At 38.0% G+C, this 72089-nt stretch overlaps 3 protein-coding genes and 2 long non-coding RNA genes across 5 annotated transcripts; all 5 read left to right on the top strand.

The window, feature by feature from the left end:
• Window positions 1-20806: 20806 nt before the first annotated feature.
• On the top strand, window positions 20807-21294 carry LOC142539135 (uncharacterized). The gene is made up of 2 exons (XR_012818832.1): window positions 20807-20950; window positions 21154-21294. It is a non-coding gene; the product is annotated as an uncharacterized LOC142539135 (long non-coding RNA).
• Window positions 21295-37662: 16368 nt separating this feature from the next.
• LOC142539134 (uncharacterized) lies at window positions 37663-43817 on the top strand. The gene is made up of 3 exons (XR_012818831.1): window positions 37663-37828; window positions 37913-38017; window positions 43740-43817. It is a non-coding gene; the product is annotated as an uncharacterized LOC142539134 (long non-coding RNA).
• On the top strand, window positions 40970-41684 carry LOC142538249 (uncharacterized). Its single transcript, XM_075643610.1, has 2 exons — window positions 40970-41332; window positions 41401-41684. The coding sequence occupies exons 1-2, from the start codon at window positions 40970-40972 to the stop codon at window positions 41617-41619; spliced, it is 582 nt and encodes a 193-aa protein (XP_075499725.1). The 3' UTR covers window positions 41620-41684.
• LOC142538247 (uncharacterized) lies at window positions 41706-42352 on the top strand. Its single transcript, XM_075643609.1, has 3 exons — window positions 41706-41776; window positions 41854-41976; window positions 42065-42352. The coding sequence occupies exons 1-3, from the start codon at window positions 41714-41716 to the stop codon at window positions 42350-42352; spliced, it is 474 nt and encodes a 157-aa protein (XP_075499724.1). The 5' UTR covers window positions 41706-41713.
• On the top strand, window positions 42512-43634 carry LOC142538246 (uncharacterized). The gene is made up of 4 exons (XM_075643608.1): window positions 42512-42796; window positions 42901-43166; window positions 43281-43457; window positions 43523-43634. Exons 1-4 carry the CDS (start codon window positions 42623-42625, stop codon window positions 43632-43634), a joined length of 729 nt encoding a protein of 242 aa, XP_075499723.1. The 5' UTR covers window positions 42512-42622.
• Window positions 43818-72089: the final 28272 nt, after the last annotated feature.

The raw sequence follows: 72089 nt of genomic DNA, 5'->3' as shown, positions 1-72089 counted from the left end.
ACAGCGACGTGTGGATGAAGTTTCGAAAGAGAAAATGAAGGAGGGCAGGGGAGCAAAGACTAGATATGTGCTCCCTGCTAGACGTGATTTTGATGAGTCTTGGAGAGTGGTCCAACACAAAAAGTTCCCTAGGCCACCAACTAGGACTCAAAAGAGACAGCTGTTGAGGGAAAGAGCTATTGCAAGAAGAGAGGAGTCCGCCAAGTTGAGAAATGAACCCACAATTGATGTTCGGGAGTAAATCCAAGTTTGGAAGATCGGCTACTGAGGATAAGTTTGTGGAAGATGATGATGATTTGTTAAGCAAAGAGGATGATCAAATAAGAAAAACAATTAATTTTCGCGTTGAAGAGTTTCGTATCACCGTGGATTGTGCCACAGGGGTGATAATACTACCAGAGAGGTTCAAAATGATATATGAAGAGAGTGGAGAGTTGCCCAGAGAATCAGTAGAAAAGAAAAAACATGCAAATAAACTCCCTGAAGGGAGTTCACGAGTGATTATAAAGGAAGATCACCCAAATAAGCCTAAACAAGTGACACTTGAGAAGCCTACACCTTCCATGACCAAGCACATAAGGCCGCTGCACATCAAAGCCCATGTCAATGGGAAACTAGTGTCTAGGATCTTGATTGACAATGGCTCAGCTGTGAATGTTCTTCTAGTAAGAATGTTAAGAAATCTGGGCAAAAGTGAAGAAGATTTGATTCCTACTGAGGTTTCTCTTGCTGCGTTTACCGGGGAAAGCACCAAGACCATTGGAGTATTCCCCTGATGTTACTGTAGGGAGCATGTTGTCTTTATGTGCATTTTTGTGGTGAACTCCTCTGCCAACTTCCAAGCGTTGTTAGGCAGAGGTTGGATCCATACAAACCAGTGCATCCCATCCTCAATGCACCAACTGTTGTTATTTTGGAAAGGGGATGATGTGGAGGTTGTAAAAGCAGATGGACAGCCGTTCCAAACAAGTGCAAGTGCTGTAACGCCCCTGAAAATTTTAAAGTCCACGCAAACCACGTGCATGCAATTATTAAATTCTTTTGTGTTTTAATTAAATGTTTTAATTGCATGAATTAATTATGTTTTGCATACTTGCATATTTAAAATATATTTTTCTACATGATTGCATAAAAATTGTATTTTTTAAGGAATATTCAAGTGACGATCGAGGAACGGGGAGCGAGGGCTGAAAAATAGAAAATATTTTTATTAAATAATTATTTTTAATTATTTAAAATATGGTCGATGCTTTTTAGTATTTTTGAAAATAAAGGGTTTTGAGGTGATTTTATACGCCGGGACGTAAATTTTATCGGTGTTGGTTTTTCAACTAAAATACGAACTTTTTGGCAACCCGGCTATTTAATTCACAAATTATTTTTATCAAAACCTTACTAATATATTTTATTTAATTCTAATTAAAGACTAATGGGCTTAATTGTGGCTTAATAGGCCTAAAGTCTAGTTAGTAATTTAATTAGAGTATATAATATATTAAAACACCTAAAACCCTATTCTAGCATCAAAAATAATCGGCCACCACTATTTAAAAATTGGAAAACTCTCCCCACCCCTCTTTCATACAAATTACACGGCACCCACATAATAATTTTCAAGGGAGAAGCTTCACGTTTTTGCAAAGGTTTTCTAGTCGTCGTCTCTTCGCCGTCGTTCTTCGATCCGTCAACGGTTTTTCGTGTGTTTAAAACACAAAAGCACGCCATAATTCTTCTTTTACTCATCTATCACACCATAGTATATATTTAATTGAGTTTTGAATGAAAAACAAGTTGCACCCTTGACTATTTTCGTTCATGCATCTTCATGAATTTTTTAAAAAGCTTGATTGTGTTTCAAAACATGATTTATATGTGCTAGAAGGGGCTGCCATGATTAGGATATGTTATAGGAATGTTTTACACGAGTCTAAGGGGTCCTAGAACTACACAACATGCCACAAACAATAATAGAAACAAGTCGGGACCGAAATCGAAACGTATTGATCATGGGGCTCGGTTTAAGGGATTATCGATGCATGGCCTAGCTTGGGTCACAGCTGGGTCTCGGTTAGGGGCTGGGATGGAGTCCTAGCCATGCTAAGACTCGTGGCCAAGGGCTGGGGAGGAGTCCTAGCAAGTTAGGACTCCACCTGTGAGTTTAGGGGGAAGCATGCGCAGGTTTCAGAAGTGTTGGCAGGGAGGAGGGGCTCGGCCAGGGGGTTGGGCTGGGTGAAACTAGGTCCTTTAGGGTCTAGAGAAGGTGGTCTAAGGTTGGGTCAGGGGCTGCTAGAGGTTGGTTCAGGCAGGGCACGAGAAGAAAACCAGAAACGTGAGGGATGTTTGAAGCGCACAAGTTGCTGTCTTCTTCAGGTGGCTCGTGCGCAGGGTCCAGGGGCTGGGTTGGCCTGGGCTTTGTCTGGGCGTGGTCCCGGTAAGGTTAGGGTCATGGGTGGTCGGTGGTTAGATGGCTGGAAGAGCCTTAGGCTAGTAAAGATTCCTAGTGTAGTTAGAACTCCTCACGTACACACACATGCAAACTGGGCTGCTGTTCAGCAGTTTGTTCAGCGAGCATGGGTTAGGTTCAGGGGCTTGGGCTTGGTCAGGAGGGTGCCTAGATGGGTTGGCTAAGTTTTGGCTCGAGGTGGCTTGGGCGTGGCTCGAGTAAATTAGGAGATGGCTCGGCGTGTTCGATAAAGGGTCAAAAACGAAAATTTAAGAAGTAAAATTGAATCCAAGGGTCCACGGGGGTGGCTCACGACTTGGAAGGGTAGGATAAATCATAAAAATTCTATGTTAAAAATTTGAGATCAAAATAACGAGTTTGGATTTATCCGGTATTTATCGCCGCACGAAATGCTAATTAGCGAGTTAATTGAAACGCCTAGATTTAGGCTTTATAAAATTATGAAAAATTATATTTAAGCTTAAATAATTATTATAAGTCTAAGTTTTAAATTTGGGAATTTTATATTAAGGTTTGGTTTAATTCAGGATTAAAACGCATTAATACGTTACATTTAAAGATTAATTTAAAAGTCCTTGATTTAAGCTAAATAAAAATATGAGAAAATTCAGGTAAGCTTAAATAATTATTTTTGACATGATAGATTCAATGAAATTAAGATAATATCAAAAACGTGAAATTTTACGTCCAGGGGTAAAACGGTCTTTTTACACTTAGAAATTAGTAAACGTCATGGCTGTGTCCTGAATGCTGTTTTATATTCTAATATGATTATTTTCAATGATTATGGATGTTTATATGTTCATATGTCAATTTTAAATGTTTATGGATTTTTAAGATAATATGTTTGATGTTTTATGATTTAATATGCTAAAACGTTTATTTTAAATATTTATGATTTAAATGTTTATTTTAAACGTTTACGATGTTAAAATATTTATATTAAAATGTTCATCGATGTTTATGATTTTTAATATGTTAAGTTATGATTTTTAAATGTCTATGATTTTTATGGTTTAATCTTTGACATTTAAAAGATATGTTGCATGCTTGGTTTCAAAAATAAAACGATATGTATATACATGATTTTTATTAAAGTGATGATAACATGTTGAAGGATGTGAAGGGATTGTGACTACTACATGTTGGAAATATCGTGAGGGTTATGGTCACAGTGGGAGCCCGACGATCGTGTTTCCTTGGATACGGATACGAATACGAATACGTGATACGAATACGAATATGTTAATACGTTAGCCAAGGCCTAGTTGACGGGTGAGAGTGTCGCTGGTGTCCCCGCCGCCCAGTACTGTGGTTACATGTAGATGGATCCATCGCCCAATACGTTTAAGAATACGAGTCACAATCACGATCTGAATTCAACAAACACGAATATGAATATGAAGATATGAATATGGATACGAATATGAATATGTTTATGTTTATATGAAAATGTTTATGCATAAGATTATGAAAATGTTTTTATTTAAAAGTTTTACGCATCATGAAAATGTTTACGAAAATATTTATGTTTATGTATCTTCATGAAAATGATATTTTAAGTATAAGTATTTTTAACTGTTATATGTTAACTGTATTACGTATTACTCGTTATCAAGAATATGACGTGTTGAGTCTTTAGACTCACTGGGTGTGATTGATGCAGGTGATATTGATTATGAATATGATAATGGAGGTCTTGATGGTTGACTTTGCTGGACTGAAGGTGCACATAACCCGAGAACCGACGCTAGTTTTTCGCACTAGTTATTATTTATGATTTTAAGTAATGTTAAAGAAATTTTTACGTCTTTTATTTATGTTATGAGATATTTTTGAGTGGTTATAGTATGGGCTATACTTTTCAAATAATGTTTTTAGGTTGGTAAAATGTTTGACGATTTTATGCTTTAAAATATTTTCCTTTGGATTTTTAAATGGCAGTTGGATGTTTATTTTTAAAATGATGTCAAAAATATTTTATTGTTCTGCCGATGGTAAGTGAGGTTAAAAAAAAATTTCTAGTATTTTTTAAGAAAACGAATAAGCAGACGTTTCAGTTGGTATCAGAGCAAAGGTCCTGTAAAGGGTTGTGCCACCATCAGTGCCGGGAAGCTCAGTCGTCAAGCCTCAAATTTGTAAGTTTACATGCTTTAAATGATTTTACCTGCATAAGTACATGAATTATATATTTACTTCACATGTTTAATAGCTTTATGATAATATATGATTTATGTGCTTTGAAATTTTTATACGTGATATGATATGAAATAAGAAATTATTTGATTTTCAACGCATGTTGGTTTTGTGGTGGAATTGGACTATGTTGACTTTTTGGGTTTTAGTATCGACGTTCTATTTTTGGGCTATAAGTTAATGGTGAATATTATGAATGCTTTTGAGACACGTAGATTTTCTAAGAAAATATTTATGATTCATGGTTACTAGTCGAATTAATTTTTGGAATTACTCGTAAGTAATAATTATTCGAGGACTGCGATTATCTTGGGAAGTAAGAAAATATATAAATTAGGATTTTAAGTTCGATGAAAGGTAAGATTGGTTTTAAGAATTGATTTTTGTGTAAATAAGTGTAAATTTTTGAAATTTTTCTATGGGAAACCCCTACAGAATGAAATTAAGAATGCTAAGAATTTATGGGCTAATCATAGGATTTTTGAAAATGAGGACCAATTAGGATGATTTTTGAGGAAATTAAGAATTAATTTTGTAAATATTAGGGAATTTGGGGACTAGTTTAGCATTAAGCGATAATTAAATAGTTTAAACGATAAGAATTTTGAGGATTTAGACTTTTAAGAATATTTAGAACAATGAGATATCTTGGGTTATAATGTTATAAGGAATGTTAATCAAGGGTTTTTAAGAATGAATCGATAATAGGCTTGCAATCTAAGCGTTAGCGGATGCGTTTGGGATTTTAAGGTTGAAATTTGATAAGTCGATGAATATTTTAGGTATAAAATAAGGAAAATAATATACGATAAGTATGGCACTCCATCTTTTAATATTGGGAATTGTAAGAAAAAATTGAAATTCGAGGTTATAATAGTATAGTACTAAGTCATTTGGGTCTCTTTAAGTTGCGATTTGAAATTAAGGATTTAGAAGGAAAATTTAATTGGGACCAAGGAGACGTAAGGACATTCTAGAACTTAAGTTTGATCAGAGTAGCGCAGCGGAAGCGTGGATTTTTGGGATATTAGAACTAAGCCTAAACTTTGGGTTATCTAGGATAAGCGAATTTCGAGGACGAAATTCAATTTAAGGGGGGAAGATTGTAACGCCCCGAAAATTTTAAAGTCCACGCAAACCACGTGCATGCAATTATTAAATTCTTTTGTGTTTTAATTAAATGTTTTAATTGCATGAATTAATTATGTTTTGCATACTTGCATATTTAAAATATATTTTTCTACATGATTGCATAAAAATTGTATTTTTTAAGGAATATTCAAGTGACGATCGAGGAACGGGGAGCGAGGGCTGAAAATAGAAAATATTTTTATTAAATAATTATTTTTAATTATTTAAAATATGGTCGATGCTTTTTAGTATTTTTGAAAATAAAGGGTTTTGAGGTGATTTTATACGCCGGGACGTAAATTTTATCGGTGTTGGTTTTTCAACTAAAATATGAACTTTTTGGCAACCCGGCTATTTAATTCACAAACTATTTTTATCAAAACCTTACTAATATATTTTATTTAATTCTAATTAAAGACTAATGGGCTTAATTGTGGCTTAATAGGCCTAAAGTCTAGTTAGTAATTTAATTAGAGTATATAATATATTAAAACACCTAAAACCCTATTCTAGCATCAAAAATAATCGGCCATCACTATTTAAAAATTGGAAAACTCTCCCCACCCCTCTTTCTTACAAATTACACGGCACCCACATAATAATTTTCAAGGGAGAAGCTTCAAGTTTTTGCAAAGGTTTTCTAGCCGTCGTCTCTTCGCCGTCGTTCTTCGATCCGTCAGCGGTTTTTCGTGTGTTTAAAACACAAAGACACGCCATAATTCTTTTTTTACTCATCTATCATACCATAGTATTTATTTAATTGAGTTTTGAATGAAAAACAAGTTGCACCCTTGAATATTTTCGTTCATGCATCTTCATGAATTTTTTTAAAAGCTTGATTGTGTTTCAAAACATGATTTATATGTGCTAGAAGGGGCTGCCATGATTAGGATATGTTATAGGAATGTTTTACATGAGTCTTAAGGGGTCCTAGAACTACACAACATGCCACAAACAATAATAGAAACAAGTCGGGACCGAAATCGGAACGTATTGATCATGGGGCTCGGTTTAAGGGATTATCGATGCATGGCCTAGCTTGGGTCACAGCTGGGTCTCGGTTAGGGGCTGGGATGGAGTCCTAGCCATGCTAAGACTCGTGGCCAAGGGCTGGGGAGGAGTCCTAGCAAGTTAGGACTCCACCCGTGAGTTTAGGGGGAAGCATGCGCAGGTTTCAGAAGTGTTGGCAGGGAGGAGGGGCTCGGCCAGGGGGCTGGGCTGGGTGAAACTAGGTCCTTTAGGGTCTAGAGAAGGTGGTCTAAGGTTGGGGCAGGGGCTGCTAGAGGTTGGTTCAGGCAGGGCACGAGAAGAAAACCAGAAACGTGAGGGATGTTTGAAGCGCACAAGTTGCTGTCTTCTTCAGGTGGCTCGTGCGCAGGGTCCAGGGGCTGGGTCGGTCTGGGCTTTGTCTGGGCGTGGTCCAGGTAAGGTTAGGGTCATGGGTGGTCGGTGGTTAGATGGCTGGAAGAGCCCTAGGCTAGTAAAGATTCCTAGTGTAGTTAGAACTCCTCACGTACACACACATGCAAACTGGGCTGCTGTTCAGCAGTTTGTTCAGCGAGCATGGGTTAGGTTCAGGGGCTTGGGCTTGGTCAGGAGGGTGCCTAGATGGGTTGGCTAAGTTTTGGCTCGAGGTGGCTTGGGCGTAACTCGAGTAAATTAGGAGATGGCTCGGCGTGTTCGATAAAGGGTCAAAAACGAGAATTTAAGAAGTAAAATTGAATCCAAGGGTCCACGGGGGTGGCTCATGACTTGGAAGGGTAGGATAAATCATAAAAATTCTATGTTAAAAATTTGAGATCAAAATAATGAGTTTTGGATTTATCCGGGATTTAATCGCCGCACGAAATGCTAATTAGCGAGTTAATTGAAACGCCTAGATTTAAGCTTTATAAAATTATGAAAAATTATATTTAAGCTTAAATAATTATTATAAGTCTAAGTTTTAAATTTGGAAATTTTATATTAAGGTTTGGTTTAATTCAAGATTAAAACGCATTAATACGTTACATTTAAAGATTAATTTAAAAGTCCTTGATTTAAGCTAAATAAAAATATGAGAAAATTCAGGTAAGCTTATATAATTATTTGTGACATGATAGATTCAATGAAATTAAGATAATATCAAAAACGTGAAATTTTACGTCCAGAGGTAAAACGGTCTTTTTACACCTAGAAATTAGTAAACGTCATGGCAGTGTCCTGAATGCTATTTTATATGCTAATATGATTATTTTCAATGATTATGGATGTTTATATGTTCATATGTCAATTTTAAATGTTTATGGATTTTTAAGATAATATGTTTGATGTTTTATGATTTAATATGCTAAAACGTTTATTTTAAATATTTATGATTTAAATGTTTATTTTAAACGTTTACGATGTTAAAATATTTATATTAAAATTTTCATCGATGTTTATGATTTTTAATATGTTAAGTTATGATTTTTAAATGTCTATGATTTTTATGATTTAATCTTTGACATTTAAAAGATATGTTGTATGCTTGGTTTCAAAAATAAAACGATATGTATATACATGATTTTTATTAAAGTGATGATAACATGTTGAAGGATGTGAAGGGATTGTGACTACTACATGTTGGAAATATCGTGAGGGTTATGGTCACAGTGGGAGCCCGACGATCGTGTTTCCTTGGATATGGATACGAATACGAATACGTGATACGAATATGAATATGTTAATACGTTGGCCAAGGCCCAGTTGACGGGTGAGAGTGTCGCTGGTGTCCCCGCCGCCCAGTACTGTGGTTACATGTAGATGGATCCATCGCCCAATACGTTTAGAATACGAGTCACAATCACTGATCTGAATTCAACAAACACGAATATGAACATGAATATGAATATGATGATATGAATATGGATACGAATATGAATATGTTTATGTGAAAATGTTTATGCATAAGATTATGAAAATGTTTTTATTTAAAAGTTTTACGCATCATGAAAATGTTTACGAAAATATTTATGTTTATGCATCTTAATGAAAATGATATTTTAAGTATAAGTATTTTTAACTGTTATATGTTAACTGTATTACGTATTACTCGTTATCAAGAATATGACGTGTTGAGTCTTTAGACTCACTAGGTGTGATTAATGCAGGTGATATTGATTATGAATATGATAATGGAGGTCTTGATGGTTGACTTTGCTGGGCTGAAGGTGCACATAACCCGAGAACCGACGCTAGTTTTTTGCACTAGTTATTATTTATGATTTTAAGTAATGTTAAAGATATTTTTACGTCTTTTATTTATGTTATGAGAGATTTTTGAGAGGTTATAGTATGGGCTATACTTTTCAAATAATGTTTTTAGGTTGGTACAATGTTTGACGATTTTATGCTTTAAAATATTTTCCTTTGGATTTTTAAATGGCAGTTGGATGTTTATTTTTAAAATGATGTCAAAAATATTTTATGGTTCTGCCGATGTTAAGTGAGGTTAAAAAAAAATTTCTAGTACTTTTTAAGAAAACGAATAAGCAGACGTTTCAAGTGCAGTGGAGGCCAGATATTACAACGAGGATTTTGGGCCTATCAAAATTCGTAGCAATAACAAGAAATAAAATCTATTGTACATGCAAACACAAACTCCAAGCTCGGTGTTGGAAATAATTCTCAAGCCTACTGTTATCGTGCCGCCTAGGCCGATAATTCAACCGCTGATTGAGGAGGTTGATGATTAATTTGAACCAAAAAGGAAAAGAGGTGGCTGCAACCTCTTTATGGAAGGTGCATGTGCAGCAGGTTCTGGATGGAGTATGCAATGAGGAACAGTGGAATACCCATGAGACGGAAACGATTTATGAAGATAAGTTCGAAGAGAAGTAGGAGGAAGATGAGCTTCAGGTTGACGAATTATTAATGACTCCATCTCAACTGGAAGATGGCCAACATGAGGTACAAGACCCGTTAGAAGAGATCAACTTAGGGGAGCTTGATGATCCTAAGCTGGTATATGTGAGCACATTGCTGGAAGAAGGGATTAAACAAGATTTTATCAGTTTGTTGAGGGACTGAGTAAATAGAGCATATGAACTTTATCCAGCGGGGAGTTGGCCTCTGGGGACACTTTGGTGTTGGCTTGAATAATGAAAATTCGAGTCCATAATATCCTTCGAGAAACTCGAAAGGAAGCTACATGGGATGGGATTTTAGGCCACCGAGACATGGATGGAAAAAGTTCAAAAGGGCATGGAAGTTGGTTTTGATATGGGAGTTGGCCTTATGGCCATTTTAACATATGTTTCATTTTGGTTATCCTGCTTGAGTACTGAGAAATATGATAGCGAAAGTGGGCTCCACAGCCATTTTGTGAGTTAATTTATGGTTTGAATAGTATCATGTCGAGAGCTGGGTTTTTCACTTCTTGAAAAGAGATTTTGAACGTGGGGAGTTGACCAGGTGGCCACTTGTGCATATTTTTTGATTGATATTCTTGTTGAATGTTATGAGAAATAATGGATAAATTACGCTACAAAGCCACTTTTACAAATTTGTATCGATTAAAGGAATGATAAGGTGTGGGGAGTTGGGCAAACCGGTTTATATTACAAGCAATGTGAGAAGGAAGTTGATTGGATTAACTGACAATAAACTCCCCAACAACATCCAACATCACATTCAACCCATCTCCACTCCCCAACAACATCCAACACCACATTCAGAAAGACAAATCCACAATCAACAGATAGAGAGCGGAGCCACCGCATGCAAGAACAATAAGTATACGTGTATGCGGAAAAGGGGTCCAACAGAAGTGCAATGCATGCAATGGCTGCTTGGGTAGGGGGAATGTGACCCAAGTGATGTGCGACACACAAAGAAAATATTAGATTTACCTCACGGCTGCCAATTTATGGTCATATGCACATTCATTGAACAAGAGAGCCAGTGATCTAGCGGGGAGTTATGCCAACACATGGCTTGAATAAGTTGTTTGTCGGTGGGGTACACAAAACCACCCAACTCCCCACACGAAATCGATAATAACAAAGAAACAAAGGGCAGTGGTGAACCGGGGAACCACGACAGTTGGGGAGTCGGTCTAGCGAAGAATGACAACGACAAAATTTTAAAGTATTCTGGTTTAGGCAAAGTCACAAACACCATGAAGGCACAATGGTGATCAAAATAACATGGGTTGGCACGACCGACGTAGTGGAAGAAACAAGGGACGAAGGTGGAGCTAAGATGGTGACTTTGCGCAGAAGATGCACTCCCGGAGTTCGAACCAGGGAGGAGCGATGAAGAAGAGCTTGTAGCCGTGATGTGGTTTGGAAAAAAAAAACAAGTGAAGAAGAAGGGTTGTGGTCGGATTTTCAAATCCAGAAATTGAGTGAAGAAAGTGAGGTGCAGGATTATGCAAGATGTAGTACAAGAAACGACGAGGAAGGAAAGGCGAGCAAGCTCTAAGGGGCAGTTATCTTCCAATGGAAGCAAAGCAGCAGACAAAGGAGGAAGAAAAGGAAGAAGAAAAGGAGCTGGAAAGTCTGAGTTTGAATCCTACGCATAGAAGAGGGAATTCCAAGGGGCTGAAGCGCAAAGTCTAGCCGTGAATTGGGCTTGAATTGGGCTTGAGCGTTTAACCCAATACTACGGGCTAACTTCAGGGGATAAATGCTTGCGGGCCGCTCCAGGTAAACAAGTTGGAACTGGTTTACATACAAGCATTTTGGCCTAATGGGCCAATGCTTGCGGGGGGCAATAGTTTGGGCCAAAATAATTTATTAGAAGCTCAATTTAATTAGAAGTTAATTAGAAGCCCATCAAGTGCAGCGGATTAATTTTCATTGATTCAAAACTAATCACAAAGCGCTAAAAGGGAGAAGATCATTGGAGGAGAGGTAGAGATCGTGGCGTGAAAAGCGGGGGAACGTGGATCATGGAGGAGTGGATAGTAACGGTACAGGCGCTGGGAAGAAAAAGACATCGGCAGACAACATTGGAGACACAAATCAACTCAGCAAAAATCTGCAAATACTCTCTACTAAATTTCAATCTTCAAGCATTAGTTTTCAAACTTTCCAGTAATTGTTCTAGCATTCAGTAATTATTCTAGCATTCTAAATCTTCTCGTTTTAGACTTCAGCAACAATTTATTATATTTTTCATGTTTTGATGAATTTCTACAGTTTTGTAAATTCAAAATCATGTCAGAAGTTTATTTCCATCGATTTACAATAGTTTTATTTATTTTGGCATTGCATTTGTTCTAGGAGACTAGAACTGACGGTCGAATTTAGAATTCAGGTCGCTTGAATATTTAGAAGTTAGATTTTATCATTTTCATACAAGTTGGTGTAACTTCGCATCTGGCACGCCCGCAAATATCAATATTGTGCAAACAGGTTGGTTGCTCTTTTAATATTTTTAACTGTAGTTATCTTATTCAGCAGTGGGTTGATTTTACAAAATGCATGTTTCGAATTTTATGTATTTTTGCAGGCATGGTTTCGGCCATTGCTCTTAAAAAAATGCTGAGTAGAATTTTAAAATGAGTAGACGTTTCAGTTTTTGAGTGGTTTATGTTAATTTTTTCCTAGTGTGTTGTATTATTTGAAAAATTATATTTTCTTTCTAAAAATATTGTAAGGATATCGATTGAATTGGAAAATTTAATATATTATAAATGTGAAACTATACTTTTTACAACCACAAACTTTTTTCGGAGCATCATATCTTTAGCAGTTTAGATTTTTCATGTCAGTATGTAATATTTAGATACCGCTAAATGTTTTGCAAGTGTTATTTGATTATAATTTAGTATTTTATTAAAATTTAATTTTAAAAAATATTTAATTTACCTCATTTTATTTTTGTACGGATCAGTCAGGCCAAAGTTAATGTTTCCAAGTGTATATGTATGGCAAAAACAATGTCTTGGTGAGTGATGGAATGTTGTATGATTAAAATGATATTTCCATGATGCATATTTACAAGACTATGCGTTAGGAGTGAATGCTAATTATCTTTTATATGTCAAAAATTATGATTAATTATTTAAAATGAAGAATTAAAATGATTAAATTGTGTTTCAAAAAATTTACATTAGAAAATGTCATATTTGTAATAAATTAGCTATGAAATATTAACGGTCTCACACTATCCAAATTTTTGTAATATAAGACAGTCATACGACTGAAATATAATTTATAAATAGGTAAGTTGTCTTACACGCGAAGGCTCTCGTACCCTATACATTTTTTTTAAAAAAAGTTGGTCCCAATCAAGACTTTGTAAATTAAACGAAGGCGTGCAATGGATGCACCTTAGTTAACTTTTCTTGTTATATTAGGAAGTGTGCAAAAACCTTTTTGCCAGTGGAGAAGTGGGGGATTCTGTGTACTTGTGGTCCATTTCGTATATATTGAAAAAAAAAGATTAGCCAATAGGTTGAGGGGATTGGCTTACTTCGTAACTAGGGTTTTAAACAAGTCGAATTGCTCGATTAAGAGTAAGCTAGAATATCTTAAACTTGTTCGAGTATTCGATTGATTTATTTCAATATAACTGGGGAGACTCGTTTAATATTGATTCGAACTTGTGAGCTTGGATACATTTAATTAAGATTCGAGTAACTGTCGCGTTATTCGATCTCAGAATTATATTTTACTCTTCAATTAATAAATATTTTTTTTACCATTATTCTTAATTTGCTTAAATGACTAATTTTGTTAAGATTAAATGAGTATTTTAGGCATTGCAAGTCAATCTTGAGCTCGATTGTTATTTGCAACTAAATTGATTTCATCTTGTTAAACATATGAACATGAAATTATTTACTTAGTAGAAAACAAACACAAGCTAACTCGATTATACATATGACTCACACACACAAACACTCTTAGTGCTACTTCATTTGATCAACTAAATTATCACCAATATTAATTATAACCATAAAATTAGCTTGTGGTTCGCAGTTATATATCGAAATCGAAAAAGTTAAAACCAATGGAAAGTTTTGCAATTTTACGGTTCTAATCTGCCAATTCAGTCAATTAAGATTAAATCATATAACACCTTATGCGATTTAAACTGCAAAAACCAAAAAAAAAAAATATCCAAATCAAATATATTTATCATATAAAACAGCAAGAAACATGTTATTATATATGTGTTGTGAAAAAGTAAAAATTTATGGTAAAAAGTAAAAATCTCAAACTCTCAAAATTTACCAAAATACACACTTTATAATATTTTTCCCTCTACTCAATTGTGATTTTCTTCACAAATGAGAGATCTATTTATAGGAAATCTTTACAAATAATCCAAAAATAAAATACATCATTACCTACATCATCACACACTAATTTTCAATATTTACAACTCTTATTTTCAACATTCAAATATTCAACATACAAATATTCAATACACACATTTTAAATATATTTTTCAACACTCCCCCTTGTGATGATGATCATAATGATTGTCTTCATTACGTGTTTTTATACTGCCTCGTTAAAACCTTACTAGGAAAAACTCATTGGGATAAAAACCATAGCAAGGGAAAAAGAGTGCAGTCACGTAAACTCCCCCTCATGTTGACACGAACAATTCTTCACAAATTTCGTAGATTGCGCATCCCAATATTATATATATGCTTTCTGAATATTGACGTAGGAAGCGCCTTTGTGAAGAGATCTGATGAATTTTCACTTGATTGAATGTGACGAACATCAATACATTTATTCTTCTCAAGCTCCTTGGTGAATGCGAAGAACTTAGGAGGAATATGTTTAGTTCTGTCGCTTTTTATGTATCCTTCTTTCATTTAAGCAACACATGCAGCATTATCTTCATATAGTATCACAGGCTTCTCGTCGAATGATAATCCGAATGAGATTTGGATATGTTGGGTCATTGATTTTAACCACACACATTCACGACTTGCTTCATGTAGTGCAATAATCTCGGCATGATTTGATGAAATTGTTACGAGTGTTTGTTTCTGTGAACGCCAAGAAATTGCAGTGCCTCCACGAGTAAAAGCATATCCAGTTTGGGAACGTGCCTTGTGTGGATCAGATAAGTATCCAGCATCGGCATAACCAATTATACTTGGATTAGCATCTTTTGAATACAAAAGTCCCAAGTCTGTCGTTCCTCGTAGATAACGGAATATATGTTTAATTCCGTTCCAGTGTCTCTTTGTTGGATATGTGCTAAATCTTGCCAACAAATTTACGGCAAAAGATATATCAGGCCTTGTACAATTTGTAAGATACATAAGGGCACCGATAGCACTTAGATATGGTACTTCTGGACCAAGAATATCTTCATCTTCTTCACATGGTCGGAATGGATCCTTTTCTATGTTTAATGATCTAACAACCATTGGAGTACTTAAAGGATTTGATTTATCCATATTAAAACGTTTAAGGATCTTTTCTGTATAATTTGTCTGGTGAACAAACATTCCACATTCTTTTTGTTCAATTTGTAAACCCAGACAATACTTGGTTTTTCCAAGATCCTTCATTTCAAATTCTTCCTTCAAGTATGACACAACTTCTTGAATTTCCTTATTCGTTCCAATGATATTTAAATCATCAACATATACAGCAATAATTACGCATCCGGATGTTGTTTTCTTAATGAAAACACAAGGGCATATTGAATTATTTACATATCCCTTTTTCATCAAGTGATCACTTAGTCGATTATACCACATTCGACCAGATTGCTTTAACCCATATAATGATCTTTGTAATTTCACAGAATAACATTCTCTGGGTTTTGAACTTTGTGCTTCAGGCATCTTAAATCCTTCAGGGATTTTCATATATATATTACTATCAAGTGATCCATATAAGTAAGCTGTAACAACATCCATAAGACGCATTTCTAAATTTTCAGATACCGCCAAGCTAATTAAATACCGAAACGTAATTGCATCCATCACGGGAGAATACGTTTCTTCATAATCAATTCCAAGCCTTTGAGAAAAACCTTGTGCAACAAGTCGAGCTTTATATCTCACTATTTCATTTTTCTCATTTCGCTTTCGAATAAAAACCCATTTGTATCCAACAGGTTTTACACCTTCAGGTGTAAGGACTATAGGTCCAAAAACATTACGTTTATTTAGCGAATCCAATTCAACCTGGATGGCTTCTTTCCATTTTATCCAATCCTGCCGATTTTTACATTCACCAAAAGATTTTGGTTCATGATCTTCATTATCATTTATGATGTCGATTGCCACATTATAAGAAAATATATCATCAATTTCTTCTATATCTTTTCGGTTCCATATTTTTCCAGTATTAATGTAATTGATAAAGATTTCATTATTCTCGTCAGTTTGTGGTTCTGACAGAATATTTTCATCATCATGTGTTTCTTCAAGAACATCATTCTCTATTTTGTGATCATCATGTGTTTCTTCAGGAACATCATTCTTTATTTTGTGATCATCGTGTTTCTCAATAAATTTTCTTTTTCGAGGATTTTTATCCTTGGAACCGACTGGCCTTCCACGCTTCAGGCGTTTAATGACATCATGAGTATCTTCAATTTGTTTCTTTGGAATTTCAATTCGAGCAGGGGCATTTGCAGCATGTATATATAATTTAGTTACCCCTTTTGTGTCAGCAAATGCATCTGGTATTTGATTGGCTATTCTTTGCAAGTGTACAATTTGTTGTACATCTTTTTCACATTGTTTTGTTCTTGGATCCAGATGTAACAATGATGATACATGCCATGTAATTTCCTTTTCGGTATGTTTCAGTTCTCCCCCTAACATTGGGAAGATTTTCTCATTAAATGACAATCAGCAAAACGTGCTGTGAACACGTCGCCTGTCTGAGGTTCAAGATATCGAATGATTGATAGACTATCATACCCGATATAAATTCCAACCTTTCTTTGAGGTCCCATTTTCTTTCGTTGCGGTGATGCAATAGGCACATACACCATACATCCAAAAATTCTCAGATGAGAAATGTCTGGTTCTTTACCAAATGCAAGCTGCAATGGGGAGTATTTATGATATGCACTTGGTCTGATGCGAATTAATGAAGCAGCGTGTAAAATAGCATGTCCCCATATAGAAATAGGGAGCTTTGTTTTCATAATCATTGGTCTAGCAATCATTTGCAGACGTTTAATCAATGATTCAGCCAATCTATTCTGTGTATGTATATGAGCAACAGGATGCTCAACAATGATTCCTATAGACATACAATAATCATTGAAAATTTGGGAAGTAAATTCACCAGCATTATCAAGTCTAATTTTCTTGATTGTATAATCGGGAAATTGATTCCTCAATTTTATTATTTGAGCAAGTAATCTTGCAAATGCAACATTTCGAGTTGACAATAAACATACATGTGACCATCTGCTGGAGGCATCAATCAATACCATAAAGTATCTGAATGGTCCACATGGTGGATGGATTGGTCCACAAATATCACCCTGAATACGTTCAAGAAACATTGGTGATTCAGTTTGGATTTTGGCTGGTGATGGTCTTATAATAAGTTTTCCAAGAGAACATGCTTTACATTGAAACTTATTATTCTGAAAGATCTTCTGGTCTTTCAGCGGATGACCATGTGTATTTTCTATAATTCTTCGCATCATTGTTGAACCAGGATGTCCCAATCGATCATGCCAATTGGTTAATATTGAAGAATTATCAACTACCATGTTTGATTCAATCGGAATTATATGTGTATAATGCAATCCAGTAGGGAGCATTGGTAGTTTTTCAATCACATATTTCTTTCCTGATTTATATGTGATAAGACACATATATTTCTTATTCCCTTCATTCATTGTTTGAGTATCATACCCATGGGAATATATATCATTAAAACTCAACAAATTTCTTTTCGATTGTGGTGAATATAAAGCATCATTGATCAAAAATTTTGTACCATTAGGTAACAAAAATTGTGCTTTACCACATCCTTTAATCAAGTATACAGGACCTGATATTGTATTCACCGTTTTTTTTTGTTGGTTTTAGTTCCAAGAAATATCTTTTATCTCGGAGGATAGTGTACGTTGTACCACTATCGGGTATGCAAACTTCAGCTTTGCTCATAGCATTTTCCATTTTTTGAACTTCAAAAAAATATGCAATGAAATAAAATTACTGGCAATATATATTTAAATATAACACATATCATAATAAAACATTATATGGATACATGAAAAATAAATTATTGTACATTTATATTCTACCACTATATTGTTCATTTTCAGAGAAATCATTGAGAAAATCTGCAGCATCAATATTGTTCATTTCTATCCCACCAACATATTGATCATTTCGAGAGAAATCATTCATAAAATCACCAGCATCAAAATGAGTTGAATCACTCAAATGGTCACTGCGTTTAGTGAAGTTGGTCTCCTTTTCTTTCCCCTTTAATGATTCTTTATAAAGTTTACAAAGGTGTTCAGGGGCTCGACAAATTTTTGACCAATGTCTTGGAGTACCACATCTGAAACAAGAACTTTCATATCTTTTTGAGTGATTCTCATTAACACTTGTATTCTCATGATGCCTTTTCTGTAGATGGTTTGGGACGCTCTTTTGAGATGAATTATAAAAATAACTATCTCTATTGTTTTCAAAACCACGGCCTCGACCACGACCACGACCAATTCCACGTCCACGACCTCGACCTCGACCTTGACCAAAACCTTGTCTTTGAATTTGATTTTGGTTTCCAGGTTTAAATTCATTTTTGCTTACAGCATTTACTTCTGGAAATGCTGTTGATCCAGTGGGTCGGAACTGATGATTTCTCATTAATAGCTCGTTGTTTTTTTTCGCCACAAGAAGACAGGCGATGAGTTCAGAATATCTCGCAAATCCACGTACTCTATATTGTTGCTGTAGAGTAATATTTGATGCATGAAACGTGGAAAATATTTTTTCAAGCAGTTCCGATTCTGTGACCTCATGTCCACAAAATTTTAGCCGCGAGATTATTCGATACATCGCTGAATTATAATCGCTGACTTCCTTAAAATCTTGGAATCTTAACATATTCCATTCATCACGAGCGGTTGGAAGTATAACTTCCCTTATATGTTCAAATCTTTCTTTCAATCCTTTCCACAAAGCCATGAGATCTTTTTCAATTAAATATTCACATTTCAATCCCTCGTCGAGATGTCGACGCAAAAATATAATGGCTTTTGCCTTTTCTTGTGATGTCGATATGCCATTTTCTTTTATTGTCTCACTTAGACCCAATGACTCAAGATGCATTTCTACATTGAGAGTCCATGACATATAATTTTTTCCCGTGATGTCGAGCGCAACAAATTCGAGCTTTGTCAAATTTGACATGGTGGTACTAAAAAAAATTACGATGCATTTTATTAGTTAATGAATATTGCAATACAAAGTAATGGATAAACAACAAGTACAAGCATTTGTAAAAATAAAGAAAACACACGAGGAGGATATTCTCCGATAAATAAAAGACTCGTGAGTATGATAACCAAAATAATTAAAAATAACCTTGAGAAAGCCATCTTCTTTTTTCTTCGAAAATTTAGTGAAGAATAATTTTTAGAGAAGAAGAGAAAGTTGGAGTGATTGAATGTGTTTATGAGATCATATTTATAGGGCAAAAACTAGCCGTTTTGTTACCGTTTATGACCGTTGGTGTATAAAAAAATAAAGGTATGTATTTGTATAATTTTATGGTAATAATATGGTGTATATAATATTAGACATATTTAAATAATTATGTATATCATATCATATTATTATAATGATGTGTCATAAGATATTTTATTTAAAAATCTTATAGACTTTTATACTTGTCGTATCCCTTACCGGGAGTGTAGGATGTCGTCTTAACATCCTCCCAGGATTTATAACAAGTTTTTGAAAAATTTATTTTTATTATTAAATAATAACATTATATTATATATTAAAATATATACACAATAAATAAATAACAGTAAAATAAATATTATTACTTTTGTTACCTTTTTCTTCTGTTTGGAGCTTGGAAAAAGATGGATGACTTTTAGAGCTTCGTGCTGATAACGTGTTGTGAAAAAGTAAAAATTTATGGTAAAAAGTAAAAATCTCAAACTCTCAAAATTTATCAAACTACATACTTTATAATATTTTTCTCTCTACTCAATTGTGATTTTCTTCACAAATGAGAGATCTATTTATAGGAAATCTTTACAAATAATCCAAAAATAAAATACATCATTACCTACATCATCACACACTAATTTTCAATATTTACAACTCTTATTTTCAACATTCAAATATTCAACATTCAAATATTCAATACACACATTTTAAATATATTTTTCAACAATATGCACTATATAATTGTTATGTTATTTTTTATTTAATAAAATTATAATTATATCTTTTGTTAAAAAATGTTTTCAAATTCATCTAATTATCTTGATTTTTTGAACTAAAATGAACTCATATGATAAAACAAAATATTGCGATTTAAATAGTTATTAATAGCGAAACCAGCCATAAAAATTTTTGCTTCCAATTTTATAAAATATACAATTTTAGCTTTTATTATAAAAAATAAAAATAGAAAGAGGAAATGAACATGGAGAGCCAAAATTCAAACACAATATAGATCTTGAAAGACCTTTTTGGATTTGATTATGGAATTTTACTTTAAAAAAGATGCTCAGCTTTAAGGTAACAAATGAAACATAAGTCTCACTTTCTTGCCCCTTTCGCTTTCCTATACAAATTAACGTGCCTTTTACTGTACATTAAGAAAAATAACCCGCATGCGGGAATATACATATATATATGCAAAATTTTATATGTATAATGAATGTTTCAAATTAAGTTACAAAATATATTTGAATTGACAAAATTATCCTTATATTTTATTTAGAAAACAGTTCCAAAATATATTAAGGATAATATTGTCATTTCGAATGTACTTTGTAACTCAACTTGTAATTTCCATTATACAATGTTGCATAACCTTATATATATATAGACACACACACATATTGTACGTTGTGTGTAAGTATATATGTATGTGGAAAATTTATGCGTGCTTGACAAATTTTCTCGGAATCCCGACTATATATATATACACAAGTATTACACGCACAGATACAAACAAGCATCATCTATACAACTTTAAGGTAACTAAGAAAACCTTTCTATGATCGTTATGTGATTTTTCGTGGTCGTATTTGTAATGTATAGTATATTGATTATCATGTTGAAAATCAAAATGATGCTGTTTCTGGAAAAATGTAAGGATAATTCTTCGGTTAATGTATGGGATTCGTTGTTTGATTTTGATCTTGATCCGGGAGGAATTCATTTCAAGCAGTGTTTTCAGAATTGAGGATGATGAATGCAATGCATTTGTATTTCGTATACGTGCAGCAATGGGGAATCAAGAACTCCTGGTCCGATTGCCGTAGACTTTTGCCTGGCTTCGTTTGTATCTGTATATTCAATATTAATGAGTTTATTTTTATATTTATTTGTCTGTTTTTTGTTTTTGTTTTGTTTTATTTTGTTTTGTTTTTTTTTGATTTAGCAGTGATTCCTGTAATATTCGTAACGCATATAATTAGTACTGGTGCTGATAAAAGCCTTATCCGAGGGCTATTAAATTGCGAGCTTTAATTTGATTTTTAAAAGAGATAGATATTCGTTTTTATATATTGGCGTAATTAGACTGGATGCTTTGAGACATCAAATTATAAATCCATGATATAAACCAATCATTCGCTTAAATTACGTATTTGGATACCATATGATTGTATGAGCTTGAAATTCCCTCTATTATTTTGAAATTATTTGATAACTTTTGGAAGTTATAACTTATATCTTCTTATATAAAAGATAAGGCAATCATAATAACTGTTTTAGTGGACACCTAAAAAATATAATTCCATATTTATTTTTCTTACTCACTATTTCACTAAAATTATCCTCAAGTCATTCCATATTTTACAAGAAAAAACTTTTTAAACAAACTTTATTTTTAAATTGAACAACTGTTCTAAATCGAAAACACTTCATGTTAATTGTTTATTATAGTTTGATCAACATAAAAAAAAATAACACACACAAGGCGTGTGTATCTTTCAATAATAATATAGATGATACGTACGTAGGTAAATGATTTGATCGATAAATTATTGTAATATTCTTTTTATGCATCATTCCTTGTACCCTATAGGCTATAAATTAATATCGTGTTTAGTCGAAATAATATAAAACTCAAATTTTTCTTCTTCCACTATTAAATTATTATCAAATGATACAAGTTTGTATTGAAGACGCATTATATGCTAGCAAATCTAGTAAAAAAATTGCTTAGCTTTAAGTATATCTACCGAAATATATATCATATTGAATGAAAACAATATTGAACACATTTGCTTTACGTATATTAATATATCTGGGCAAAAACAAATAAAAGAAAGATTGTGTGCATTCCCCTTTATGAGATGTATTGCATAATAATAAAAACAGTAGGGACAAACAAAATCACAATTCAAAATTTTGTTGACGAGAGAAGTGTCGTATATATATTATATCACAACCAACTTTGTAATGTTCAGAAATTTTAACTACGCAACCTCAAAACATGCAATCTAGGGTTTTACTTTAAATAGGCATTTAATAATTTTTATGCATTTAAGTCATAAATATTGCATGATTAGGGTTTATTTCACGATTATTTTTTTAAGTTTTGTGTATTAAAATTTTAAGTTGCATTTTGTGGTCAAACAAGTAACAGTGACGGGGATAATCAGGAAAAATATTTTTATTGAATGATTAATTTTAATTAATTAATATGAAGTGTTTTAAGGATTTTTTGTGAAAATGGTCCTTGGTAGGTATTTTTACTCGTTGGGTCGTATTTTTCATTGGTACGTAAAATTTCAAATAAGTGAACTTTTTAAGGGTTCGAGCAATATTTTTAAAAAGTACCTAAACAAAATATTTTTTGGGTGTGTTATTGGACTTGATGGGTTGGTATTAATGCCTAACAGGCTCAAAACCTTTTACTTTTTAATTAGGGACCATTAGTGCTTTGTAATCCATTTAAACTCTACCTAAATCAACCCTAACCCTAATCTCATTAAGTACCCCCCCCCCCCCCCCCTCCATCAGCAGCCCCTCTCCTTCGACTTTTACAGAATAAACCAGCAACCCATCAGTTTCCCTCCATTAAATTCAAGCAAGCTTCCTCCCCGCTCCTCCGGTGCTTCTCCGACGCGCGTATCTTCAAGTTTATAAGCATAAACTCGATAAGGCACGCCTCACGTCTTTCTTTTCTCATCATTCACTCCATATGTAGGCTAATGTGTGTGAGTGTACATAGGGAATATAGATCTTGCATGCTTTGTTGTTTATGCATCGGTTTTTCATGGATTTGTACATACTCTTTTATGAAAACTCATGTTTTCTTGCATGATTGTGTAAGGGGGCTGCCAAACTACATGTTAGGGGTTGTACATGTCGTGTAAGATGCGAATCAAGGTGCTGGTGTCGAGGGTTACAAGGTTTAAATGGAGGACGAAGATATGCTCCTAGGCGGTATAGGGTTTTCGAACCTTATTGGTGAAGGGTAGGGTAGGCTAGGCTCTGCGAGGGCTGAACCAGGCCAAGGTGTGATCCAAGAGGGTCCAACCGAGGTCTAGGGGAGGTCCATAACCAGTTGGTATCGGCTAGGAAGGAGGTTGAATGGTTAAGGGTCGGTTGTGCTTCGAGTGGGGCACGGCCGTGCATGTTCTTGGTGCTTCCAGTGCTGCGCTTGCATGGGGATGAGTTCTAGGCTTAGTTTGGTCCAATAGGGTCCTAATGTGGGCCAGGAAGAGTTGGTCCAAGGCTGGTCCGAGCCTGTAGAGCCTAGGGTCGATTGCAAGCTTAGTGTACTAGGGTTTTCAAAATGTTTTGCGCGGAAAATTCCAGAAACATTTGGCCTTATTTTTGTGGGTCATAGTGGGCTGGGACGTGTGGTTTTACGGCTGGTTGGGTAGTTTTAATACATGATTCGAGTTGGGAAAAATTTGATTTCGTTTCGCGTTGATTCGGTTTAAAACCGGGACCCCTGGTCCAAGTTTTAAAACGAATCGTGTTAGTTTTGATACGGGATCGAGTTTACGTCTAAGAGATACTTTAAATATTTTTTGATGTGTTTTAAGGAGTTTGGTAAGCTTCGGGTCGAAATTGTGAGGTTCAGGGGTAAAATGGTCATTTTGGGTTTCTAGGGGCAAAATGGTCATTTTGCACTGGTGTTGAGTTTTTAGTCCTGGCTGCGCCCTGAGCACAAATTTGTCATGATTTAAATGTTTTTGTTATCTAGAATACGAATTTTTATGTAAACATGAAAAATACGCTGCATGCTTAGTTTTGAGAAAAATTTACGGATATGCATGATTTATTAAGTCATGAATATGATAATATGTTTTGAAGGATGGGATTTGGTTGTGACTAATACGATGACACGATGACACGATGACATGTAAGGTCAGGACTCAGCCGACGGGTAATGTTGTCGCTGATGTCCCCGTCGCCGGGTACTGCGGTTACACGTAGATGGATCCATCGACTGACATGATAATACTAAAATCACAACTTATGAACTGAATTCAATTAAAAAAAAATGTATACGTATATGATGATATGATGAGACTTGTTTTGTCACGTTATTCTATTTTACGACACGTTTACATTTATGCTTTTAAGTTCATCAAATGTATTTTATTACGTTATTTTTCACTGTTGTGTTCTATTTATATGTAGTTATTATAACTGTGGGGACCCGGAGGCTTATTCATTTCTTAATCATCTTTAGAGATAATTAGATCGATTAAATAAACAGGGTCTAAATTTTTTTTTAAATACAAATGCGGAAACGTAATGTAATCAATATGATATACCTATCAAAAGTAAAGTACATGTCTTGTACTCAATACATTAAAATCAAACTAGGTTTCAACTACTACATATCAAGTGCTGAAGCCTATCTACTTCTGATCTGGATCTCCACGCTAACTTGTCCTCTCTCATTCTCTTCTCGACCCTAATCCTGTCCCACCTGTTGTCATGCACACATACAAACACAACAACAACCGGATAACTCTGGTGAGAATATAATCCCAGTATAAACAATATAAACATGCAATCATATAAAAACATATATAAAAGCAACTAACAGTTATCAATAACATGTATCAAATCCGAAAACATGAATGATGTAAAACTGTAAATAAACTCGTGACTCGTCATCTCAGACTCGACTCATTTCTAATCTAGGGATCCCGGTTCCTGGACATTGTCTCATATATCGAATCTCAGCGATAGGAATAAATCAATTCCTAAGCAAACATCAATATAAACCAAACATCCAGTGTCTTGGCATATCCTGTAACGACAATGGGCTATCCCGATCTTGGTCTCCCTCGTGGGCCTTGTCCCATCTTGGGTTCCCTCTGGGGCCTTTTCCCTCACGGGCTTTTCCATGCATCATTACTCATAGGACTCTCCACACCAGGTTGGTGGAGTGATACCTCCCCAAGTCTCGAACCCATGACCTCCTGGCATAAGTACAATAGCTCAACTGGTACCAAGTCTCTTTGAACTATGTACTTATGCCAGGAGGTCATGGGTTCGAGACTTGGGGAGGTATCACTCCACCAACCTGGTGTGGAGAGTCCTATGAGTAATGATGCATGAGAAAGCCCGAGAGGGAAAAGGCCCCAGAGGGAACCCAAGATGGGACAAGGCCCCCGAGTGAGCCCAAGATCGGGATAGCCCATGGTCGTTACAATAAAAGGCGCCTTTTATTGTAACGACCCTTTAGAGGCCCAGTGGACCGCCCATACGGCCCACTGCCCCGATCGACCCAAGGCTATCCCGATCTTGGGCTCCCTCAAAGGGGCCTTTTTCCTCACGGGCTTTCCATAGGCGTCGTACGGGTTACTAGCTCAATTGGTACCAGGACTCTTGATATCAATGTACTTATCCTATAAGTCATGGGATCGAGTCCTGGAGAGGCGAAAGAAACCCCTTGGTAGGGAGGGGGAGATCATATGAGTAACCCGTACGACGCCTATGGAAAGCCCGTGAGGGAAAAGGCCCCTTTGAGGGAGCCCAAGATAGGGATAGCCTTGGGTCGATCGGGGCAGTGGGCCGTATGGGCGGTCCACTGGGCCTGTAATGGGTCTTTACATATCCGCCACAGGCTTGGCATATCCTGCCAATGACTAGGCATCTCCACCCATGACTCAATACACGCTTTGCTATAAATCAATAGAATAAGCATCTCAATCTCAAACAATGCAACATATCGAGGCAATGACAATAAAAATGTGATTTTGGGAAACTCAAGTTAAATCAAACTCGAGTTGTGCAATCCCGGATCAACATTGATTTATTCCTTTCTTTTCTGTCAATCTGACTCTGTCGAAGTCTCGGATTCAAATCCTGTCAATATCAATCTTGCAATGACAATATCGAGGAGTATAATAACAATACGCCACTAAATCAATACTGGATATAATCAGAACTAGATCAAATTCTGTTTCAACGGCATAACGGCACAATCTCAATATACCCATCGATACAATATCAATCAGATATTAATTCCACAACTCATGATCAATCACCGTATAAATCTGATATCAAACTCAATCAAATCAACTATGAAAATCATAACAATTTCATACGGTATCTGTTCTTCAATCCGATTTCGATTATACGATGTCTACTATGTCAAGAACACCATATATGAATCATATTCGATTCTTTCAATATCGTATTTTCAAAACATAAAAAGACGTAATAAAACTTACGTCCAGTTGAAGTTCTCGTCGATAGAAACACAGCACTGAAGTCGGATTGAAATTCTGACGGACGGATCTTGCACAAACTTCAAATTCCTAAAATAAAAGGCGTAAGGATTTCTGGCAATTCTCTGAAGCCTTCTTTTCGTTCCTTCTTGTTTCTTACTGAAAAAATTGATACAACATATATATATCTTGCATGGTGAGGGGCAAGTGGCTTCATCTATGCACTGGACGTCTCGCGCATATGCGCGACCCTCCTCGGCGCATATGCGCGAGACATTCTGTATCGGCGCGTGTAGTCTCGGCAGCTCGCGCATATGCACGCCATCACCCGGCGCATATGCGCGAGGTTCTTTGCAACTCTCTGCCATACTCGCGCATATGCGCGAGGTTTTCTGCCTACCTCGCGCATATGCGCTCTGTCCGATCGCGCATATGCGCGAGGGGTTCAGTCCTCGCACATAATTCGTGTCTTCGTTCGTCTTTCCCGGTCTGATCTTTTCCGTCTATAATCACATCAATTTATCAACAAATCAATTCAGATTACAATAATCAAAATATCGGGCATTACATTTCTCCCCCCCTAAGATACGATTTCATCCCCGAAATTACAAGCAATCAAATCATATCAGAAAGAAATGTATAACAGAAGCTAAATAAGAAGACTCACATCAGTGAAATAACTCTGGAAATCTATGTCTCATGTCTGATTCGGTTTCCCATGTAGCTTCTTCGATGCCATGACGACTCCACTGAACTTTCACAAGCGGAATAGTCTTCGTTCTGAGCTGATTTTCTTTACGATCGAGAATCTGAATCGGTTTCTCAAAGTAACTCAGGGTCTCGTCAAGTTCGGCCTCGTCTGGCTGAATGACATGTGAAGCATCGGAAAGATATTTCCTCAATAAAGAAACATGAAGGACATCATGTATTCCCGATAAAGAAGGCGGTAACGCGAGTCGATAGGTACGATCTCCTATCTTCTCGAGAATCTCATACGGCCCAATATAACGTGGAGACAATTTCCCTTTCTTGACAAATCTGACAACTCCTCTGAAAGGTGAAATCTTCAAGAATAATCGGTCTCCTGCCTCAAATACCAACGGTCTACGTTGAACATTGGCATATTAGGCCTGTCTGTCTTGAGCTGCCTTCATCCTCTTCTGAATCAGTTTCACTTTTTCTGTCATATCTCTGATCATATCAGGTCCAATCTCAGGAACCTCAGAGATATCATCCCAATAAATCTGGGATCTGCACTTCTTACCATACAACGCTTCAAACGGTGCCATCTCAATACTCGTCTGATAGCTGTTGTTGTACGAAAACTCACAAAGTAGCAAAGAATCTTGACAACTAGTGCTAAACTCAAGCACTACAGCTCTAAGCATATCCTCCAGTGTCTCGACATTCCGCTCTGACTGTCCGTCAGTCTGTGGATGATATGCGGTACTCTGATGTAACTTCGTACCTAGAGCCTGCTGTAAACTCTGCCAAAAGTGCGAAGTAAACCGAGGATCACGGTCTGATACAATCGACTTCGGCACTCCGTGCAATCTGACCACTTCTTTGACATAAATCTCTGCCATCTGGTCATGTCGGTACGTCATCTTGTACGGAATAAAACATGCTGATTTGGTCAATCTGTCAATCACAACCCGAAATCGCATCACAACCTCGGGAGGATCTCGGTAGCTTTGTTACAAAATCCATGGAAATGTGATGCCATTTCCATTCAGGAATAGATAAGCTCTATAACAGTTCTCCTGGTTTCTTTCTTTCGGCCTTCACCTGTTGGCAATTCAGACATTTGGATACAAATTCAGCAATATCAGTTTTCATCTGTTTCCACCAAAATTTTCTTTTCAAATCATTATACATCTTTCTGCCACCAGGATGAATACTGAATCGACTACTGTGCGCTTCTGACAATATCTGTCGTTTCAACTCTGAAACATCTGGCACAACAAGACGATTATTCACATACAACACATTGTCACGAACCTGGTATTCTGACCGATGCCCTGCTCTGACCATCAATATCGAATTCTGAACGTTCTGATCAACTTTCTGAGTCGCTTTAATTCTCAAAATCAGCTATGGTTTGACTTGAACAGCATATAATCTCAGCGGTCTACAATCTATCTCAAATGCTAATCCGGACAAATAGCAATCTTCAATCATTTTCGAAACACCAATCGTGGATAAGGATAAAGAACATACCTTTCGACTCAGTGCATCGGCTGCTGCATTGGATTTCCCCGGATAGTACTTGATTTCACAATCAAAATCCTTCAATAAATCAAGCCATCTTCGTTGCCTCATATTCACCTCTGACTGAGAAAACAGATATTTCAAGCTTTTATGATCAGAATAGATCTCAAACTTCTCACCATATAGGTAATGTCGTCATATCTTCAGTGCAAAATATGATGGTTGCCAATTCAAGATCATGAATTGGGTAGCGAGACTCATGTGGCTTCAGTTGTCTCGAGGCATAAGCAATCACATGTCCCCGCTGCATCAAAACACAACCCAATCCTCTGTGAGAAGCATCACAATAAACCACAAAATCACCAGTACCTGATGGAATAGTCAAGATCGGAGCACTGGTCAATCTTTTCTTCAATTCAAGAAAACTGGACTCACAGTCTTCAGACCAAACAAATGGTGCATTCTTCTGAGTCAACTGAGTAATTGGTTTAGCAATACCCGAGAAATCTTTAATAAATCGACGATAATATCCTGCTAAACCCATAAAACTGCGTATCTCTGGTACAGATGCCGGTCTCGGCCAACTGATCACATCCTCAACCTTGCTAGGATCAACAGAAATTCTGTCTCCAGATATAATGTGACCCAGAAATACAACCTGTCTCAGTCAAAACTCGCATTTCAAAAGTTTAGCATATAATATCTCAGCTCTCAGAGTTCTCAACACAATCCTCAAATGCTCAGCATGATCAATCATATTCTTCGAATAAATCAATATATCATCAATAAAAATAATCACAAAATCATCAAGATATCTCTGAAATACACTGTTCATCAATCCTATGAATATAGCTGGAGCATTTGTTAAACTGAACGGCATGACAATATACTCATAATGTCCATACCTAGTTCTAAACGATGTCTTCGAGATATCAGAATCTCTGACCCTCAGCTGATGATATCCAGATCTCAGATCGATCTTGGAATATACTGAAGAACCCTGCAACTGATCAAATAAATCATCGATACGAGGCAAAGGGTATTTGTTCTTTACCGTAGCCTTGGTTAGTTGCCGGTAGTCAATGCAGAGTCTCATTGAACCGTCCTTCTTCCTTACAAACAGTACTGGAGCGCCCCAAGGAGAAACATTCGGTCTGATGTAACCCTTGGCCAGTAAATCTTCCAACTGCTCTTTCAACTCTTTCAATTCGATTGGTGCCAGGAAGCTCTAGAAATCGGAACTGTACCTAGTACCAATTCAATACTGAAGTCTATCTCTCGAATCGGAGGCAAACCCGGAATCTCATCTGGGAAGACATCAGCAAACTCACAGACCACTGGCAAATAAGCCAATGATGGGCTTGATTTCAGTAAATCAACTGAATAGACAAGGAATCCCTCCGCTCTTTTCTGTAATAATCAAGTCATAGATAATGCAGATATCAAAGGAATTCTTGATCTAGAACCCTTACCGCAAAATTTCCATTCTTCAGCCATGTCAGGTCTGAATCTCACAATCTTATGGAAACAATCAACGGTAGCTCTGTACTTGGTCAGCATATCAATACCGATAATACAATCAAAATCAGACAACCCAAATACAATAAAGTCTAACTCAATCTCATGCCCATGATACTGTAGTACACAATGTTTCATAGACTTCACTGATATCAAACCTATCCCCAAAGTAGAAGAGACAGACACTACAGTAGATAAAGACTCAACAGGCAATGCATGACTCAATGCAAATCGTTCAGATATAAATGTATGAGAAGAAACTGTATCTATCAATACATAAGCAGGGTAACCACATAAAGAACAGTTACCTACAACAACATCATCTGGTGCTTCCTGGGCCTGTTCCTCTGTCAAAGCAAATAGTTTGGCCTGCTGTCTAGGAGGCTGGCTAACTGTCTGGCTACCTCCTGGCTTCTGCTGTGACTGGAGTAGTAGTCGGTGGTGGCTGGAACGAATGAACATGCAGATGATCGTCTATCTATCTGAGCCACTGATCCAGATGACTCTGCTCCCTTGGGATCCCTGGGAACTTCGCTGTGGACAAACTTTGGCAAAGTGTCCCTGCTGTCTGCAGATACGGCAACTACCAATCACTCCCTGGCATTGCTCGGTCGGATGTCTCCCTCCGCAAGTTCTGCAATAAACCCCGGTATAACTCTGGCTCTGTCGGGAGCCACTGGAGCCAGAAGAACTGCTGTCAAACTTCTTAAACTGTTTTCCTCTGGCTTTCAGAAAATCTTTCTTTCCACCACTGCTGCTGCCACTCTCAAATCTGGGAGGTGGTTGCTGTGGTCTCGGTGCTGGAGGAACAAACGAAGCTCCTTTCTGTTTCATCAGACCAGCTTCTGTGCCTTTGGCTCTATTCAAGGCATCAGCAAAGTTATTCGGTCGCCCGGTGTTCAGCAATGTAAAGATCTCGGGATTCAATCCATTGATAAACTGATCGGCAACGGCTTCGTTATTCTCAGCCACGTGTGGAGCAAATCGTAGAAATAGTAGAGAACTTGGCCACATACTTCTCTATGTTCAACCGACCCTGTCTCAGATTGGCAAACTCTGCCCCTTTGTCTTTCCTGTACGACACTGGGAAAAATCTCTGATAAAACTCAGCTTTAAAGACATTCCAGTGATATTCGTACCTCGATGCTCCAACGCTCTCTTTGTCGTGAGCCACCAGTTCTTTGCAACTTCATGCAACTGGTGCCCAATTAATCGGACTCGGCGCTCATCTGTATAATCCGAGGAATCAAACAGCATCTCAATATCATCTAACCAACACTCACAGTCAAGTGAAGTCTCTGTTCCTTTCAGGGTTGGCGGTTTAAACGACTAAAATCTCTTCAGTAGTGTTTCCATCGGTGTTGCTGTCACATCCATCGGATTCGCAGAAGTACTACCCTGTTCTGGTACTCTTCGAGGAGGCATATCTCATTATCAAAGGGTTAGCAACCAAATATAGCAAACCTATTTCAGTCCTCCTCTGATCATCTTACTGCTGATCAAGAATCGATTCTGATTTATTCTCAATAATACACGTTACCAATCAAATCAGATAGTCAAGTAAACATGTATTATATAAAGAAGTAACACATGCTAGCATTCAAAAGCAAGGAAGAAAACTCAATCTACCCCGCTCACTAGCTTCTATCTCATTCTAAAGTATCTACTGCTCTGATACCACCTGCTGTGGGGACCCGAAGGCTAATTCATTTCTTAATCATCTTTAGGGATAATTAAATCGATTAAATACACAGGATCTAATTTTTTTTTTAAATACAAATGCGGAAACGTAATGTAATCAATATGATATACATATCAAAAGTAAAGTACATGTCTTGTACTCAATACATTAAAATCAAACTAGGTTTCAACTACTATATATCAAGTGCTGAAGCCTATCTAATTCTGATCCGGATCTCCACGCTAACTTGCCCTATCTCATTCTCTTCTTGACCCTGATCCTGTCCCACCTGTTGTCATGCACACATACAAACACAACAACAGCCGGATAACTCCGGTGAGAATATAATCCCAGTATAAACAATGTAAACATGCAATCATATAAAAACATATATAAAAGCATCTAACAGTTATCAATAACATGTATCAAATCCGAAAACATGAATGATGTAAAACTGTAAATAAACTCGTGAGTCATCATCTCAGACTCGACTCATTTCTAATTTAGGGATCCCGGTTCCGGGACATTGTCTCATATATCGAATCTCAGCGATAGGAATAAATCAATTCCTAAGCAAACATCAATATAAACCAAACATGCCAGTGTCTTGGCATATCCGCCAAAGACTTGGCATATCCTGCCAATGACTAGGCATCTCCGCCCATGACTCAATACACGCTTTGCTATAAATCAATAGAATAAGCATCTCAATCTCAGACATTGCAACATCTCGAGGCAATGACAATTAAGTATGTGATTTTGGGAAACTCGAGTTAAATCAAACTCGAGTTGTGCAATCCCGGATCAACATTGATTTATACCTTTCTTTTCTAGTCAATCTGACTCTGTGGAAGTCTCGGATTCAAAGCCTGTCAATATAAATCTGGCAATGACAATATCGAGGAGTATAATATCAATACGCCACTAAATCAATACTGGATATAATCAGAACTAGATCAAATTCTGTTTCAACGGCATAACAGCACAATCTCAATATACCCATCGATACAATATCAATCAGATATTAATTCCACAATTCATGATCAATCACAGTACAAATCTGATATCAATCTCAATCAAATCAACTCTGAAAATTATAACAATTTCATACGGTATCTGTTCTTCAATCCGGTTTCGATTATACGATGTCTACTGTGTCAAGAACACCATATATGAATCATATTCGATTCTTTCAAAATCGTATTTTCAAAACATAAAAAAATGTAATAAAACTGATGTCCAGTTGAAGTTCTCCTTGATAGAAATACAGCACTGAAGTCGGATTGAAATTCTGACGGACGGATCTTGCACAAACTTCAAATTCCTAAAATAAAAGGCGTAAGGATTTCTGGCAATTCTCGGAAGCATTCTTTTCGTCCCTTCTTGTTTCTTGATGAAAGAATTGATACAACATATATATATCTTGCATGATGAGGGGCAAGTGGCTTCATCTATGCACTGCACGTCTCGCGCGTATGCGCGAGACATTCTGTCTCGGCGCGTGTAGTCTCGGCAGCTCGCGCATATGCGCGCCATCACCCGGTGCATATGCGCGAGGTTCTTTGCAACTCTCTGCCATACTCGCGCATATGCGCGAGGTTCTTTGCCTTCCTTGCGCATATGCGCCCTGTCCGGTCGCGCATATGCGCAAGGGGTTCAGTCCTCGCACATAATTCGTGTCTTCGTTCGTCTTTCCCGGTCTGATCTTTTCCGTCTATAATTACATCAATTTATCAACAAATCATTTTCAGATAACAATAATCAAAATCTCGGGTATACAGTAACGATACAGGTGTGTTTAGTCTTTAAACTCACTAGGCATGAATGATGTAGGTGAGTATGTTGACTGAGGGGGCTTGAGGTGCCGAAGCCTCAGTAGGAAGGGCTGGATGTGCGCACATGAACCCGAGGACCATATTTTTCCGCATATCATGTTTTTGAAGTTAGGAGTGGATATGAATATTTGATTACGTTTGTTTTTACATGTTGAGGATTTTTTCAAGTTTTTTACTTGTCTCTTATTTGCATGATTTTGAAACGTAAGTCTAGCTTTGTTGACTTGTATTTTATTTAAACAACAATATTTTATTGATTACAATTATTTTTAAAAGATGTATTTTTTTAGTCTTGCATGCATGCCTAGAGGTGATTTTCGAGATTTATAAAAAAAATGTAGCATTTTAAAATTAGTAGACGTTTCAGTTGGTATCAGAGCAAGGGTCCTGTATAGGGTTGTGCCACCACCGGCTTTTGTAGCTCAGTCATCAAGTCTCGAGTCTCTAAGTTTACATGTTTTAAATGTATTCACTGCTATCACCTGCATGATTACGTGATTTAATATTTTCAGTACAAGTTTAGCTGCTTTTATGACTTGAGGATAAAATGTTTTGAAAACTAGATTAAATTGTATGATGGGTTACGTTTAGAATTTGGACTGTATTCAAATATTATGAGTCCCAGATGCGCCCATAGCACTAATTGCCAGGATGATACTGCTGGAGGCAATAGAGACCACCCACCACCCACCACCGCCATTGGATGCAGCTACTTGAGTTCTCTAGGGCATGACTGCTTTTCCCCGACGACAGACTGATATATATGAGCAGTTTAGATGGCTAAACCCGAAGGAGTTCAGGGGTACCACTGATCCGTTTTTAGAAGAGGGATGGATCCGCTCATTGGAGCTCCACTTTCAGTACTTTGATATGAAACGTAAGTCTAGGTTTTTTGACTTATCTTTTATTTAAACAACAATATTTTATTCATTATGATTATTTTAAAAAAGATGTATTTTTTTAAGTTTTGCATGCATGCCTAGAAGGTGATTTTCGAGATTTATTAAAAAAATGTAGCATTTTAAAATTAGTAGACGTTTCAGTTGGTATCAGAGCAAGGTTCATCTATAGGGTTGTGCCACCGTCAGCTTCTGCAACTCAGTCACCAAGTCTCGAGTCTGTAAGTTTACATGTTTTAAATGTATTCAATTCTATCACCAGCATGATTATGTGATTTAATATTTCTAGCACATTTTTAGCTGATTTTATGATTTGAGGATAAAATGTTTTGAAAACTATATTAAATTGTATGATGGGTTACGTTTATAATTTGGAATGTATTCAAATATCATGACTCCCAGACACGCCCCTAGCACTGATCGCCAGGATGATACTGCTGGAGGCGATAGAGACCACCAACCACCCACCACCGCCATTGGATGCAGCTACTCGAGTTCTCGAGGGCATGGCTAGACTTCTGGAGCAGGCTTAGTAGGCTCCCCGACGACAGACTGATATATATGAGCAATTCAGACGGCTCAACCCAAAGGATTTCAGGGGTACCATTGATCCGTTTTTAGCAGAGGGATGGATCCTCTCATTGGAGCTTTGCTTTCAGTACATGGATATGAGGGATGGCGACCGGGTCAGGTGCGTCACGTATATGTTGAGAGATGATGCATCCCTTTGGTGGGAGGGAGCAGCGCAAGGGCTAAATTTGGCTACCCTCACTTGGGAGCAGTTCAAGGAAGTGTTCTACGACAAGTATTTCCAAACTGATGTTAGGGGTCGCCTGACAAGGGAGTTCATGAGTCTCCGCCAGGGGGACTCGAGGGTGGCAGAGTTTATACGGAAATTTTATAGGGATTGTTACTTTGTGCCCCTTATTGCTAGAGATGTTGCCCAAAATTTGAAGCATTTCATGGATGGCCTTAGGCCTACTTTGCACCGGGATGTGATGCTTATGAGACCGGCTAGTTACGATGAGGTGACTGGTTGTGATTTTTAGGCGGAGGAGGCCCTCCGAGATATTGACTCCAAGATAATGACGTCGAGATGCAGCGGAAGAGGCATCAGGCCCAGCCTAGCTCCCAATCACAGAAGAAGCAGTTTACAGGGCCACCGAGGCATCAGAAGCTCCGGGGACAGTATATGAGGCCAGGACAGCAGCGGTCGCCTCAGGAACCAGGGGCTCTAAAGCCGAAAGGAGGACCGCCGTGCAAATAGTACAATAAACTCCACTATGGAAAGTGCATGTGAGGGACTTTCATGTTCTTCATATTCAAGAAAGAGTGCCATAAAGCAGTTGCCTGCCCGAGGAATCAGGGCCCCACTACTGGCCGGGCCTACGTGATGCATGCCGAGGAGGCAGAAGCCGAGCCAGATTCTACATTGATCATCGGTAACCTTTAAGTTTAAAAGTTTCGTTTATTTACTACCTCGAATGCATGAATTATTATGTTTGTTGTTAAATTACTTTCGTGTGGAGAACCTAGAGTAAATTAGCACTAGTAGAAAAATCGGATTTTACTTCGACAAGCGTTCCTTCGGCAATAATAAATTACGAAGTAATAGATTACCAATAACTTCAGTAATAACACAAGCGAAGTAAAATAATATATTTTACTTCAGATGTTTAAAAACACAGGCTTCACTGTATTTTTTTATTTATTTTACTTCGGCATATCAATGTTGATGAAGTAAAAAATAAGGAAAATAAGTTCATATTGAAGTAAAAAGATGAACCGATAAGTTTAATTAATTTAATATCTATTATATCATATATCCTTCAGACGAGCTCATTTCGATCGATCCACATTTTCCTTCAAAATTAACCCTAATTTCTATCTTCTTCGCTTCGAACTGCGCCGCGCCGCCGCCATTCCACGCACCGCCGCCGCCGTTCCTTCACCGAGAGAGAAGAAGGCGGGACGAACAACACCACCACTACCACCACCGTTCCAAGCACCGAGAGGGAAGCTGCGACTGGAGATACACCACGTTCGCTTCGAACCACCAACACCACCGGCGTTCCACTCACCGAGAGGGAAGCAAAACACCACCACCACCACCACCGTTCAAAGCACTGAGACGGAAGAAGCGACTGAGATACACAACCGCCGTCCCCTGCGCCTTTGTTTCTTCTCCATTTTGACTGGAACGATATTGCTTTACCTGTGTTAGTCAGTCACCAGTTTCCCGAGGTATGGTATTGATTTGAACGATAATTGGTTAATTTCTTGTTTTCGCCTTGGTTGTCCGTCTCTGGGTTCCTAATTTTCGGCACATGTGAGAGTAATTCAAATCAAAGTTAATTAGGAACAATGTTGCTTTATTTTCATCAATAGGTAGTCTTCTTTCGTTTTTTTTTGCATTCGAGAAATTAAATTGAAAATGACATTATTAAATGTAATATTTTTATGTTTAGATCAAATTTATTGTTATATATTTCTGGTATTTTGCTGTATTGAAATGGATAAATCTTGGATTCACTCGGATAGAAGGTCAAAACAGTACGAGGAGGGTGTGGAACTGTTTATCAGAGGTTGTTTAGAGAATTCCCATATTGATCCCAATTTAATTCATTGTCCTTGTTGGAAATGTAAAAATCTTAAAAAAAGACCAGCTAAGTCCATTCGAGAGCATCTTTATTTCCATGTTTTTAGTCAAAATTGTGTGAATTGGATTTGGCACGGTGAGTCTGCTGAAAGTGACAAAGTAAATTGGAGCACCAACAAGGAGCCAATTGGTAACTATCACGGAGACTTTGAAGCCACTAATATGTGTGAGGCAGCATATGATAAATATACAGAAAACCCAGAAGCATTTATGGAATTTTTTCGAGGAAGCAGAGAAACCTTTGTATAATGGATGTAAGCGTTACACAAAGTTGAGTGCAATTGTGAAACTATACAACACCAAAGCAAAGCATGGGATGAGTGACGCTCTATTTTCCGATCTACTAATGGATTTTGGGGATATGCTACCAGATAATCACAACCTGCCAACCAAAATGTATGATGTAAAAAAGACATTGAGTTGTTTGGCGTTGAGTCACGAAAAGATTCATGCTTGTTCCAATGATTGCATTTTTTATAGGAAGCAATATAAAGACTGCGTAAACTGCCCTAAATGTGGCTTGTCACGGTGGAAGCTAACCAAGAAGAACGTTGAGAAGAAAGGTGTTCCTGCAAAGGTGTTGTGGTATTTCCCTCCCATACCAAGATTTAAGCGCATGTTTAAATCTCTACATACCTCCAAAAATTTAACATGGCATGCAGAAACCACAGGAGTTCCCGGTCAGTTACGTCATCCAGCTGATTCACCATCTTGGAAGTTGGTGGATCATATGTGGCCCGACTTTGAAAGTGAACCAAGAAATTTTCGCCTGGCACTTGCAGCTGATGGCATTAATCCTTATAGCAACCTTAGTAGTTGGTACAGTTGCTGGCCAATTATGTTGGTCACCTATAATCTGCCTCCAAACATGTGTATGAAGAGAAAATTCATCATGCTAACTATGCTCATTTCAGGACCTAAACAGCCATGAAACAATATAGATGTCTATCTTGATGTGTTAGTTGAAGATTTGCAACGATTGTGGGATGGAGTTGATGGTGTCTATGATGCTTAACGAAGACAATTTTCACTCTCAAAGCAGTCTTATTATGGACCATCAATGACTTTCCAGCCTATGGTAACCTTATTGGATGTACTACACATGGTTATTATGCATGCCCAGTATGCAAAGAAGATACTTGTGCAAAGCAATTGGAAAATGGGAAGAAAATTTCATTTGTTGGTCATATACGATTCCTACCACGGTTTCATCCATATCGGAGGCAAATGAAAGAGTTCGATGGTATGGAAGAACATAGAGAATCATCTACACCATTATCTGGGGTTGCTTTGTTTGACAAGCTTTCTGACATAAGGTGTGTTTTCGGAAAGAAGATTAGAGTGAAAGGTAAAAAGAGAAAGAATGCAAAGGACAATAATTTGGAAGATAGTAAAGAAGAAAAAGATTTTGGATCAACAGATTTCAGAAAATGTTGGAAAAAGAAATCAATTTTTTTCAATCTTCCTTATTGGAAACACCTGCATGTTAGGCATTGTCTTGATGTGATGCACATGGAGAAAAATGTCTTCGAATCTCTCATTAATACTTTGATGAATGTTAAAGGAAAAACCAAGGACAATGTGGCAGCTAGGTTGGACATGGTTCAAATGGGAGTTAGGACTGAATTGGCACCTAAATTTGGTGAAAAAAGAACATATCTTCCTCCTGCTGCATGCTCATTCACAAAAAAAGAAAAGTTACAAGTTTGTCAGTCGATAATGGATATAAAAGTCCCAGAAGGTTTCTCATCGAACCTGAAAAATCTTGTGTCCTTGTCTGAGTTGAAATTGATTGGCTTGAAATCTCATAATTGTCATGTTCTAATGCAGCATTTCCTGCCAATACTCATACGTGATGCGTTACCAAAACATGTTAGATATGCCATCATAAGATTATGCTTCTTCTTCAAAGATATTTGTTGCAAGGTGATAGATGTAGCCAAGTTAGATAAGCTGCAATCTGACTTGGTTGTTACACTCTGCTTATTGGAGCAGTATTTCCCCCCTTCTTTCTTCGATGTCATGCTTCACTTAATAGTTCATCTTGTTCGAGAAGTTTGATTATGTGGACCAGTGTACTTCCGGTGGATGTACCCGTTCGAAAGATCCATGAAGGTGCTTAAGAGTTATGTAGGCAGTCAAAAACATCCTGAAGGTTGCATTGTTCAGAGATATTCAGCCGAAGAAGCAATTGAGTTTTGTTCGGAATACCTAAATGACCATGATCCTATTGGGGTCCCTCAATCAAATCGCGATCCCAAATCAAACATTCATGGCTTCTTAGCATGCAAAACACCAATTATAGTGCCACAAGTTGACCTTCAACAAGCATATTTGACTGTGCTGGAAAATACAGAAGAAATATCTCCCTACATTATGTAAGTGTATTGCATTAATCAATAATTCTGCACCCATGTAATTGTCAATATTTAATATTCAACACAAATTGCTATATAAATATTTCCACAGTGAACATAAATATTTCCTGAAGTCAATGTTTCAGAAAAAAGAGTAAGATGAAAGGTGGATACAAGATGCTCACAATAAGAAGTTCATTGACTGGTTTCGTGCAAAGGTTAGGTGGATAAATCTGCTTTATGCATTTTGCGGTGAACAGTTTGTAGCTAGTATTTTAATCACCCTATTCTAATTGTATAAATGTCAGGTGGATGCTGAAATAGATAGCTGCAATGATGGAACAACATCAACATTGACATGGGTGGCTCATGGTCCACGTGGGCAAGTTATTAAGTATAGTAGTTACGTGATAAATGGCAATTTATACCAAACAAAGGCACGGGATGATGAGAGAGTTTGCCAAAACAGTGGGGTTTCTCTAGTTGCTAGCACTATGCTTGTCTGTAGTGCCAAAGATAAGAATCCCTTGATGACTGATGTGACTTTCTATAGAGTGATTGAAGAAATATGGGAGTTGGACTATCATCAATTTCAAGTTCCTCTTTTCAAGTGTGCAAAAGTTGCAAATGACAAAGGAGTAATCAACAATGATGAATGTGGATTCACCTTGGTCAATATGAACAAAATAGGGCACAAGAATGACTCATTTGTCCTTGCAAGTCAAGTCAATCAAGTCTTTTATATTGATGACCCATTACAAAAAGGGTGGTCAATTGTACTCCCTGTGCCAAATCGATGTTACGAGGGAGATGATGATGGTTGGACTAGTACTCCTGATTCTCGACCAATTGATGATGTTGATACTCATTGTATTCCGGCTCATGAAAGTTACTTTAGATCAGAAACTGAGGGTGGCTGGGAAACGAACAAGAAAAAATGATGTTTTTCACTTTTATGTCATGTTTTTTGTTATGCTATAAACATAACCTCATTGCTATTATTTATGTCAGGTTTCTACAATTCATGTTTATTATTTATGTTATTATTGTTTATGTTATTATTTACGTCATGTTTATACATGTCTTATTAGAATTATTGTTTATGTTATTTTAATGGTTAATGTTATTGTGTAGGTTTTAACATTGGATTCATTCATGTAAATATGTAGAAAAAAGCTCAATGGGTCGTAAAAAAAAGGAATCAAATGCTACAGTTGAGATGATACAAGGAGTACATGATGATAAACTAAATGAAGTTACTAATGCAGAGCACCCTATACTTACTGATGGAGAAGAACATCCTGTAGATGTGCAGAGGAACAAGCGAGGCCCTACATTGATGGGTAAACTAATTGATACTGCCAGATGGGGGAAAAAAGCAAAGATTGATTATGATGACATGGGGCGGCCAACATACAATGCAAATGGAAGGGCTTTACAATCATACATTGGTTCTATTGCTAGAGCCATGGTGCCAATCAATATAAAGTCATGGCCTGAAGTTCCAGAAAACATAAAACAAAAACTGTGGGAAGAGATCTCGGTAAGTACAAGCTTCAATTTGAATTTACAGTCATACTTGCACCTATAACTAATCTGTTTTTGTTGCAGAATGTCTTTGAACTAGCGCCACAAAGTGAGTCTGCTGTGATGAATTCAACATCTCAGAAGTGGCGAGATTTCAAAAACAAATTGACTAGTAGATTTTTTTGGCCGAACAAAGATAATCCTGAAAAGTTGATTTCTCCACCAAGTCAGTATCAACTCCCAATAGCAGATTGGAAAGCATTTCTGGATGCGAGACTGGATCCATCATGGGAGGTACTTTAATAATTGATATGTTTCCTCACGAATTTATTAAATTCAATACTTAACTAAGCCAACATAATGATGTAGGTTACTCATGAAAAAAAAACAACGGACCATGCATTGTAAATATCACCACAGAATGTCTCGCAAGGGTTACATCGGCTTGGAGGCTGAACTGGTAAGAAACAGAGCAATATATTTGTAATTTTTAGCATGTTCTTCATGTTATTAAACATATGAATTTTGAAATTGTAGCGGAACAAAAACTTGGTTGCTGAAGATGAGGAAGTTGATAGATCTGTGCTTTGGCGTAAAGCTCGAGAAGACAAATCTGGCAACATAACATGTTCGGAGACATCAGAAGTAGCTGAAAAAATTGTAAATGTTTAGTTTTATTCAATCTCCATATTGCCTAGATAAATAACACTGTAGTTTGTGAATTGATTTGTCATGTCTCCAATTGTAGGATGAAATGTTGGAAAAGAAAGGCAAAGGAGAGTTCAAATCTTCTGGAATGAATGACGTGTTAACCGCTGCCTTAGGAAGCCAAGAACACTATGGAAGGGTTCGAGGTGTGGGAGGTTTCGTAAAACCACAAGTATACTTTAAAACTCCAAGAAAGAAGAGAGAAACAATCTCAAAAGCTGTGATTGAAAATGTAAAAGCACAATCGGAGGAGACTAAAAGTTTGAAAGATGAATTGGAGATGCTGAGGTCTCAACTTGCTGCTGTGATTCCATTAATCAATGATTGATCTTCTGAGACTGTAGCATCAAACAAGTTCTCAGGAGTGAAAGACTCAAAATTGTCAGATGATGTGGAAGAAGTTTATGATTGCGGCACTTCAAATGCGAAGGTTGCATGTCTCTGAATTTAATGTCAATTAAATTCTATTCACCTCCATTTATAAAAATATATCATGTCTTTTTGTTCTTGAAAGGGGAAAAAATGTCACCTGGCTGTAAAAGAACGCGAAAACGTGGTGGATTATGGCACAATAATATCAGAAGGAGGTCCAAATGTTATGATTCACCATGTTCCACTTGGGGAAGAGAACTTCAAGGTATCTATTGATGTTGTCTTAGATGAAAAAGCACAGCTTCCGATCCCAATTAAGTTTGGACCAACAATCATCAATGATGCTGTTGGAGTCATTGTTGGTTGGCCTAAAGAGTTGGTTATTTTTCCAACGACAAAGGTACTTTAGGTTTTTATTTGACTTTGTGTTTGCAATTGTCAGATATGTTGCTCGAACAATGTTTTATTTTAAAATACTTGTATGAATAAAATTTTAAATTGTAGAGGAAGGGGAAACCTCAATCATTTGCGCTTGCGGATGTTCCTGGTCAGCGCGACAAGTTCAAAGAAATTGAAAAAACATTACCCATGTCGTGCAAGTATATCTACTCTCATGTTGTTAGATTGCTGAATGAATCGGATACCATATACATTGAGTTTGAGGACGCTATGTTTGGACATCCTAAAAGCATACGGTTGCTAAGAGAAGATATCTTACGCTTTATGGAGATGAGGGAGATAGGTGCCAGACAAATTTTAGTTTACATGGGGTATATATAATGTCTAACTTACAATATTTGTGCATTTATATAATATTTTTTGTGGTACTTGTTCATATTTTGAAAATTTTCTAAACGATATATTTGTGCATCTATATCTTGCAGTCACCTCTACAAATATTTGAAGGAAAAAGACAAGGCTGACTATTTTTCGTTTGTGGATCCCGGAAATATACCTACATGCTCGATTGGCATAGATGACCGTGACTTATCACAACATATTGCTGACCAGTTGGAATCAGTGTGTAGAGATAGCATCTGCCTCATCCCATACAACACTGGGTAAGATTTTAGTTATTTATAGATTTATACTTCATGATAGTCAATGCTGTAATTTCATTTTTCAGGTACAATTGGATCTTGACTATCGTCAACGAAGATAAGAATATGATATATTTATTGGATTCTACGTATAACAGGAACCGAGATGGTACATGGAAAACTATTGTGACAAAATAGGTAGTAACTTATGTTGATTTTGAATATATTAACTTATAAATATGCAAAAAAATAACTTCTTACTTTTTAAAATGTAGTGGGGTGAAGATGTACAATGCCTCGAAGGGTATTTCTAAAGGGCCAGGTTTTAAAATATTGATGGTATGTATCGTACTTATTTATGAATACATGAATTGATAGTGGTTATTAATTAGATTGTGATTGTTGCATTAACTTTTCAATTCCATTATAGGGTAATCTAAAACAAAGTGGTTCTGTTGAATGTGGTATTGTGTGATGAGGTACATGAAAGAGATAGTCGATTGCGATGATCCACAGTTGGAGAAGATGTTGAGTTTCTTCTTGGGATAAATTTGTTGATTCTTGGTTGCATGCTTCATTAATTGGTTTCTCAGTTTTGTGAAGTTCTCACACATGGCTGTTAGCATATCTGTAATTTTTTGTCATTATATCTCCATTGTTTTTTTATTTAATTGCCAACATATATGTAATATGTTCAGATTCCATAATTTAAATACTTTTTAAATATACATATGTCAATTTTATTTAAAATAGAAGAATATAATGTATTTTTTTTTAAATTTCAATTTGCAGGATGCATCAAGAACCAATTTTACAACCAATCTCAATATGAAGAGGTCAGAAGTGAATGGAGTGAATTAGTCTACTCCTATGTAAGTCCTTAAATGGATGATGTATGTTGGGATAAATATTTTGTTTGTCATTGTGGATTTTTGGATATACTTTTGGTTTTGTGGATATCTTTTTGGGTTATTTGTGGATTGATGAATATGTAATTGTGGATTCAGTGGATATTCATCATTTTGAGATGGATATTTTATGAACTTAATTATATTAGTGTACTAAGTCATATATTGAGAAGTCTTTTTTTAACAATTACTTCATCAAAATAAAAAATAATGAAGTGTAACAGATAAATTACTTCGTTGTTATTTGCAAATTGTGAAGTAACATAATATTAAATACTTCATCAATAAGAAATCAGACGAAGTGATAGAATTAATTTACTTCACCATTGTTCTATAAAAACTAAGTTGTTTTGCGCAATTACTTCACAAAATACAAATTATTGAAGTCTTTCGAACCACTTACTTCGTCACTAAATGTAAATTGTGAAGTAACATAATATAAAATACTTCAACAAATAGGATAAATGCTGAAGTTATAGTTTATATTTACTTCAACAAATAGGATGAATTGTGAAGTTGTTTGCGTCTATTACTTCACCAAAATACATAACTACGTAGTCTTTCAGATGAATTACTTCGTCACTCAATGTAAATTGTGAAGTAAAATATTATAAACTACTTCGCTAAATAATAATTAAGACGAAGTTATATATATTCTATTACTTCACTATTTACAAAAATCGATGAAGTAAAACACATTTTTTACTTCGGCACCGGTCCAATTCTGGACCGGTTTTCGAAGGAAAACCGGCCGAAGACTTCAGTAATTTCAATCATACAAGTTCGGTTATTATCCAAAGTAAAAGGTACATCTATTACTTCACGTCCATATACTTCGGCAATTAACTACCTTATTACTTCATTGAATACGCGAAGTAAAAAGCGATTTTTCTACTAGTGTAGGTTGCATGCACTAGCTAGTCTAATTTAGGGATTGAAATGCATGAATATTGAATTTTAAGGAACTATTTTAGAATTTTCAAAATTTTAGAGATTTAATTATTAGTTTCGAGAATTTTACGGTTACAAGGGGATAAATGCGAAAATTTTGAGGGGTAAAAATGCAAATTTTGTAGGGCCATAATGTAATTTTCGAAACTTTACAGGCTAAATTGCAAAATATGAAATTTTTTAGGTTTAATGTCGAAATTTTTGGAGTATTACTTGGGTTAAATCAGTAAATTTGTCGAAGATTTTGGATTATTGCTGGTAGAAATTCATTAAGTTTCAAAGCGATTAGCTTTGATGATATGTTTTGCCGCATGGAGTATATATATTTCCGGTGTAGCCACACATGAATTGCTAGATTCCGGAGCTACACATTCGTTTATATCCAAGACATTTGTTCAGCGACTAGGAATCATACCGGTACTGATGTATTCAAGATTTAGAGTATAGATTCAATCCGGGGATCAGATTTTCACTTCTAAGATAGAATCGATTACAGAGGAATGTGGTACAGGCAGATTTGATTTTGCTATCATTGCTGGAGTTCGACATCATTTTGGTCATGGACTGGCTTTCTTCTAATGGGGCCATCATAGATTTTCGACGAAGGTCAGTATCTGTCTGACCGCCCAGCGGTAAAGAATTTGTGTTTGAGGCAGCCAGACATCAGCATTTGACTCGCATCATTCTTGCATATGTGCGAGGAAGCTTATGAAGAGAGGCTGCCAAGCGATTTTGGCCAGTATTGTGTCAATGTAGAGCCCAAAAATCAGTACACATATAATCCATGCATTTATTTAAATGTTAAATCATTTATTTAAATTAAAATGATTTTTTAGTGATGCATGATTTATTAAGTTGCATTATTTTAATTTTTATGTGATGCACGTTAAAATATTTTCTTGAGTTTCATGTTTAATGTGATTATTCGATGCAGGATCGAGGAAAGGAGACCAGTGACAATTTTTGAATAATTTTAAAATGCGGTATTTTATTTTTAATTTGGAAAGAGGCATTTTAAATAATTTATTAGTTTAAAGCATTTAATAGCCTAATTAAATTAATAGGAAATTATATGATTTCAAACTTTTAAAGTTAAACACTTGTGTGCATTATTTTACTTTTGGGGTATTAGCATTTTAATTATCTCGTGATTTGTTATTATTTATTTAAATAACCCAATTAGCTCTAATTACCTTAATTACCTATATCAAAACACACACGCACACACTTATACAGACACCTACACGTATAACACACCCACACATTTCTCTTGTTACCATTTCATCATTTTAAAAGAAAATTTTAGGGTTTTGGCACTAGAGTAGCAGCCGCCCTTCCTCTGAATCTTTCCAGCAAAATTTTGTTGATTTTATTTCAAGAAAACCGTTCCACAAGCGTCCCGGATCAACCTCGCATCTTTCCCCGCTTCGGTGTCGTCGTTCGGTAACGTTAAAGACTCAAAAGCATGTATATTCAATTTTTCCTGCTTAGATCTAGTCATATTATGTGTTGCGATATCTTTACGCGAGAAAATACATGTGTGATGTGTAGAAGTTTGAGCAATCATGTTTGGATCACTTTTGAAACCATTTTTGGGATCTCAAATCACGTTTTTAGCTGTTCTTTTAAATGCTGCGATTTTTCGGTCGCTTTTCTGGAAAAACTTTCCAAATATGAAACGTAGAACTTTTCAATACCTTCTATTTGATATAAAATTGGAAATATTTGGATAACAATTGAGTGAATTATGGTGTTTTGCGTGGGGCTGCTCAAACTGCGTTTTCTGAAAATTATGCTATTGATGTGTTCTTGAAGTTTATTTATTGCAGACTTCGTTGGGAACCGTTGGGTGATCGCTGCTGTGTTTAGGTATATGGAGTATGAGCTTGGGATGAGTTTTGAGGCTTGTTTCGTGTTGATAGTCGTTGGTTGCATTAGAAACCGTAGGAAACAATTGGTGTCAAAATTGATTTTATGGGTTTTATTGCGTTGGGTGTGCTGCGTCGTTTCTTTGGGAACGTTTGGGGCGTTTTTATGGAGTAGGGTCAGTGTCATAGTGTCCTAGGATGAGTCTCGATGGATTAGGTTCAAGAATCGTATTATTTAGTTAGGAGTATTAAGATGCAAATCGCGGATTCCAGTACACTCGACGCCCGAGCGGTAGTTTCTTACCGCCCGAGCGCCACTCTTTCTGTCCGAGGGTAGAGTTTCATAAAACCTGGCGCTCGAGCAGTAAGATATTCCCGCCCGAGCGTGGGACCAGCTGGAGGAATGTTTGGTTTTCATTTAGCTTTAGGTTTCAATAGTGAGTCCATATCTTTTATTGTTTGGGAAATGTTAACACGTCATTTTAGAGCTTGTTTCGGAGTTTGATATCATGGTTAGTATGATTAAACGAGGTCAAGTCCCGAATGTTCTAGAACATCATAAGCCACTTGTTTACTTCGGGGTTGAGTACGAGTAGTACGTCTAAGTATGAAAGCTAAGCACTTGATAATGTGTTAGTATGTGCAGCAGTGGCACCAAGAGAGATCCAACGAATCCCTCAACACCTAGTAAGTATGTTCGACGTGCAAAGAAAATACTTATAAGTTTTTGAGGTATGCTAAATGTCTTGTGACCAACTTATGTATGAGATTGGAAAGCGGTAAAGTATGACCAGGGACCAATCCACCCCGTTAAATTATGTACGAGTTTAGATCAGGATTGGAAAGCGGTAAATTATGACCAGGGACCAATCCACCCCGTTAAATTATGAACGGGGATCTCATGTATGTGGCAATGGATCTTCACTGTCAGCCCAGTACTGTGGTTTAGTCTGATCAGGCGTATTTATGTATGGGTCACTTGCTTTGAAACATGCCTCTACGAAAAATGATGAAGTTTATGTATGTTCAAATATGTACGAAGTAAGCATGCTTAAAAAAAGTTTTACGTTTATGGCACGTCTATGATATGTATGTATGTTCAAGCTTTTATATGCAAGTTCAAGTTCCAGTATGTACGTTCTATTTTAAAGCTGCATGTGATCTAATTACGTAGTACTCGTTACTTTCCAGTTTATACATGTTGAGTCTTTAGGATCACTAGACTTCATCGATGCAGGTGAGGATGAGTTTGAAGAGACGAGGGGTGGGGACCAGTGAGTGGGCTTGGACTGAGCGGGAGGCTAAACTCGAGGACCGCCATATTTTAAGTTCCTATGAAATGTTCGAAATACTCTGATTTTTACGTTTTGATTATAATGTTTAAACAAGTATTTTTCTTTACCAACTTTAAATGTGTTCACTCTTTTGCAAATGCTTACTGGTTGGACAGTTATTTGTGAACGCAAAATGAGAGTTTATTGGCATTTAAGAAAATTTTTTTTTCCGCAAATTTTAAATAGTTTAAAAGTACGGTACGTTACAGTTGGTATCAGATCGGTGTTCTTGTAAAGGGTTACGCCTACTGCCAGTCGCGAGAATCTCACAAAGCCACACCTCAAGTCTGTAAGTTTTAAAGTTTTGAATTATGTTATGTATTAAGCATCAAGTCATGATTTCAGCATGTCCATGTTTTAAGTTCGATTTACGTGCATCTTATGCTATTGATATTATGTTCATGCATATTGGGTTTACGTGTTGGGTAAATGGTTGGAACAGTATGCCTCCTAGACGCTTGATTAACCGTGAAGTAAGGGATGAGGACAGGGAGGCTCGAGAGGAGGGGAGAGACGCTCCTCCTACTCTACCGCCAGATATGCAGCACAGATGCTTGCAAGAATGACTCAATTCTTCGCACAGTTTACGGGGAACCAGGCTGCAGTTGATGCGGGGGCTAGGCCCAGACCAGAGGCGGTATATGAGAGGTTCATGAAGATGAACCCAAAGGAGTTTTCGGGGACTACTGACCCGATGATAGCTGAAGGATGGATTAAGTCCATCGAGGTGATATTTGATTTCATGGAACTGCAGGATGCAGACCGGGTTAGATGCACCACCTACTTGTTGACTGGAGATGCCAGGCTATGGTGGGAAAGTGCATTAGTGTCAGTTATCTTGCAAACACTGACGTGGAATGGATTTAAGGAGGTCTTTTACTCCAAGTACTTCACTGAGGAAGTACGCTATCGCCTGACCAGGGAGTTCATGACGTTGCGTCAGGGGGATAGCAGCGTTGCGGAGTTTGTGAGTAAGTTTGAGAGGGGGTGTCACTTTGTGCCCTTGATAGCTAATGATGCCCAGGGGAAGCGAAGGCATTTTATGGATGGGTTGCGGCCAATATTGCGCCGTGATGTGAGGGTTGCTGGTCCGACTACCTACACCGTTGCTGTATCTAGAGCCTTGGCGGCAGAGCAGGACAAGAAAGATATCGAGGTCGATAGGCAGGGCAGGAGGCCCTATCAGGCACCACAGCAGTAGCAACAGTGACCTCATTTCAAGATGTCGTTCCAGGGGCACCCAGGGAAGAAGCCATGTTAGGGACCGCGGAAAGGGAAGGGTCCTATCCCACAGCTGAAGGCTCCTCAGAGGCCGAAGTACCCAGTGTGCCCGAAGTGCAACCGCCAGCACCCGGGGCAGTGTTTATATGGGTCGGGCAAATGTTTCAAGTGTGGAGCTAGTGATCACATGTTAAAGGAGTGCCCACAGTGGAGGTAGCCAACCCAGGGGAGAGTGTTCGCCATGCATGCTCAGGAGGCAAACCCAGACACGATGCTATTGACTTGAAACATTTTCATAAAGAGAGTATCCACGAAGACCCTGATAGACTCAGGAGTCACCTACTCTTTTATTTCAGAGGCATTCGCCAGTCACTTGGATGTCAAGTCTATTGGACTCGACATGACATATTCAGTGACAGTCCATCAGGGGAAGAATTATCAGCTACTAGTGTGGTCAGAGACATTGATCTCGAGCTGTAGGGAAACCTAGTGTACGAAGATTTGATCATGTTGCTGATACCAGAGTTTGATATCATTTTGGGAATGGATTGGCTGACGAAGAACAGAGTTCTGATTGATTTTCAGAAAAAGGTCAGTGTTAGTAAGACCTTTGGGCATGGAGCAGTTTCTCTTTGAGCCAGCTAGATGGAGGAGTTTCCCACGCATGATCTCTTGCATGCAAGCGCGGAGACTTATGCACAAAGGGTGTCAGGCTTTCTTGGCCAGTGTTACTTCTGCACCTGACGTACCCACTCCGTCAATAACTGAGGTACCAGTAGTAAGAGATTTTCCTGACGTATTTCCGGATGATGTCATAGACCTTCCACCAGAGAGGTGGAGTTTTCTACTGACCTTGTGCCAGGCACCATGCCAATCTCTAAGGCGCCGTACAGATTAGCTTCAGCTGAGATGTTAGAGCTCAAGCAGCAAATTCAGGAGCTCCTAGACAAAGAATTCATCCGCCCTAGTCTCTCACCATGGGGCGCACCAGTGCTCTTTATGAATAAGAAAGACGGGAGCATGAGGCTGTGTATCGAGTACCGAGAACTGAACAAGATAATGATCAAGAATAAATACCCACTTCTAAAGATCGAGAACTTGTTCGATCAGTTGCAGGGAGCTACAGTGTTCTCTAAGATAGATCTTCGATCGGTGTATCACTAGCTGAAGGTGAAGGATGCCGATGTTCATAAGACAGCTTTCAGAACCAGATATGGGCATTACGAGTTTTTAGTGATGCCGTTTGGACTGACGAATGCTCCAGCAATTTTTATGAACTTGATGAATCGAGTATTTCAGCCTTACCTAGACCAGTTCGTCATAATGTTCATTGACGATATTCTCATTTACTCGAAGAGCCGCGAGGAGCACAGTCAGCATCTGAGTACAGTTTTGCGGGTTTTGCAGAGTCGCAAACTATTTGCGAAATTCAGCAAGTGTGAATTTTGGTTGGAGAAGGTAGCGTTTTTGGGTCATATAATATCTAACAGTGGTATTGAGGTGGATCCAAGCTAAGGTAGCAGCAGTTAGAGATTGGGTTGAACCAAAGAATGCGTCAAAGATTCGCAGTTTCCTAGGCCTAGCAGGCTACTACAGGAAATTTATTCAAGGGTTTTCCTCGATAGCAGTGCCACTCACTTCACTGACAAAGAAGAATGCTAAATTCGTGTGCAGTGATGAATGTCAGGAGAGCTTTGATACTTTCAAGCAAGCTCTTATTTCAGCGCTAGTGTTAGCCATGCCATCAGGGCAAGGAGATTTTGTGTTATACACCGATGCATCTAAGCTCGGGTTAGGCACATTGTTGATGCAGCATGGTCGGGTCATAGCTTATGCTTCCAGGCAGTTGAAAGTGCATGACAAGAATTATCCGACTCATGATCTTCAGTTAGCTGTCGTTGTCTTTGCGTTGAAGATATGGAGACATTACTTGTAGGGCGAGAAATGTCAGTTATTCACTGACCACAAGAGTTTCAAGTATTTCTTCACGCAAAAAGAATTAAATATGAGACAGAGATAGTGGTTAAAGTCGGTGAAAGACTACGATTGTGAAATTAGCTACCATCCAGGGAAAGCTAATGTTGTGGCCGATGCCTTGAGCCGAAAGGTTGCAGTCATAGCACAGTTGTCAATGCAGAGATCTCTTCAGTCAGAGATTCAGAGATTCGGGTTAGAGGTTTATCATAAGGGCAGGGCTCCTAAATTGTCTAATCTGACAGTCCAGTCTTCTTTGTCTTCCTTGCTAGATCGAATCCGTGCAGGTCAGCCTTCAGATGAGCAGTTACAGAAATGGAGACTGAAGGATGAGGCCAAAGGCAGTGTACTCTACACAGTTTTCGATGGTATTGTGAGATACAGAGGTAAAATGTGGTTGCCTAGTGTTCAATCGATCAGAGATGATATCTTGTCAGAGGCACATGCATCTCCGTATTCCATCATCCAGGAGGTATCAAGATGTACAAGGATTTGCAGATTTTGTATTGGTGGCCAGGTATGAAGCGAGAGATCCGCCGATTTGTGTCTGAATGTCTCACTTGTCAGCAGGTGAAGCCAGAGCTTCAGAGGCCAGCAAGAATGCTCATGTCATCCCCTATCCCCGAGTGGTAATGGGAGAATATCACCATGGACTTCGTTGTTGGGTTGCCGAGGTCAGTCAGGGGATCCAATGCCATTTGGGTTATAATGGATCGACTTACTAAGTCGGCACATTTCTTGCTAGTAAAGACGACTTTGTCCAGGACACAGTATGTGGAGCTCTATATCAGGGAGATAATACGATTGCACGGAATCCCAATTTTTATTGTGTCCGACAGGGACCCGAGGTTCACATCGTCCTTTTGGAAGAGTTTGCATGCAACCATGGGGACGAAGTTGCTATTTAGTACAGCTTTTCACCCTCAGACAGATGGCCAGTCTGAGCGGATGATTCAGATTTTGGAGGCATTTATTGCGAGCCTGTATGATCGACTTCCATGGAACTTGGGAATCTAAGCTACCTCTATTGGAGTTTACCAACAACAACAGCTTCCAATCATCTATTGATATGGCTTCATACGAAACATTGTATGGAAGGAAGTACAGATCGTCGGTTCATTGGGATGAAGTCGGTGAGAGGTCACAGCTTGGTCCAGAGATTGTTCAGCAGACTGCAGATGTGGTGGTCAAGATCCGAGAGAGGATGAAGACCGCATAGAGTCGTCAAAAGAGCTATGCTGACAAGAGAAGGAGAGATATAGAGTTTGCCGTAGGTGATCACGTTTTCGTTAAGATAGCACCCATGAAGGGTGTTATAAAATTTGAGAAGAGAGGCAAGCTCAGTCCGAGATTCATTGGGCCGTTCGAAATTCTTGACAGAGTTGGGACACTAGCTTATCGTGTAGCCCTACCGCCGAATCTGGCCGGTGAACACAATGTGTTCTACGTCTCGATGTGGAGGAAGTATGTAGCCAATCTTTCGCACATTCTGAGTTATGAGCCGCTGCAGCTTGCTCCAGACCTGTCGTATGAGGAAAGACCTGTCCAAATCCTAGACAGACAGGAGCGTAGACTTCGGAACAAGGTGACCAAGTTGGTCAAAGTCAGGTGGCTAAATAAATCAGTGGAGGAGGCCACTTGGGAGATCGAAGCAGATATGAGAAACCGCTACCCGGAGTTGTTTGGTAAGATTTAATTTCGAGGACAAAATTTATATAAGTGAGGGAGGAACTGTAGAGCCCAAAAATCAGTACACGTATAACCCATGCATTTATTTAATTGTTAAATCATTTATTTAAATTTAAAAAATATTTTTTAGTGATGCATGATTTATTAAATTGTATTATTTTAATGTTTATGTGATGCACGTTAAAATATTTTCTTGAGTTTCATGTTTCAGGTGATTATTCGATGTGGGATCGAGGAAAGGAGACCGATGACGATTTTTGGATAATTTTAAAATGCAGTATTTTATTTTTAATTTGGAAAGGGGCATTTTAAATGATTTATTAGTTTTAAGCATTTTAATAGCCTAATTAAATTATTAGGTAATTATATGATTTCAAACTTTTAAAGTTAAACACTTGTGTGCATTATTTTACTTTTGGGGTATTAGCATTTTAATTATCTTGTGATTTGTTATTATTTATTTAAGTAACCCAATTAGATCTAATTACCCTAATTACCTATATCAAAACACACGCGCACACACTTTTATACACACACCTACACGTATAACACACCCACACATTTCTCTTGTTACCATTTCATAATTTTAAAAGAAAATTTTAGGGTTCTTGGCACTAGAGTAGCAGCCGCCCTTCCTCTGAATCTTTCCAGCAAAATTTTGTTGATTTTATTTCAAGAAAACCGTTCCACAAGCGTCCCGGATAAACCTTGCATCTTTCTCCGCTTCGGTATCGTCGTTTGGTAACGTTAAAGATTCAAAGGCATGTATATTCTATTTTTCCGGTGTTTATCTAGTTATATTATGTATTGCGATGTACGCGAGAAAATACATGTATGATGTGTAGAAGTTTGAGAAATCATGTTTGTATCACTTTTGAAACCATTTTTGGGATCTCAAATCACGTTTTTTGTTGTTCTTTTAAGTACTGTGATTTTTATGTCGCTTTTCTGGAAAAACATTCAACATATGAAACGTAGAAATTTTTGATACCTTCGATTTGATATAAAATTCGAATTATTTGGATAAAAATTGAGTGAGTTATAGTGTTTTGCGTCGGGCTGCTCAAACTGCGTTTTCTGAAAATTATGCTATTAATGTGTTCTTGAAGTTTATTTGTTGCAGGATTCATTGGGAACCGTCGGGTGATCGCTGCTGTGTTTAGGTATATGGAGTATGAGTTTGGGATGAGTTTTGACGCTTCATTTCGTGTTGATAGTTGTTGGTTGCATTAGAAACCGTAGGAAACAATTGGTGTCAAAATTGATTTTATGGGTTTTATTGCGTTGGGTGTGCTGCATCGTTTCTTTGGGAACGTTTGGGGCGTTTTTATGGAGTCAGGTCAGTGTCATAGTGTCCTAGGATGAGTCTCGATGCATTGGTTCAAGAATCGTATTATTTAGTTAGGAGTATTAAGATGCAAATCGCGGAGTCCAGTACACTCGGGGCCCGAGCGGTAGTTTCTTACCGCCCGAGCACCACTCTTTCAGTCCGAGGGTAGAGTTTCAGAAAACCTGGCGCTCGCAGCGATAAGTTATTACCGCCCGAGCGCGGGGCCAGCTGGAGGGAGGTTAGGTTTTCATTTAGCTTTAGGTTCCAATAGTGAGTCCTTATCTTTTATTGTTTGGGAAATGTTCACACGTCATTTTAGAGCATGTTTCGGGGTTTGATGTCATGGTTAGTATGATTAAACGAGGTCAAGTCCCGAATGTTCTAGAACGTCATAAGCCACTTGTTTACTTCGAGGTTGAGTACGAGCAGTACGTATAAGTATGAAAGCTAAGCACTTGATAATGTGTTAGTATGTGCAGAAGTGGCCCAAACGAGATCCAACGAATCCCTCAACACCAAGTAAGTATGTTCGACGTGCAAAGAAAATACTTTTAAGTTTTTGAGGTATGCTAAATGTCTTGTGACCAACTTATGTATGGGAATAGAAAGCGGTAAAGTATGACCATGAACCAATCCACCCCGTTAAATTATGAACGAGGATCTCATGTATGTGGCAGTGGATCTTCCCTGTCAGCCCAGTACTGTGGTCTAGTCTGATTAGGCGTATTTATGTATGGGTCACTTGCTTTGAAACATGCCTCTACGCAAAATGATGAAGTTTATGTATGTTCAAGTATGTACGAAGTAAGCATGTTTAAGAAAAGTTTTACGTTTATGGCACGTCTATGATATGTATGTATGTTCAAGCTTTTATATGAAAGTTCAAGTTCCAGTATGTACGTTCTATTTTAAAGCTGCATGTGATCTAATTACGTAGTACTCGTTACTTCCAGTTTATACATGTTGAGTCTTTAGGCTCACTAGACTTGATCGATGCAGGTGAGGATGAGTTTGAAGAGACGAGGGGTGGGGACCAGTGAGTGGGCTTGGACTGAGCGGGAGGCTAAACCCGAGGACCGTCCATATTTCAAGTTCTTATGAAATGTTCGAAATACTCATATTTTTACGTTTTGATTACAATGTTTAAACAATTATTTTTCTTTAGCAACTTTAAATGTGTTCACTCTTTTGCAAATGCTTATGGTTGGACAATTATTTGTGAACGCAAATTGAGAGTTTATTGGAATTTAAGAAAATTTTTATTTTTCCGCAAATTTTAAATAGTTTAAAAGTACGGTACATTACAGTCGGAGCCAGTCAGTCAGAGGCTAGAGGACGTTGATGTGGTCAGAGTTTCCCTAGTGTTTTACCTGAAGGTGTTTCAGGCATTCCACTAGACAGAGAGGTGGATTTTCCTATCGATCTTATGCCAGGTACCATGCCTATTTCTATGGCGCTCTATCGACTAACACCTACAGAGATGAAGGAGTTGAAAGATCAGATACATGATTTTATAGATAAGGTTTCATTCGCCCAAGCTTTTCTCCATGGGGCGCACCGGTACTTTTTGTTAAGAAGAAAGATGGCAGCATGCGCTATTTATTTAGTACAGGGAGCTGAACCGTGTCACAGTCAAGAACAAGTATCCGTTACCCAGAATCGAGGATTTATTTGATCAGCTTTAGGGAGCATCAGTATTCTCGAAGATAGACCTCCGATCCGGATACCACCGGCAAAAAGTTAGAGAGTCTGACATGCATAAGACGTCGTTTAGGACGCGTTACTGGCACTATGAGTTTATGGTGATGCCCTTTAGTTGACGAATTCGCTAGCGATCTTCATGGATCTCATGAATCCTGTGTTTCAACCATGTTTGGATCAGTTTTCATAGTTTTTATATATGACATACTGATTTATTCGAGGAGCAGAGAGGAGCACATGCAGCATCTAAGGACCGTACTGCAGAATTTAAAGGATAGACGGCTGTAAGCCAAGTTTAGTAAGTTCGAGTTCTGGCTTGATAAAGTGGCATTCTTGGGCCACATTGTATCTCGGGATGGTATAGAGGTCGATCCCAGCAAAGTTGAGGCAGCTAGAGATTGGTCAGTGCCTAATACATAGCTTCTTGGGATTGGCTAGTTATTACAAGAAGTTTATTCTTGGCTTCTCTTCTATTGCGGTGCCTATGACCACCTTGACGAAGAAGAATGCGAAGTTTATTTGGGGACCAGAGTGCCAGGAGAGTTTCGATTGATTGAAGCAGGCTTTGACCTCAGCACCAGTTCTAGCTATGCCATCAGAGCAGGGTGAGTTTGTGGTATATACAGATGCTTAGAGGCTCGGTTTGGGCGTAGTGATGATGCAGCATGACAGATTTATAGCTTATGCGTCTTGATAGCTGACTGTCCATGAGAAAAATTATCCGACTCATGACCTCGAGCTAGCAGTAGTTAGTTTTGCCTTGAAGATTTTGAAGCACTAGCTGTACGGGAGAAGTGCAGGATTTTCACTGACCATAAGAGCCTGTAGTACTTCTTCATACAGAAAGAGCTGAACATGAGGCAGCATAGGTGGCTAGAGCTAGTAAAGGATTACGACTGTGACATTAGCTACCATCCGAGTAAGGCTAATGTAGTTGCAGATTCCTTTAGAATGAAGACTACAGTGATTGCTCAGCTATCATTACAGAGACCGTTGCAGGCAGAGATTCAGGGGTTTGAGCTTGTATTTTATGCGAGGGGCAGTGCCTCTAATCTTTCTACCCTGACAGTGCAGCCGATACTGAGAGATAGAATTCGGGCAGTGCAGACTTCTGACGAGCAGTTGCAGAAGTGGAGACAGAGGGACGAGGCTAAGGGCTGGAGACTGTATACAGTTGTGGACGGCATAGTCAGATATAGGGATCGACTGTGGGTACCTGACACTGATTCTCTGAGAGCATATATCTTGAGCGAGACCCACCGCACCCTGTACTCCATCCATCTAGGGTTTATGAAAATGTATAGGGATCTTCAGTCTCTTTATTTGTGGCCGCATATGAAGCGGGATATTTTGCAATTTGTCTCCGAGTGTTTGACATATCAGCAAGTCAAGGTAGAGCATCAGAGACCAGCGTGTAAGCTTAGGCCACTGCCTATTCCCGAGTGGAAATTGGAGAACATTACCATGGGCTTCGTGACAGGGTTTCCGAGGACAACATGTGGATATAATGGCATATGGGTGATCTTTGATCGGCTCACTAAGTCAGCTCATTTTCTACCAATCAGGAAGACCTTAACCATGACTAAGGACACAGAGCTGTAGGACGCAGAGCTGTACATTAGAGAGATAGTCAGACTGCATGAGATTCCAGTGTCCATCATGTCAGACAGGGATTCGAGGTTCACTATATGCGTTCTGGAAGAGTATGCACCAGGAATTGGGTACTAAGATGCTATTCAGTACTGTCTTTCATCCTCAGATCGACGGACAGTCAGAGAGGGTGATACAGATTTGGAGGACCTTTGCATGATCGACTTCCAAGGCAGGTGGGAGCTGAAGTTACCTCTCGTGGAGTTCACATACAATAACAGTTATCATGAAACAATTGGTATGGCTCCATATGATGCATTGTATGAGAGGAAGTGTAGGTTGCTAGTGTACTGGGACAAGGTAGGAGAGAGGGCTGAATTTGGTCCGGATATTGTCAAGCCAGATGGCAGAGTTGGTAGTTCAGGATTCGGGATAGGATGAAGACCGCTCAGAGCCGTCAAAAGAGTTTCGACGATCAACGACGCCTGGATCTCGAGTTTTCAGTAGGGGACTGTGTATTCGTGAAATTTGCACCGATGAAGGGTGTGATGAGATTCGGGAAGAAGGGCAAGCTCAGCCCTAGATTCATCAGACTATTTGAGAACTTAGAGAGAGTTGGGACACTTGCATAAAAATTTGCATTGCAGCCGAATCTAGGTGGGGGTTCATAATTTTTTCCATGTCTCTATGCTGCGGAAGTACATGTCGAATCCTTCGCATGTTCTGAAATATGAGCCACTTCAGCTGACACCGAACCTGTCATTCGAGGAGAGACCCACTCAGATATTTGACAGACAGGAGAGCAGGCTCCGGAACAAGATGATCCACATGGTCAAATTCAAGTGGCTGAATCATTCCGAGGAAGAGGCTACTTGGGAGTCTGAGGCCGAGATAAGGAGTCGTTACCCAGAGTTATTAGGTATGTTTTAAATTTCGTGGAAAAAATTTTGTTTTAAGGGGGCGGGCGGGGGAAAGTTACAATGTCCAGAAATTCGAACTACGTAACCTGAATGCATGCAATCTAGCATTTTATTTAAAATAGGTGTTTAATGATTTTTATATATTTCATGCATAAATATTTCATGATTAGGGTTTATTTCCCTATTATTTTTAAGTTTCATGCATTGGGGTTTTAGGTTCCTTTTCGAGCTCGAACGAGTAACCGAGATCGGGGATAATCAGGAAAAATATTTTATTTAATAATTAATTTTAATTAATTAATCTGAAGTGTTTTTAAAGATGTTTTTTTGAAAATGTCCTTGGTAGGTATTTTTACTCGTCGTGTCGTATTTTTAATCGATATGCAAATTTTATCGAATCGGGGAACTTTTTGAGGGTTCGGGCAATATTTTAAAAATGTACCAAAATGAAATATTTTTTGAAGTGTTATTGGGATTGATGGGTCGGTTTTAATGCCTAATGGGCTCAAAACCCTTTTAATTTTTAATTAGGGCCCATTAGTGCTTTGTAATCCATTTAAACTCTACCTATATCAATCTTAACCCTAATATCATTAAGTGGCCGCACACCTCCTTCATCACCAGCCCCTCCCCTTTGAATTTTACAACAAAAAATAGTAGCCCATCGGTTTCCCTCCATTAAATTCAAGCAAGCTTCCTCCCCGCTCCTCCAGTGCTTCTCCGACGCACGTATCTTCAAGTTTGTGAGCATAAACTCGATAAGGCATGCCTCACGTCTTTCTTTTCTCATGATTAACTCCATATGTAGGTTTATGTGTGTGAATGTACATAGGGAATATATATCTTGCATGCTTTTTTGTTTATGTGCATACTCTTTTATGCAAACTCACGTTTTCTTGCATGATTGTGTAAGGGTCTACCGAACTACAGGTTATGGGTTGTACATGTCGAGTAAGATGCAAATCAAGGTGCTGGTGTCGAGGTTTGCAAGGTTTAGGTGAAGGCCGAAGATATGATTCTAGGCGGCTAGGGTTTTCAAACCATGTTGGTTAAAGGCAGGTAGGCTCTGCTGTAGAAGGGCTGAATCAGGGAAAAGGTGCGATCAAGAGGGTCCAACCGAGGTCTAGGGGAGGTCCATAACCAGCTGGTCTCGGCTAGGAAGGAGGTGGATTGGTTAAGGGTCGGTTGTCCTCCAAGTGGGACGCGACCGTGCATGTTCTTGGTGGTTCGAGTGGTGCATTTGCATATGGCAAGATTAGTGTACTAGGGTTTTCAAAATGTTTTGCGGAGAAAATTCCAGCAACATTTGGCCTTATTTTCGTGGGTCTTAGTGGGCTGGGATGTGTCGTTTTAGGGCTGGTTGGGTGGTTTTAAGACATGATTCGAGTTGGGAAAAATTTGGTCTTGTTTCGGGTTGATTACGGGACCCCGGTCCAAGTTTGAAAACGAATCGTGCAAGTTTTGATACGGGCTTGAGTTTATGTCTAAAAAATACTTGTAAATATTTTTGAGGTGTTTGGTAAGCTTCGGGTCGAAATTGTGATGTTCAAGGGTAAAATGGTCATTTTGAGTTTCGAGGGGCAAAACGATCATTTTACATTCAGGTTGAGTTTTTAGTCATGCACCGCACTGAGCACAAATTAGTCATGATTTAAATGTTTATGTTATCTTGAATATGAATTTTTATGTAAACATGAAAAATAGGCTGCATGCTTGGTCTTAAGAAACATTTACGGATATGCATGGTTTATTAAGTGATGAATATGATGATATGTTTTGAAGTATGATAATTGATTGTGACTAATACGATGTTACGATGACATGTAAAACCAAGGCTCAGTGAACATGTAATATTGTCGCTGATGTCCCCGTCGTTGGCTACCGCGGTTACACGTAGATGGATCTATCGACTGACATAATAATTTGAAAGTCACAACTAATAAACTAAATTAAATTAAAATAAAATGTATACGTATATGATGAGACTTGTTTTGTCACGTTGTGCTATTTTACGACTCGTTTACATTTATACTTTTAAGTTTATGAAATGTATTTTACTACATTATTTTTCACTGTTGTGCGCTATGTATAAGTAGTTGTTAGATACAGGTGTGTTGAGTCTTTAGACTCACTAGACGTGAATGATGAAGGTGAGCATGTTGATGAGGAGGGTGGAGGTGCCGAAGCCTGAGTAGGCAGGGCTGGATGTGCGAACATGAACCCAAGGACTACATTTTTCTGCACATCATGTTTTTGAAGTTAGTAGCGGATATGAATATTTGATTACGTTTGTTTTTATGTCACGCCTCGAGCTCGGGCCCGTGCCTTTGCCTACGTTAATGCACAATGGGCTCCTATAGCAATTACTTCATATTCGTCCTCCCTTTTACGCAAATAATTAAACCAAGTTTCTATAGAAGTCCATTGTAAGCTCATTATAAACTCATTTTAAATATTTAATTTTTAAGATGTGGGACAAGTGTATCACAATCACCCCTCCTTCAGAATGTATCATCCTCGCCGCGGCCTGACCACTCGATCCACCAGTGCCGAGAATCTAGAGGTGGCTCCTACAGGTTCAAGAGGTGGCTCTTGTCATGTAGCACTTTGCCCCGCAGGTTCAAGAGGTGGCTCTCATGTAAGTAGCAGTTTGTCCCGCATAGCACTTATGTTCCTTGCTGGTGACCGGCTCTGATACCATTCAATCACGCCCCGAGCTCGGGCCCGGGCTCACGCCTGCATGATTGGATTGATTTCAAACTACAAAAAAAACTGGCTCATCGGATTGATTGCTCCAACTTAATTTGTATGTGTTTCCATATCTAATTTCTGTTATAATGATATCACTAGTTGCATTTGTGAGAACCCGGGATTTTCCGATCCGAAAAAAATCATGTAAGAAATTCGAGCTTGAAATTTAACTTAAACAACTTTCATTCTAACTATAAAACTTGAATATTAACTTAGATTTTTAGTAAATTTAACTCGAGAAAAAAGCTTCAAAGTTCGGGGATTAGCTCAACGAGAGTCCGAGCTGCAAATAACCGCATCCATTGAAGAGTTGCCACGGGAAGAGTAAAATCCCAGCTCAAGAACTCGATCTTTCAGCTCAAAGAAGCTCAACCAAGCTTGCCCTAACAAGATCAAAAAGGGAGCTAAAAGATGAGCCAAGGAATTGGACAAACTTATTATGCAAGAAATGACCTTTGAGGTAACCAAGAAAGAAGTTAAGGAATGAACTAAAGGTTAAGACAAATTAAGTATGCAAGAAATGACCTTTGAGATAATCCTTGAAGGAGCTAAGGGAGGAGCTAGGAGGACCAGGACACGCACTACAACAATAAATAGCTATTGTGACACTTTTTTGTAGACACTTTTAATTAAATGTTGTTACAAATACTTAATAATGACACTTGTAAAAAATTAATAATATGTAAAATAAAAAAACATATTAGATTAGTTATCATGACATTTTTAATTGATGTCATCTTTTATATGTAGGAAAACAATTACTTTTCCCACATCGTAAAAAATCGTTAAAAAACTAAAAAATTTCACTATAAATAAGTGTGAGAATATTTGGGTTAGATAAATATTGGAGGAGGGAAAATAATTGTCTCCCTCCATATAAAAAATGACATCAATTAAAAATGTCAGGATAATTAATCTAATATGTTTTTTTATTCTCACATTTATTTTATCTAATTTTCCCTCCTCCTATATTTATCCAACCTAAATATTCCCATATTTGTTATTGTAACTATAAATAACATACACGACACTTTTAGTTGTCATTATAAATGATTTTAACTGACATATAAATTTGTCATTATTACTATAATAACAAGGCATCTATAAATGTATTTAAACATGAGTTTTCCTGACATTTAAAATTGTCATTATATGAATAATTAGTAACACGTATGAAGTTATCATTAACATCTTAAAATGACATTAAAAAATGTCAGTAAGTTTAAGACGACTATTGGAATAGATGACATTTGTTGGAGGTGTCACTAAAACTTAAATGTCACTAAATATTGAATATGATGACATTTATGAATGTCACCATAAGCATTTATTCTATATGGTGCAAGGAATGACTCTGTGCTTGGCATATCTTTGACCACAATTATGATCACCATTAAATCATTGCTTGGGCTCCAAGTGGTCGACAAAGGGGGTAAGGAAAAGCCACACTCTCCATCTATAAATAGCACTCAAGACTTGAGAGAAAAACACACCACCAAGCCATCAAAAATTTCGGCCCTCACCCTTACTCAAACCTATCTAAAATTTTGGCCAAGCTTAGCAAGGAAGAGGAAGGATTTTTCGTGCAGTCAAGTGTTGAGATCCTGCGTCGAAGTGCTGCTCAATCGAAGACAGCATTTGCTAAGGTTACGTCGAAGTGATGCTCAATTTTCGAGAGGAAACTTTTAACAAGAATCTGCAAATTCTGTAAGTGGGCTTTTGATATATATTCGTTTGTATTTTTTAACTTGAATACGTAGATCATGACATGCATATAGGTGTGTCTTCATTTTCGAAAAAATGATGCCTGTATGTTTAAAATTTCAATCGATTATGTGTTTCTTCTATGCTTCGAAATTCGTTGGTTCCGCTGAATTCGTTTGGAACTCTGATATCTGAAAGTTCTGATACGTTTTGTCTGAAACACTCTGAATTCTGTGATTGCACTGTTACGATTCGAATTTGAAATGGGACGAGAATTGTAGTTCTGTCTGGCCCCCATTGGTGGGTATAAAACCAAGTTCTGTTCTGGCCCCCATTGGTGGTTATAAAACCATGTTCTGGCCTCACCCCTTAGAGGAATAACATATTGGGGACAATTTGACTATGGAAATGAGATGAGTAACAGTGTTATGTTCATTCTGAAATGATCTGATTTGTTTCTGAATTATTCTGAGTCATCTAGGTAACTTCTGTCTTATATTCGTTTCATTCTTGTTATGATAAGTTAAGGGTATTAAGTTTTGAAAGTCTGTTAAAAGAACGTTTTAAGAAAACTAAGTTCTATATGTAACGATTGGAAATCGATCGATCCCCCACTTGCTGAGTGTTTTCCAAAACACTCAACCCTTACAAATTTCAGATAAAAGCAAGGAGCAATTGAATGAGGAAGAGCAAGATGCTTTTTGGGGATGGTGAATCAAAGATCGAGATCAAGATTTGGAATTTTATTCTCTTTTTGTTTCCATCTTAGAAAACTTGGATGTAATGTTTATTTCATTTTTATTGTAAAAGACAATATTATTTTATGAAAAAAACTGGTTTGTTTTGATACGAGGCTTAATTGTTTTCAAGTAATTAAACAATGCCGAATGTCACCGATGCTTCGGACACGGGGCGTGACATTTAAGTGGTATCAGAGCCGTCAGGTTCACAATCCCGCTGGGATTTTGATAGACCAAATTTGATGAAGTCGAATTTTGGCAAAAGCCTAGTGCATCCCAATTTGAGTCTAACTTTCATCTGTTCTTGAAATCCAACTTTCATCTGTTTCCTAAATTTCGAATAGACTTCAAAAATCTATCCCTTCAATCGCTTCGCAATTCTTAGTATCAAAATTTTTCCACGACAACTTTGTTTCTATTATTTGTGCCTTTCTATCCTTTATACGATTCTGATGCTTTACCTCGATTTTTATCATTGGAAATGGCAGGCAGACCGCCCAGAAATAATCGAAACAGCAGAAGAGTTAATCAAAACGAGGATGAAATTCCACCACCACCACCGAGAGTAAATCTCAGTCAAGAAGATATGATGGCAATAGCTACTATTGTAGCCGCGACATTGCAAGGGTTCGTGAACCCATTGGCTAACGCCATCCAACCACCCCACGAACCACAACCGCGTGGAATTAAATACCATTATGAATCCCTCAGGATGAACCGAATTCCAACTTTCGATGTAAACCCGGACCCGGAACTCAGCCATAACTGGCTCAAAAATGTCGAATCACAACTACACCTTCTGGAAGTGCCGGAAGAATTGAGAGTAGAAGTTGTAACATCGTTTCTAGAGGACAGAGCACGAAAGTGGTGGGAGACTTTGTCACCATCTTTAGCTGAGGTGGAAGAAATCACATGGCAGATTTTTAAGAGAGAATTTTTTAAACAATACTACCCAGCCGAATTTCGTCTGCAGAAGTTGAACGAATTTGAAAACTTCAAGCAGACCCCAGACATGACAGTAATGGAATACACTTCAAGATTCAACGATCTGGGAACTTATGTCTGGGGACCCGAACGCTAATCATAGTTCTTAATCATCATTGGGACAATTTAATCGATTATAATAAACAGGGTCTAAAATTATTTTTTTTAAAATACAGTATTAAATGCGGAACGTAATGGAATACATTCTAATATACATGTCAGTATTAAAGTACAAGTCTTGTACTATATACAATCATTAAAACTAAGGTTTAACAACTAAATATCAAGTGTCCAAACCCTATCTCTAATCATGGTCCGTAGTCTCCACTCTAATCACGATCTCTCTTCATCTCCTCGACCCCGTTCCTGTCCCACCTGTTGCCATGCACACATACAAACACGACAACAGCCGGAAAACTCCGGTGAGGAATATATCCCAGTATAAATCAACGAAACATGCAATCATATAAACAATGTAAAAGCATATAACAGATGTTAGTAACATGTATCAAAATCTGAAACATAACCAATATAAAATCGTCAATCAAACTCGTGACTCCACGTCTCAGACTAGACTCAATCCTAGTCTAGGGATCCCGGTTTCCAGACGTTGGTATTCCATATCGAATATCAGTAATAGAAGAAACTCCAATTCTATTCAACATCTATATAACCAAACATCCGGTGTCTTGACCTATCCGTCACAGACTTTGGCACTTTCGCCAAATCACTATCCTGTGACGATGTGCAATGTGCCAGTGACGATTCCATCACTATCTGACACTTATGTCACAAGATCACTCGTCTAATACTCGTCTAATACATGCTTTCTATAAATCAATAGAACACGCATATCAATTCAGATCAATGCACACAATAACAATAAGTATGTGATTTAGGGAAACTCAAGTATATCATACTCGAAGTCGTTCTCCAAGTACCACATTGACTTATACCTTTCTTTCGTTGGGGTTCGGCTCTGCTCTGTCTTCGAATCCTTCGATATATCAATCTGGAAGGACATTCCCAATAGGCATAATATCAATATACAATCTCAAATCAATACTGGATATAATCAGAACTCAATCAAATTCCGTTTCAACGGCATAACGTCATAAACTAAATATACCTAGCAGTACAATATCAATCAGATATCAATCCCCAACATCTCATAGTCAATAACAGTACAAATCCAATATCGAATCTCATTCAATTCAACTCTGAAATTCATAATAATTCCATACGGTATCCGTTCTTTGATCCGATTTCGATTATACGATGTCTAACATATCAAAAACACCATATATGAATCACATCTGATTCCCTCAATATCATAATTTCAAAACATAATAGAAATCAATAAAAATTACGTCCAATTGAAGCTCTCGTCGCTAGGAACACAGTATTGAAGTCGGATTGAAAATCAGACGGACGGATCGAAATATAAAGGCGTAAGGATTTTTCACCCTTCTCCAGAAGCTTTACTCGATTCTTGTTTGTTCAGCTCAAGGAAGAATGAACTTGTTATATATATATATATATATATATATATATATATCTTGCATGTCAAGGGCAAATGGCTCATCCTAAGTGCAACACGTCTCGCGCATATGCGCGACCTCAACCGTCGCATATGCGCGAGATCTAATGGTCTCGGCAATGATCTTCTCGGCAGCTCGCGCATATGCGCGCCCTCATTCGGCGCATAGGCGCGAGGTCCTTCACCATTCTTCACAACTCTCAAGTACCCTTGCGAACATGCGCGGATCCATGTCGCGCATATGCGCGAGGTCCTCTGCCTGCCTCGCGCATATGCGCCCGGCAGGGTCGCGCATATGCGCGAGGTCTTTTCCTCGCACATAATTCAAACTTCTCTCCGGCTTCCCCGGTCTGATCCGTTCTGTCTATAATCACATCAATTAATCAATGAATCATTTCAGATTAACAACACCATAAATCTTGGGCATTATATTTCTCCCCCCCTAAGATACGATTTCGTCCCCGAAATCAAAGGCAATCAAATCATATAAGAACGAAATGTATAACAGAAGCTGAATAGAATACTCACATCAGTGAAATAAATTTGGGAACCTCTGTCTCATATCTGATTCAGTCTCCCAGGTAGCTTCTTCGATGCCATGACGATTCCACTGAATCTTCACAAGCAGAATAGTCTTCGTTCTGAGCTGTTTTGCCTTGCAATCGAGAATCTGAATCGGCTTTTCAAAATAGCTCAATGTCTCGTCCAGTTCTACCTCTCCTGGCTAAATAACATGTGAAGCATCAGATAGATATTTTTGCAATAATGATACATGACAGACATCATGTATCCCAGATAGAGAAGGCGGTAAGGCGAGTCGATAGGCACGATCTCCTATCTTCTCGAGAATCTCATACGGCCCAATATATCGTGGAGACAGCTTCCCTTTCTTGCCAAATCTGAAAACTCCTCTGAAAGGTGAAATCTTCAAAAATACTCGGTCTCATGCCTCAAATACCAACGGTCGTCGTCTGATGTTGGCATATTTGGATTGTGTATCTTGAGCTGTCTTCATTCTTTTCTGTATCAGCTTCACTTTCTCAGTCATATCTCTGATCATGTCAGGTCCAATCTCAGGAACCTCTGAGATATCATGCCAATACAGAGGGGATCTGCATTTCTTACCGTACAACGCTTCAAATGGTGCCATTTCAATACTCGTCTGATAGCTGTTGTTGTACGAAAACTCACAATGTGGCAATGAATCCTGCCAACTAGGGCTAAAATCAAGCACTACGGCTCTCAGCATATCCTCCAGTGTCTGGATAGTCCACTCTGACTGTCCGTCAGTCTGAGGATGATATGCGGTACTCAGATGTAACTTTGTACCTAGAGCCTGCTGTAAACTCTGCCAGAAAGCGAAGTAAACCGAGGATCACGGTCAGATACAATCGACTTCGGCACTCCATGCAATCTGACCACTTCCTTGACATAAATATCGGCCATCTGGTCATGTCTGTATGTCATCTTGTATGGAATAGAACATGCAGATTTGGTCAATCTGTCAATTACAACCCAAATCGCATCACAAACTCTGGAGGAACGTGGTAGCTGCGTCAGAAAATCCATGGAAATGTGATCCCATTTCCATTCAGGAATAGATAAACTGTGCAGTAGACCTCCTGGTTTCTTTCTCTCGGCTTTCACCTGTTGGCAATTCAGACATTTGGATACAAATGTAGCAATATCAGCTTTCATCTGTTTCCACCAGTATTGTGTCTTCAGATCCTTGTACATCTTCCTGCCACCAGGATGAATGCTAAAACGACTGTTGTGCTCTTCTGTCAGTATCCACTGTCTCAAATCTGAAACATTCGGCACAACAATACGGTTATTCACTTACAAAACACCGTCACGAACCTGATATTCCGATTGATGTCCAGCTCTGACCATAGCAATCGAATTCTGCACATTCTGATCAACTTTTTGTGCCTCTTTGATTCTCGATATCAGTTCTGGTTCCGCTCGAATAGTACATAATCTCAGAGGCTGACGATCTGTTTCAAAAGCTAATCCAGACAAACAGCAATCTTCAATCAAATTCGAAACACCGATCGTCGATAGGGATAAGGAACATACCTTCCTACTCAGTGCATCAACTGCTGCATTGGATTTTCCTGGATAATACTTGATTTCACAATCAAAATCTTTCAGTAAATCAAGCCATCTTCGCTGTCTCATATTTAACTCTGACTGTGAAAAGAGATATTTCAAGCTTTTATGATCAGAATAGATCTCAAACTTCTCACCGTACAGGTAGTGTCGCCATATCTTCAATGCAAAGACGATAGTTGCCAATTCAAGATCATGAATTGGGTAGCGAGTTTCGTGTGGCTTCAACTGTCTCGAAGCATAAGCAATAACATGCCCTCGCTGCATCAGAATAAAACCCATTCCTCGTTGAGAAGCATCACAATAATCCACAAAATCACCAGTACCTGATGGAATAGTCAATATCGGTGCACTGATCAATATTTTCTTCAGCTCAAGAAAATTGGACTCACAGTCTTCAGACCATACAAATGGAGCATTCTTGTGAGTCAACTAAGTAATAGGCTTGGCAATACTCGAGAAATCTTTAATAAATCGACGATAATATCCTGCCAGACCCATAAAACTGCGAATCTTGGGCACTGATGTCGGTCTCGGCCAAGAAATCACTGCCTCAACCTTATTGGGATCAACTGATATACCGTCTCCGGATATAATATGCCCCAGAAATACAACTTGTCTCAACCAAAACTAACATTTTGACAGTTTAGCATATAATTTCTCAGCCCTCAGAATTTTCAATACAGTTCTCAAATACTCGGCATGATCAATCATATTCTTCGAATAAATCAAGATATCATCAATGAATATAATAACAAAATCATCAAGATACCTTTGGAATATGCGGTTCATCAGAACCATAAACACAGCTGGAGCATTAGTCAAACCGAACGGCATGACAATAAACTCATAATGTCCATACCTGGTTCTAAATGCTATCTTCGAGATATCAGAATCCCTGACTCTCAGCTGTTGATATCCCGATCTCAGATCGATCTTAGAATAGACAGAAGAACCCTGCAACTGATCAAAGAAATCATCAATGCGAGGCAAGGGATATTTATTCTTTACCGTTGCTTTGTTCAGTTGCCGGTAATCGATACAGAGTCTCATAGAACCGTCTTTCTTTCGAACAAACAATACTGGAGCACCCCAAGGAGACACACTCGGTCTGATATGCCCCTTGGCCAATAAATCCTCCAACTATCCTTTCAATTCTTTCAACTCAATTGGAGCCATTCTGTACGGAGCCCTCGAAATCAGAACTGTACCAGGCATCAACTCAATAATGAAGTCTATCTCTCGAATCGGAGGCAAACCAGGAATCTCATCTGGAAAGACATTAATGAACTCACACACCACTGTCAAATCCGCCAATGATGGACTCGATTTCAGTAAATCAACTGAATAGACAAGGAATCCCTTCGCTCCTTTCTGTAACAATCAAGTCATAGACAATACGGATATCAAAGCAATTCTAGATCGAGAATCTTTACCGTAGAATTTCCACTCATCAGCCATATCCGGTCTGAATCTCACAATCTTGTGGAAAAAATCAACAGTAGCTCTGTACTTGGTCAGCATATCGATACCGATAATACAGTCAAAATCTGACAACCCAAGCACAATACAGTCTAACTCAATCTCATGCCCATCATACTGTAGCATACAATGTTTCACTGATTTCACTGATATCAAACCTGTCCCCAAAGGAGAAGAGACAGACACTACAGCAGATAATGACTCAATAGGCAATGCATGGCTCAATGCAAATCGCTCAGATATAAATGTATGTGATGCACCAGTATCTATCAATACATATGCAGGATAACTAGAAATAAAACAGTTACCTGCAACAACATCGTCAGGTGCCTCCTGAGCCTGCTCCTCTGTCAAAGCAAATACCATGGCATGCTGTCTAGGAGGCTGGCTAACTGTCTGGCTACCTCCTGGCCTCTGCTGTGACTGAGCTGGTGCTAGCTGGAACGAATGAACAGCAGCTGATCGTCTATCAGTCTGTGCCGCTGATCCAGATGATTCGGCACCCTGTGTTATCTGAGAATCTCTCTGGGACAAACTCTAGCAAAATTTCCCTGCTGTCTACAGATATGACAACTGCCAAACACTCCTCGGCACTGCTCTGTGGCATGTTTCCCTTCACAAGTGCTGCAGTATGCTCCTGTATAACTCTGGCCCTGACCGATCTGTTTCGAGCCACTAGAACTGGATGAACTGCTTCCAGATCTCTTAAACTGCTTCCCTTTGGCTTTCAGGAAATCTTTCTTTCCCCCACTGCTGCTGCCACTCTCAAACCAGGGAGGTGGTTGCTGTGGTCTCGGTGCTGGAGGCACAAACAAAGCTCCCTTCTGTCTCATCAGACCAGCTTTGGCTTCCTTAGCTCTGTTCAAGGCATCAGTAAAATTGTTCGATCGCCCCGTATTCACCAATGTAAATATTTCAGGATTTAGGCCATTAATAAACTGATCCGCAACAGCTTCGTCGTTTTCAGCCACATGTGGAGCAAATCTCAACAAGGTAGAGAACTTGGCCACATACTCCTCGATGTTCAGCTGGCCCTGTCTCAAATTTGCAAATTCTGCACCTTTGTCCTTCTTATACGACATTGGAAAGAACCTTTGATAGAATTCAGTTCTAAAAACATTCCAGGTAATAGTCGTACCTCGATGCTCCAATTCTTTCTTCGTCGTAATCCACAAGTTCTTTGCCACATCATGCAACTGGTGCCCGATCAGTTTCACTCTCTACTCATCAGTATAATCCAAGGAATCAAACAACATCTCAATGTCGTCTAACAAACTCTCGCAATCAACTGAAGTCTCAGTACCCTTCAGAGTCGGTGGATGGAACGACTGAAATCTCTTCAACAATGTCTCATCGGTGTTGCTATTACGTCCATTGGAGGATTCGAAGTGCTACCCTATTCCGGTACTCTTCGAGGAGGCATATCTGATTATCAAAAGGGTTAGCAACCAAATACAACAAATCTGTTTCAGTCCTCCTCCGATCATTTTACTGCTGATCAAGAATCGGTTTTGATTCATTCTCAATAACACATGTTTCCGAATCAAGTCAGATAAACAGATAAACATGCATTATAAAGCAGTAGAACATAATAGATTGCTAGCATGTAAAGGCAAGAAAGAAAAACTCAATCTACCCCGCTTACTAGCTTCTATCTCAATCTAAAGGATCTATCGCTCTAATACCACCTGTTGTAAGGACCCGGACTCTAATCATGTTCTTAATCATCATTGGGACAATTTAATCGATTATAATAAATAGGTTCTAAATTTTTTTTTTAAAATACAGTATTAAAAGGGGAACGTAATGGAATACATTCTAATATACATGTCAAGTATTAAAGTACAAGTCTTG

The sequence above is a fragment of the Primulina tabacum genome, chromosome 3 (assembly GCF_025594145.1).
Source record: "Primulina tabacum isolate GXHZ01 chromosome 3, ASM2559414v2, whole genome shotgun sequence".
Classification (NCBI taxonomy): domain Eukaryota; kingdom Viridiplantae; phylum Streptophyta; class Magnoliopsida; order Lamiales; family Gesneriaceae; genus Primulina; species Primulina tabacum.
Note: the sequence above shows the minus strand (reverse complement) of the source record. Positions and strands in the feature narration are given on the sequence as shown.

Bases quoted from the DNA above. Each gene is read 5' to 3' on its own strand.
- LOC142538246 (XM_075643608.1), top strand. From the start codon at position 42,623: ATGATTCACCATGTTCCACTTGGGGAAGAGAACTTCAAGGTATCTATT. The intron at 43,167-43,280 runs GTATATATAATG...TATATCTTGCAG, and splicing joins CAAATTTTAGTTTACATGGG to TCACCTCTACAAATATTTGA. The intron at 43,458-43,522 runs GTAAGATTTTAG...TTCATTTTTCAG, and splicing joins CTCATCCCATACAACACTGG to GTACAATTGGATCTTGACTA.
- LOC142538247 (XM_075643609.1), top strand. From the start codon at position 41,714: ATGCATTGTAAATATCACCACAGAATGTCTCGCAAGGGTTACATCGGC. The intron at 41,777-41,853 runs GTAAGAAACAGA...TTGAAATTGTAG, and splicing joins TCGGCTTGGAGGCTGAACTG to CGGAACAAAAACTTGGTTGC. The intron at 41,977-42,064 runs GTAAATGTTTAG...CTCCAATTGTAG, and splicing joins CAGAAGTAGCTGAAAAAATT to GATGAAATGTTGGAAAAGAA.
- LOC142538249 (XM_075643610.1), top strand. From the start codon at position 40,970: ATGGGTCGTAAAAAAAAGGAATCAAATGCTACAGTTGAGATGATACAA. The intron at 41,333-41,400 runs GTAAGTACAAGC...TTTTTGTTGCAG, and splicing joins AACTGTGGGAAGAGATCTCG to AATGTCTTTGAACTAGCGCC.